This window comes from Diceros bicornis, chromosome 35 (genome assembly GCF_020826845.1).
Source record: "Diceros bicornis minor isolate mBicDic1 chromosome 35, mDicBic1.mat.cur, whole genome shotgun sequence".
Lineage (NCBI taxonomy): Eukaryota > Metazoa > Chordata > Mammalia > Perissodactyla > Rhinocerotidae > Diceros > Diceros bicornis.
Window position 1 is genome coordinate 26,540,269 of NC_080774.1, and position 72,089 is coordinate 26,612,357.

The 72,089-nt window shown below is 45.4% G+C and overlaps 1 pseudogene and 1 gene segment (V, D, J or C); both read left to right on the forward strand.

The window, feature by feature from the left end:
* Nucleotides 1-16,503: 16,503 nt before the first annotated feature.
* On the forward strand, nucleotides 16,504-17,013 carry LOC131398376 (immunoglobulin lambda variable 3-19-like; annotated as a pseudogene).
* A 20,620-nt stretch (nucleotides 17,014-37,633) lies between these two features.
* LOC131398377 (immunoglobulin lambda variable 3-19-like) lies at nucleotides 37,634-38,092 on the forward strand. The segment is given in 2 exon segments: nucleotides 37,634-37,679; nucleotides 37,827-38,092. Coding segments are annotated over 2 exon segments (312 nt in total).
* Nucleotides 38,093-72,089: the final 33,997 nt, after the last annotated feature.

Here is a 72,089-nt window from a genome sequence, read left to right on the forward strand (position 1 = left end):
ATCAAAGTTGACAGTTAATAACAGTCCACCCCTTGTCCACGTGAAACCCATTCACGTCTCCATAACCCACACTAACTCCAAATAAAGGTAATGGTAGCCACGCTACCGCCTGAAAAAACTATCTTGTGAACAATTAAATACATGCTCATCCTTACCCCACAAGAGGATGGAACATAATGTTTCATCTTCTAGGGATATTTTTCTCCCAGCTGATTCATATTTCCCCTTAGATTTCCTCTCCCTTAAATACTGAGATATAAAGTTAACTACTGTTGACATTTCTTAATTTAGATGATAATAGGATGAGGGGGGAAGAAAACAAAAATATATGATTCATATGTATTCAAACTTATAAATCAAATGCATACATGTCATATCCAAACATATGCATATCAAAATAAGGAAGAAATATTTGTTACTTCTAGAGTCCACATTTCTGCAATTAGCCCTGTGGTCAAAGCTTGTGTCTATGATTACATTTTTCACTATCCATTCCATATTCCCATTGCCCTCAGCAAACGTCTTATGTAGTCCTGATCCTTGCCTATTGAGATGACCCGAACCTTCATTCTGAAAGGTTTTGGTTCATTATCAGTTCTTCTAAATTGGACTATGGTGATTTTCTGTCTGTAATCACAGACCCAGGGAGCACTAGAGGATCTCCTGCATTCCATACATACTCCTGCTTACTATAATTCTGTAGTGCAAACCAATTCCCTCTTGATAGTCAACTTGAATCACCCAGCCAAGATTCCCATACTTTGCCTGATGATTCACTGTCAGAAGGAGCCAAAAGGGGCTGTGGAGCAGTCTCAACAACCAGTTCAATGTAATTAGGCAGAGACTAAAGTCTCAGGGGTGAGAAGCAAAGACTTTTCTCAAGTCTCACTACGGATAATAGTGAGTGGTGCCCCTCCCATTTCCACCCCATGATTCCTAGACCCATGAATCCTGGCTCTGGGAGAGGCAACACTGTATATTACATGCTGACTTAGAGGACATACAGCATCATGGGGGATATCGCCTCAGCCTTGTAAAGTGTTATCACCCACTCAGCACTGGGTCTTCAAAGGCCTTGCCATCATTCTATCAATCTAGTTGCTTAAGAATGAAGAGGAAGATTACAAGACCAACGAATCCATGAGCATGGGACCATTGCTGTTCTCCAATTGCTGTGAAATGTGTTCTTTGTCTAGAAGCTTCCATGTGGAATTCCATAATCATAGATGAGAAATTGTTAGTTCATGGACAATAGTTTGGGGAGAAGCACGTCAGACAAAGAAGGCAAATCCCTATCTAGAGTAAATGTCCTTTTCAATAAGAACAAAGAGCAGTTCCTTCCATGATGGAACGAGTCTGATATAGTCAGTCACCAGATAACTGGCTGATGACCCTTGGAAACAGCATTATCTTTGGGAACTCAGTATTGGGTTTGTCTCTTGCCACATGGAGCACTCAGTAGTGGATACAGCCAGATCAGCCTTAGTGAGTGGATATCCAGGTAGACGATCCCGTGAATAATCTTCATCCCTGCCACCATGGCCACCACGTTCATGAGTCTGTTGGGCAGTGACAGGAGTGGCTGGGGAAGGAGGCTAACTGGCATCCCTAAAATGGGTCATCAGATCCACCGGATCATTGAGATCATTTCCTTCTGGGGTCACTCTGTGTGGAGCATTGACATAGGACCCAAGTATCTTCATGATCTGTGTCCATTTGAAGATGTCTATTGTTATATCTCTACTGTATACATCTTTGCCACTACTTTATTATTGTATTCCTTCCAATTCTCTGACCATCTAACCAAACTATTAATCACAGCCCATGAATTAGTATAGAAGCATATATCCAGCTATACCTATGACCAGGCATAAGGAACCAGGTGCACACTGCTCAAATTGATCTGACAAGGAGGGCTTTTCTTCACCACTGTCCTTTTGAGTTTCAAAAGACGTCATCAAGAAAGTGAAGACAACCCACAGAACTGGAGAAAATACTTGCAAATCATATAGTTGACAACGGACTTGTAACAAGAATATAGAGAAATCTTACAACTCAATAATAAAAAGCCAGGAATCTAAATAGACCTTTCTCTAAGAAGATACACAAATGTCCAATAGGCTCATGAAGAGTACTCATTCTTATTAGTCATCATGAGAATGCAAATCAAAACCAAAATTGGATACCACTTAATCCCACTTGGATGGCTAGAACTAAAAATTCATGTAACAATTGTTGGTGAGGATATAGAAAAATTGAAATCTTCATGCATATAAAAACATAAAATAGTGCAGCCATTTTGGAAAATAGTCTGGAAACTGCTCAAATGATTAATCATAAAGTTGCCCTATGAACCAATAATTCTACTCCTAAGACATAACCCATAAAAATGAAAACATATATCCTTATAGATCTTGTATGTGAATGTTTATAGAAGCATTATTCCTGATAGACAAAAGCGGGAAACAACCTTAATGTCCATCAATGGATGAACAGATAAACAAAATGTGGTATACCCAGAACATAGAATATTATTCAGCGGGAAAACAGAATGAAATTCTCATTAATGCTGCAATGTAGATGAATCTTGAAATACTACACAAAGTGAAACAATCCAATGACAAAAGACCACATATTATATGATTTCATTCATATAAAATTCCAGAATAGAGACATCTATAGAGACAGATAAATCTATAGTGGTTGTTTAGGGCTGGATTGTGAGGGCAACAAGAGGATTTTTGGTAGTAGTCAGGGTACTGGGTTTCTTTTTGAAATGAAGAAATGTTGTAAAATGGGTTATGGCGATGGTAGCTCATCTCTGTGAATATAGCAAAAAGCATTCAATTTTACACTTTTAATTGGTGCATTGCATGGTATTTGAATCATGTCTTAATAAGGCTGACATTCTTAAAAAAGTAGTGTTCATTTATCACAATTCTAACCCTAAATTTAACACTTATGCGGCTAAAAACCTGTTTCTCATGAGAGAGGTAAAATCCATTTTTTAATTTCAAAATAACACTTTAAAGCAAATATTGGTCTATAAAGGAGATCTGGGAACCACCACATATGCATGATACTGTGTGACTGGGAAGGCTGCACTAAGGCTGGTCATGTCGCTCCATAAGAAAGCATCTCTTTGGAGCTCTGAACACAATTGTATTGTAGGCTGCATTTGTTCACGTGTCAATGGTTTGCAGATCTGAAAATTTACTTAGGTCACTTGGATAATGTACAAATGTCAAGTATGGAAATTTTAAAAAAGAAAAGCCATAAGCTTCCTCTGTGTACCCTCCAGACTTGTGTGAGAGCCAATGTCTAATTTGTGGAGATGGGGACCACAGAGGAAAAAGAAACCATTCACTGCTCTAAATGGTGTTGACCATTATAATTAGGTAAATAGATGCACCATTTACTTATCACTTATCAGAACGTGAGCTGTCCATAGACTATTTTACGCATCTTATCCTTATGACCTAAACAATAATTCACGGATTCTTCCAGGGTAAAGATCATGAAAAGGCCACTCTACTTGTTTCTAATCGGGAGTATTTTATCCTGGGGTTTCTGATCAGCCCCACGTCAGGATGCAACAGCGCCCCCAGAGGCAACTGGAAGAACTGACGGAGAGAAGCCGTCTCCATCAGAGCCCCAAAGTTTTGCTAAAGGTCTAGCCCATCTCCCCTCCCGCATCTCTGCCTGCTTCTACTACACTCAGAAGAGGTTATTATTTCTGGTTCAAGACCTCCCATGTCCTGCTCTTCTCACTACCTTCAAGGGTAGCTTTGGGAACATCCCTCACCCTCTGTGAGCCCCTTCCCTTCTGTGTCAAGTGCACACCCCTCTGTCTGTGTTGGGGAAAGTGGGGAAGGGTCATCCTGTGGGTCCTTAGAGAGATGGCCCAGGACCAGAGGCACAGACAGCACCATAAACCCCACATGGCTGCATGGTGGGTAGGAGAGGAGAGAAAGAATTAGTAACAACTCCCCTGAGTGGCCTCAGACTGCAGGTAACCTAGAGAGGGCCAGGGGGCTCTTCCTGAGCCCACCTGTGTCAAACATGTTCCTGCCCCAGCAATTTCATCCTGGAGGCACCACGTGTGCTAAACTGCTGCAAAATAACCTGACTTATTAACCTGGTTTATTAAGAGGAAGTTCCTCCCTCACCACACGTGACAACACATTGATCTTCCCCCAAATTCTTATGAGAAAGTGTAACATTGGAACTGAACTGGTTTTGAATCACAGACAACTCAGGTTCTCACTGTTCTTTCAGATCCTCAGACAAACCAGACTCCTCCCCACAGGGCACTGACTCTGCTCTCCCCAAGCACAGTTCCTATCACTTGTTCCATCTTCCCATCTTGACAGCTGCTCCAAAGTCACCTCTGCAGAGAGCGCTCCTCCAGTCTCTCAACATACAGCACCTGCCTGACATTTTTTTGTCTGTTCTCTCTATTAATTGTCTGCATGTCAGCAACCACTGTACGGATCTTTTTTTCTAATTATTTTAATAATTAATTTATTTGTGTTGATTGTTTCCCTAATTGGTCAAGAAGTTTTTTTTTTTTTTATTAATGCAAGAACACACACTTGACCTTCAGAAGAGTGAACAGAGAGGAGCCTATCTTTATTCCGCAACAATAAGTCTGAAGTCAGGCAGTTGTTCTTCAGGTAGTCAACAGTTATTTGAGGTCCCAGATCTTTCTTACTTCCTGTCCCACCATCCCTATTATGGAGATTTTGCTTTCATTCTTGTTGACTTAAGATGTCAGGATGGCTGCTGCAGCTCCAGCTATCACACCATAGTCAAGAGGAAAGATGCTGCATAAATCCAGTCAGTTTCTTTCCTTCACAAGAGAAAAGTCTCTTGAAAGAACTCCAGGCGACTGACCCTTACATCCCTTGGGCCAGTGCTGGGTCACTTGGTCAATCAGGCTGCTAAGGACTGAGGGAAAATGTCCAGCATATCAACAAATAGAAGAGTCAATGCACAGTTAGAAATTGGTGGGGACAATTTGCTGTGACTGCTAATTCAGCGTGTCTGCTACTCTGCTCCAACCACAAGATGGAAACTCCATTCAGTCAAGGATTGTGTCTTGTTCATGTTGAATTCCAGGATGGAATGTGCCAGACCAAAGTGGCTGAATAAACATTTGCTGGTGGATGTTCTCCTGTCTCTGTCTTTGGTGCAGTAGCCACCAGCCCCACTTCAGCTCTGCCCCCACAGCCAGCACCAATCAGAGTCATCCCCTGAGTCCTGTGTCCCCAGTGCCAAGCCCAGGACCACCCGGATAACCACCCATGACCTTGTAGGGATGTGCAGGATGCCTCAGGTGGGCCTTGCCTTCTCCTCCTCCAAATGGGCAGCTTCATGTTTTCCTGGGTGATCTGAGCCCCTCATTCCTGGTCTAAGGCAGGCAGGGGCCTCATAGAGAAGAGTAATTCCTCCCCTGGGGCCAGCAGTGCATGGATCAGGGAATCACCACCTTAGCAGTGGGTTCAGAATCTGCACCTGGACGGAGGAAGCCCTTGGGCCTCCAGCAGTCAGTGTGGAGTGGCCACCAGGGGGCAGCAGAGAGTCACCTGACAAGGACCTGGGCGACTGGGTTTTCAAATCCAAGGAGATTATAACATGCAGGGAAGGTAGTAACCCGTGACCTAACACCTGAAGGGAGAGGTGTCATTTATTTCTACAGTATCATGCTAGACAACGATGTACACATATTCTGACTCTGTGGCCTTTTGTTCTCAGTCTAGTAGAAATTCTCTATTTCTCTGGCCCAGGTTCAAACACTTAGATCCCCCACACACCCCAGTCCTGCTAAAGCTCTATGATGTCCACAGACTCCTGTTCCCCGTGTGATCACACGTTCTCCCCTCCCTCCCTTGGCTCTGAGAACTTTTGTCCTGCCAGGAGGAGAAGCTCCTCCTTTCCCCAGCTCTCTCTAGGGGCTGGTGCCAAACTTTTTTCTTACTCTTTTTCTACTCCAGGCAAACTGCTGATACTCAATAACCTTTATGTGACTTAATTAATTAGAAAAAGAATTTTTATTACTTAATGCATTTTCCCCAGCAACTGAAGGAAACATTTAAAAATAAGTTTCACATGAGATATTCTTATAATTTGCAGCCAAATTTCATTCTCTTGCACTCAGTTTTTTCTTTTGAGCACATGATCTGTCATTGACCACCCCACACACTGGGGATACTGAGGCACAGCACCTATGACCTGCTCAGGACCTCACGGCCCAGGACAGATGCTTACAGCCCCTCAGTGGATCTTTACAAACTCCATGTGCACTTGGCACGGGAGGAATTTTATTCTTCTCTCTACAATCAGGAGCTGTGTCTGGGATGGCCCCTCACCTGGCTAAGTCAGCAGTGTCACCTGTAGAGTGGGGATGAGCAGGGACCCTGCACAGGGACCTTGAGGGTCAGAAGAGACCTCCTGAGTGAAGCTTATGAAGGTGGAGCGAGAACTAGACCAACATGTGGACTTCACCACAAAACGATTATGGATGAGATACCCCAGAGTCCTGGATGATATTAACCACCTCCCTCCTGAGCCAGGATGGAACAGAGGAAGGACCTGGGGTCCAGAATAACCCAGCATCAGCACTGTGACTCTGAGCACCTTCATGATGGGGCCCAGGACTATTCAGTCGACAGCCCTTCAGGTTCCTTGGAAAATGCAGACAGATTTCACCTGTGAGCTCTGCCGTGACCAGGCCAGGAAGCGAGGACAGGACACGGTCTGGAGTGGAGTTGTGGGCCCCCAACTATGAGAGCAGAAGGAGGAGTAGAATCCCCTGGGCTGAGTATGGGTTCGTCAGGGGCTGCCCCTCCCCTCTCTGTGTCCCTTGGGGCTGAGCCCTGCTCTGCAACCACAGAGCTCCTCAAGCAGCAACCCTGAGCCCTGGTTGATTTGCATACCCAGCAGCTCCCCAGGCAAAGGGACAAGAGAGGGCTGGGAGTAAAACTGCCCAGCCTTGGGCCTCGGGGAGCAGGATCAGGGAGCCTCCACCATGGTCTGGACCCCTCTCCTCCTCGGCCTCCTCACTCACTGCACAGGTGCTGCACCCACACTCACACCCACCTCAGCCCAGGGCTCTAAGCCTGGCCCTGGCTCTGAGCTCAGCACACTGTGGGGGCAGGATGCTCATGAACCTGCTGCAGGATGAGGGGCTGTGGGGCTGAAATCCCCCCACTGTGCTCACTGCCTCTGTGTGAGCCCTGAGGGGTTGCACTTGCTCAGAGAAAGGGGGCTTTCCTCATTTGTTTGGAGGGCCCATCCACTAGCACATCACATGGGACACAGGCACTGAGATTGATTGGTGGGTATGCCCTGGGGGCCAACAGAATCCCTGGAGCTAAGTTCTGGTGAGGCAGGTGGGAGATCTCCTGGTAATAGGCCCTTCATCCTCAAGCCAACCTCTCTTTTCTCTCTTGCAGGCTCTGTGGTCTCCTATGAGCTGACTCAGCCACCCTCGGTGTCAGTGACTCCAGGACAGACGGCGAAGATCACATGTAGGGGAGACAACATTGGAAGAAAAGATACTCAGTAGCACCTGAGAAGTCAGGCCAGGCCGCTGTGCTGGTCATTTATGAGGATAACAAGAAGCCCTCAGGGATCCCTGACTGATTCTCTGGCTCCAACTCAGGGAACACAGCCACGCTGACCATCAGCAGGGCCCAAGTCGAGGACGAGGCAGACTATTACTGTCAGGTGAGGGACAGCAGTAGTAATGCTCACAGTGACACAGGCAGATGGGGAAGTGAGACACAAACTCCTTCCCAGTCTGTGTCACACTCTCCTCCAGCCCCAGGAGGACTGTAGACACAGCAATGAGCAGGTCTGGCTCAGGTCCCCTGATCTGAGATCCCCAGGCTGCCTTATCATCCCAGTCCTCCAGGCAGGCTCTGTGTAGGGTGGATCAGGAGTGGATTTAGGGCTGGTGGGACCAGGATGTACTGGTGTTTTCTGGGTCATGATGTGAGCTGGAGAACCAGGACCTGTTATGAACAGAGAGAGGGCGACATATGTCTACTGGTATATGGTCCCTGGATTTCCGTATAGGGGTGAATAGCCACTCCCTGGTCAACTGTCCTGGATCATTCCCATAGACCCTCCCATTGCCAATGATCTCCTGAAGCCCCTCACTCCCATGACAGACTGGGATTCTGACTGAAGAAAACCAGCATAGTGACACTATGGTGTCCACCTAGATCCCTCTTCAATCCAGACCCACCCACCGAAACTGGCTGGGGGTCCGTTGTGCTCACAGCTGCGTCCTCGCTGGGAATTGCCATTGTCTGTAGAGAACTGCCATAAGTGAGACAAGAACCCCATTTCTTCAGTGAGGGTGGTTCATTGGCAGCTGCCTACCTGATGGAGTCCCTGGACATCAAGCTGATCTGCTTCGCCTCCAAGTGCAGGTCCTGCTTCTCCTGAAGCAGCTCAGCCCTGCTGTGGACACAGCATCTGTAAGAGCCCAGTAAACTCCCCGTGTGCTCTCTGGACTGACCGGAGGGATCAGTGTGAAGTGCCCCTGCTCTCTCTGCCCAGTGGCCCTTCCCCTCAGTGACGTAAGCCAACCCTCAGGCCGTTCAGTCCTCACCTGCCCCCTGTGGAAATTAATAAAAGAGAACTGAACTAAAACAGAGTCAGGAGGGTCTGTAGTGGGATCTCTCACACCCTATCATACCATATCAATTACTCCAAATGGGAAGAGAGTTGCTCACATCTCCAAAAGAATTACAACAACTTTACTACTGAAGAAGATTTCTCTCCCAATCCAGCAGCAGCTCAGCCAATGAGAAGCCGTTGCCACCCTGAAATGTTACTTTCCCCCAATGGACTTTCCTTTTGAGCAGCCCCACCCTAATCCACCTGTTCCTCTATAAAAGCAGCGTCCCTCCTTCATTTTCTGGATTTGCCTATCTTTCGCCAGAATATGCACATCTGGAATTGGAATTCTTTTGGATATTCCTGAATAAACTCATTTTGAGAGTAAAATAACCTGTGAATTTGCTTTTTAAGTTGACACCACCCTGGTCTGCATGCTGTCTTCTGTGGACGAGTCAGAGGACACACCGTGATGTCAACGTGTACAGTTCAGGTTCTCTGTTTCTGCAGAACTAGGTACCTCCTCCCAGGATGAAGAGTCACAAACAAGGCCGAGTCTAGTGAGACAACAGGGATGAGATGACACACATCACAGATCTGGACAAGCATGAAGGAGTTCTGCAGTAGTTTTGCTGAGACATTCCATGACGTCACTGTGAGAGAACCAGGACCACATCCCTGGGTGCCAAGGACTAGTGATCAGGACAGTAGGCTGGCAGGTTGTACCCTCTCATAGCCTGTGAAAAGTGCGTTATATCTATGATCTTGTGTGTATGTGTGATCAACATCTCCATCTCCAGCATTTTGTCAGTGAATTAGCGTCATCACTTCCTCAGCAGTACTAAGTTTGAAAACAAACACATTTCTTCAGGATATTTGGTGAAATCGGCATCTTGCCATCAGGATTATAAAAATTTTGGGTTTCTGTTCCTACTCTGACAGTTGTCCAAACTCAATGGCCTTAGCCATGTTGGAAAAGGAATCCTGATCCTAACCTGTCAGGAGATGAGCCTGACAGGAGGAAGCAACCAGACTTCTGATTTCCCCAACTTCCTGCTGACACATGCTCCTGTGCTGTCTGTCATGGAGGGAGCAGAGGGAGCGTCCCCACCTCTGTCTGCAGAGAGAATTGTATTTCACCAGGACATACAGATTCCAGCACCATGAAGATATGAGCTCTTCAGAACAAACTCAGGGGGGAGGAGCACCTGAATACAGAAGAGAGGGTGGTGACATAGGCCCAGGAGGGCTGGGATTAGGCAGTAGGAGGACATGGGGTGTGGCGAGGGGCAGGCAGGGAGGGTCTCACAGGTCAGGTTCTGAAGTCAGTCTCCTGTGTTGGAATCTTGACTCACTCCTCACTGTCTGGGGGACTTTGGGGAAATCAATTGACCTCACAATGATGGCTCCTCATCAGACTGGAGGAGAAGTTGACCATAAGCAGAGGGCTGCTGTGGGGGTTATTGTGATGTCTGGTTGTGGGGGGTGCATGTCAACACTCACCAAGGGTCTGGCATCTATTGAGTGCTCAGGAGTCATTCTGTTGAACTAGCTGTACTTGTAGGATGACATTCATCCTGTAGGCATTAGGTGGCACTGTGGGTCCTGGCTGGGGACTCTAATAGGTCCAAGTCCCGTGGGCTGTGCTCAAGTGCAAAGAGCATGACTGATGCTTCCTTTGCTGACACTTCTACTGGGTGGAATCAACCCCCAACTCTGAAACCGACACCTGGCCCTTCTTCTGACGTCAGGAAATTACCAGCAGGAGGTCCTTAGGCTCAGGGCTCAGACAAGAGCTCAGACAGAGGGAATGGAGAATAGATGTGCATTCAAGGCTCCTCCCTTCTTGAGCTGCAAGAAGAGAGGATAAAACTGGAGTTTGGAGAGGTCAGTCCAGCTGGGCAGCCTCAGGGCAGAGCTCCTGGAAGCCTCCCAGCATGTGCTGGGTTCCCTTCTACCTCCTGCCGCTCATTTTCTCCACAGGTCACAGTGTTCCAGGACACTCATTGGTCTCACTCCCTGACATTTCCCTCCAAGCACAGTCCCCTGACCTCTGTCCAGTCTCGGGACATTGAGCACCATTCTTGTATTTTCTGTTTCCAGGTCTGTGCTGTGCCTGTGCTGACCCAGCTTGCATTTTAATCTGCCTCCTTGTGAGCCTCGGTCAAGTTCATCTGCACCCTGAGCAGTGAGCACAGCACCTACACCATTCACTGTATCAACAGAGACCAGGGAAGGTTCCTGGGTATGTGATGAAGGTGAACAATGATGGAAACCACACAAGGGGTATGGCATCCCTGACTGCTTCTCAGGCTCCAGCTCTGGGGCCGATCGGTACTTAACCATCTCCAACATCTAGTCTGAGGATAAGGCTGAGTATCACTGTGGTGAGATCCATACAATTGATGGACAAGACTGGTAAGCTACAGTGACACAGACAAAGGGATGTGAGGTGAGAACCTCCCCTCCCTCTTCCCCACGGGGACTCAGGGTGAGCTGTTACTTGTCCCTCTGCAGGACCCTGAGACCTTTGACCTTCTCCTAGCAAACCTCATTATCCTGCACCTCCTCCTTGAGACCTCACTAGGGTGAAGCAGACACAGGTCAAAAATTAGGTCATTTTGACAACACAACATTCTGTTTCCTCCACCACAGGCCTGTAGGGATAATGATGGGAGAGACCAGAGCAGCCCAAGAAGGAAAACGACCCTGACAGAGTGGCTGACCTGAGATGAGTGTGTCCCGAAGTGCCATCGGGCCCTGTGTTCGTACCATGGGGCTCTGCTTGAGACAGGGACACAGATCTCAGGGTTCCAGGAGAGACCCTGGAGTCATCTGCAACTAATGTCCTGTCTCCAGGTGTACCATGGGTTATATCAGGACTCCTGTCAGGGTTGAGGGTTCAGCAGGAAGCATTTGGCCCTCTGGGGAGGCAGGACGGTGAGACCTGAACCCTATGGTGGGTGCTGAGCTGAGGTACAGTAGGTAAGTAGGGTGCATGTTAGGAGGTGTGTGGCAGGACCAACATGGAGCATGGCTTGTTCTTCTCCAGCTGACTTAGATTCTCAGCTTATGGTGCCAAGAATGGCTGCCACATCCTACCCAAAGAATTTTCTAGGGCCGGGAGAATATCCACTGGTATAGCAGCAGGGCATGGTGGACAGAGGACACTGAGGTGTAAAATGCGATGCCTCCCCGCGTCTCAGCCCTGTGAGTGATCCACCTGAAATACTCTTGGAGGGGACAGGTTTACTGGTCTCGTGGATGTCCTACATAGATTTTCTGGAATCACATGCATGGTGTAAACATGGAGCAACCATATTGACCAAGCAATTCTAGTCCCTGTGCAAGGTCAAGTGGCATTTTGGGGCTGAACTCCAGAAGATCAGGCTGGTCTACCTCGGTGTCTGTTCTCTGAGATGGAAAGCCCAAGAGCTGCCTATGGAATGGATGACTCCCAAGTGGGCAGGAGGGGAGGAGGTGGCTTGTCTCCCAGGGAGGGAGTGGACAGTGTGCAGGAGGGCAGGAGGAGAGATGGACATCAGGGCTCAGTCCTGCAGTGACGTGTGTCAGCCTGTGGTTGGCTGAGTCACCGGGGTCACAGGGCCATCTCCCATGCTCTCCCACTCCCGTAAAGTCTCGATCTCTACAAGGATTTGCACTGACTTTGTCCTCAGCAAGGTCTCCCGTGGGTCCCTCCAGTGGGGTGTTTCCTCCAACACTTACATTGTAGGAAAGGGAGTCAGGAGGACTGTAGGGAAATAAATCCAAACCCCAGTGTGGACCACTCCACACCCATGTCCACCTGGGCCTTGTGTGCTAACAACTTGGAAGATGGTCAGCAGTAGCCTCTGATGGACAGACAGTGGGACAAAGTGATGACAGTGAGTGGAAAAGGGAGGCAGATAAAGATCATCCCCTGTCGTGCTTAGTTGGTGACTAAGCAGTGAGGGAGCTGACACCACAAAGCCTTGTCAGAGAGGGACCAAGGGACCATTAGAGGCCGTTTTTTATGGTAAAGGTTATGACAGGGTCAGGGTCTCATCAGAGGCCACTGTCAGCTCTTGTCATGTGAAAGTGACTAATGAATGGTGTGAAGGGTGAATGTCCCTTTCTGAGTTGTCCACACCCGTGTACTAGTCCTCACAGATGCCAGGTGATCCTGAGACCTGGAGTAACAGTTTATTTCAAAGGTACTTATTGCTGTGGACTTAGCAGAGTCTCAAGAATGGATGTCATGTAGTGTCGTTGTCACAGTTGGGGAATCTCTAAAGCCTGAGAAGCTATTGACAAATAAGTCCAGGGAGAAGCTGAAACAGGTCACAGGACCTGCATATGGAGGCACATTGGAGCTGCTGTGACTGTGAGTGGACAGGGGAGGCCAGTCAGGTGGCTAGGAGTGAGAATGTGCTGGAGGATGGCTCCTTTCCCTTTGGCTCATCGTGCATCTCTCACTCTCTCTCCTTCTCTCTCTCCGTCTCTGTCTCTGTCTCTGGATTTCTCCTCTTAGTCATGTTCTGTTTAATTCTTCCATTATGGTTTTATCCTGTGCTGTTCCATTAATATCTTTTCTCATTGCCTTTTCCTGTCCATTGTGTGTGTGTGTGTTTGTCTTTATTCCTTAATGGTTATGAAACCAAAAATAATGACGACGTATCTGTCACTGCTCTAGGTGCCCTCTGTGACAACCAGTATCCTAGCCCCTCCCCTGCAGGATGGAGTCCTCATTCCCCAGAGGCTAGTGTGTCTGAGCTCCAGCTCCAGGACTTGCTTCTGCTGAAGAGAGCTGGCACAGCAGGGACACTCTCCTTCCTAGTGGCAGCCTCTATCTAGTGACCTGTGTGTGTGGTGGGATAGAGGCAGGGCCCCCACCTCAGTCGGTAGGATCTGAAGAGCAGGCCCAGGACCAGAGCCCCTTTAGTTCTACTGTGGGCCTGGCTGTGTCTGCTTCACAGATCAATGTCCATGTCCGCCCACATCCACTCCCTTCAACCCTTCCTGTCCTTGGGTGTGTTCTCTGGTCCATCTAGACTTCCTGCACACTGGTCTCTGAGTGAGAGTTGGCTCCTGGGAAGCTTCACCAGCCACAGTTTTTTTTTTCCTTTTTCTTTTTTTTGTTGAGTTTTAATTTACATACAATAAAATCCACATTTAGTGAACAGTTCTGTGAGTTCTGATAAATGCATTCAGAGGTGTACTCATTTCCACAATGACGATGTATAACAATTCATTCATTAGCCATAAATTCCCCAGAACCCTTGGTAATCATAGCCTCCACCCCCACTGCACAACTCCTGATCTCTTGTCTGTCCCTATAGTTAGGTCTTCGCAAGAACGTCTTAAAATGAAATCATACGTGGTAGCCTTTTGGTTCTGGCTTCTTTCACTCAGCGTAATGCATTTCAGATGTGTCCATGTTGTATGTTAAGACTTCATTCCATTTTCATTGCTGAGTGGAATTCCTTTGCCTGGGCGACTCACAGTTTGTTTAACCATTCCCCAGTGAAGTGACATTTGGGTTGTTTCCAGTTTCCACTCTTTAGCAATTTCAGTTAAAATCTTTATTACATTTGTTATAGGTTTTGTGTAGATATAACTTTTCATTGCGCTCAGGTAAATACCTGGGAATGGAATTTCTGGGTCATATGGTAGATATTTAGAGAACTTTCTCAGAAACTGCCAAACTCTTTCCAATATGGATGCTTGATTTTCCATTTTCATTATCATCAGGCGTTTATGAGACCTCCAATTAGTCCACGTCCTGATTAAACTAGATTGTCAGGGTTTTTAAAGCCATTTTAATGTGTCTGTAGTAGTATCTCATAGTGTTTTTAACTACCATTTCCTTAGTGATTGTGATTTTGAGCTCCTTTTCAGGTTCTTATTTTTCATCTGTGTATTTTATTTGGTAGAGTTTCACCAAATTTTTGCACATTTTCAAATTCAGATTCCCCAGGTGACTTGTCCTCATCTGTGTGTGTGTATTTAGATCAATGTGATTTTATCCCGTGAGTAGGTTCACATGTCCACCACCATTGTCAATTCCATCTCCACAGGGATCCCTCGTGTTGTCCTTTTCTATCAACATCCACCTCCTCCCTCCGAGGTGCCCTTCACTGCCCCTAACCCCTGGAATCCACTAATTGATTCTCCATTTCTAAAATTGTGTCTTTTCAGAAAGGGTATATAGAAATAAAGAATAGGGGGCCGGCCCCGTGGCTTAGTGGTTAAGTGCGTGCGCTCCACTAGTGGTGGCCCGGGTTTGAATCCTGGGCGTGCACCAATGCACTGCTTGTCCGGCCATGCTGAGGCGGCGTCCCACATACAGCAACTAGAAGGATGTTCAGCAGCTATGACATATGACTATCTACTGGGGCTTTGGGGAGAAACAGGAGGAGGATTGGTAATAGATGTTAGCTCAGGGTCAGTCTTCCTCAGCAAAAAGAGGAGGAACTGTATGGATATTAGCTCAGGGCTGATCTTCCTCACACAAAAAAACAAAAAAACAAAAAAAACAAGCAAAGGTTGTTAAATAAAAAGAGAAATAAAAAATAGAGTCCTATAATATCTAGCCTTTTGAGATTGGCATTTTTCACTCTGCATAATCTGCTGCACACTCATCTTCATCACTGTTGCATTAACGGTTGATTACTTTTCATTTCTGAGTAGTATTCCACAGTCCCAATGTACCAAAGTCTGTTTACCAATCCACTCATTGAAGGATACCTGCATTATTCTCATTTTAGGGTTATTATTCATAAGGTTGTATGAACATTTGTGTATAGATTCGCTATGAAAATAAGTTTTCATTTTCCAAAATAAATGTCCAAGAGTACAATTGCTGCATTGTATGGTAACCAAAAGTTTGTTTTTTTAAAGAAGCTTCCAAACTCATTCCGTTGTAGCTGTAGCTTTTCCCATTCCCAACGAGAGGCGTGAGTGATTCAGTTTCTCCACATCCTTGCCAGTATTAAGAGTTGTCACTATTTTTATTGTAGCCATTCTGATAGGTATGTAGGGATATATCCTTGTAGTTGCATGTGTGTTTCCCTCATGGCTAATGAGCACATCTTTTCATTTGCTCTTTGCCATCTCTATATCCTCTTCCATGAAATGTTTGTTCTTGTTCATGCCCAATTTCTGAATGGAGTTATTTTTACATTCATTTTTGAGAGTTTTTACATTCTCTATACATTAGTCATTCATTGGATACATGGTTTACAAGTATCTTTTCTCTGTTACTGTTTTTTCATCCTGTTTAGAAAGTTTTACAAAGCGAAATATGTTAATCTTGATGAGGTTCAATGTATCTTCTTCCTTTTGTGTTTGAGGCTTCTGATGTCATCAAACAATTCTTGTCTAGCCTTCAATCCCAAATATTTTTCCTATGTTTCTTTTTCTAAAAGATAAAAAAGGAATTTCCTGAGAGGTACATGAGCAATTTATCTGTATCTGATCATGAAATCACACCTCAATACAACAGCATGATGACTGTCCCTTCAAGCTCCTCCTCAAGCACTGCCCAGCCCCCTCCCAGGGATAATCCATTACTAGAAAGCATGACTGAGGGATTTTCCCCAAGCACAGAAGGAAGCCCAGGGCACAGACTGAGGTTTGTGTGCATGCACTGGGGGCAGGGTGCACACTTTCTAACTCAACACCAGAGTGAGCTCTGAGTCCTCAGGTACAGACATTGGGAATAGGGCCCATTTTGACAGCCAGCTTTAAGCTGAGACTTTTCTGCTCAGCAGAAGACCTAACAAGGCCAGAAGAAGGAAGGAAGTAGATTTGCATTTCTTCAGAGAATAAGAGAGGCCCCGAGGCAGATCTTCAGCTGTGGGCTCAGAGGCAGAGCTCTGGGGCACCTCCACCATGGCCTGGACCCCTCTCCTGCTCACCCTCCTCACTCTCTGCACAGGTCTGCCCCTTAGGGCTCAGCCCCCAAAGAAACCAGGGAGCAGCCTGGGCCCGACCTTCAGCTCTGCAGAGGGGAGGCTCCAGTCTATGTGCCCTCTGGGAATGAGACCCTCATCCTCACACTCACCTCTCCTCTCCTCTCTTGCAGGCTCTGTCATCTCCTCTGAGCTGACACAGCCACCTGAAGTGTCTGTCGACTTGGGACAGACAGCCAGGATCACCTGCCAGGGAAGCAGCTTTGGAAGTTATTCTGCCAGCTAGTACCAGCAGAAGCCAGGTCAGGCCCCTGTATTGGTTGCCTATAGTGATAACTACCAGCCCACAGGGATTCCTGACAGATTCTCAGGCTCCTACTCAGGGAACACAGCCACCCTGACCATCAGCGGAGCCCAGACAGAGGATGAGGCTGACTATTACTGCCAGTCATTGGACAGCAGTGCTAATGCTCACAGTGACACAGGCTGATGGGGAAGTGAGACACAAACCCCCTTCTCATCTGTGTCACACTCTCCTCCAGCCCCAGGAGGACTGTAGACAAAGCAATGAGCAGGTCTGGCCTAGGTCCCCAGATCTCAGGTCCCCCAGCTGCACTCTTCTCCCAGTCCTCCAGGCAGGCTCTGCAGTGGGTGCATCAGGACTGGATTTAGGGCTGGTAGGACCAGGATGTACTGGTGTTTCCTGTGCAATGGTGCGAATTGGGCTCAGAGGGCCTGAAGTGACGTACAGACAGAGGGACATATATGGCCATTTGTCCTTTTGTCTGTATTTCCATTTGGGAGTGACTGAGCCACCGATTGTTCCACTTTCTCTAAGTTAGTGCTCAGAATTGCTGAGGTCAGATGGTCCTCTGAAGCCTCTGACTGCCACGGCAGCCTGAGACTCTGAACGGGGCAAATTAAGGTAGTGGACTCGGTAGTGTCCCCATGGATCCCCTCTTCAGGGCTCACACACCCACCCATCACTGCTGGGAATCCCTGGATGTTCATAGCAGTGCCCTCACTAGGAAATACCTTTGTCTGCAGAGAATTGCCTCCCCTAAGCTTACACTCCTCTCTGATTGTGACTCAGGTCCAATGACTGCCTGATGTCAAGACCCCAGGATCATGCCTCAGTTCAGGATGACCTTGGATGGCCTCCCAGCTCTGTCCTCCCTTTTATCCACATGGCAGTTCTGCTTAGTCCTGTCTCCATGCTTCCTTCCAGAGAGATCCCCTGAAACCCTACTGCATGAAGTCCTCCATGTCACAGGGTGCTACCAGGGACCCAAAGAGAAAATAAAAGTCTAGAGTAAAGAGTAAGGAAGAAGAGGGATCTGCACAGAGAGAGAACCCTGGAGTTCTGCAAATATTCCTAAGAAGACTGAGGAGTCATGTGTGGGAGGAAACTGCATGAGGTTGAGGAAACTACCACCCAGACACACTAGAGGAACATTCCGCAGTGCTCACCCTCACACAATCATATAGTGCTTGTTCCCAGTCAAAGGGGAAGCTCCTAGTAAAGGCATCAGGTTAACTAGTCAGGAGAACTTGTCTCATTGGTGGGGAACATTAGCACCGGACTAAAGGCTCCTGTGCTGCCACCTACGAAATTGCACAAGCAAATTGAGAATGGATGGAGCTGTGTTCAAGTAACTTTACTGAATCCAAAATAAGAAACAAAAACATAAGGAGAATTGTGAGTATGAAGAACCCAACAAAGAAAAATTCACAACACCTGGCATCCAAACAAAACTATCTTACAAAGAATCAGGAAAATAAGAGCTATAATTTGTTCAAAAATCATTAATTTAATTGGCCCTGAAATGGACCATACAATATAACTTATAGACAAGTATATGAAAGTAATAATGACAACGATATTCCATGTGTTTATGAGGATACAGGCAAGATTGAACATATTAAATGGTGACATATACATGAAAACACAGGTATACGTTGATCACCGAGCACTGCTTTAGAAGTGCGGCACATATAATATACAAATGATTTCCAACCAATAATGTAACAGTCCACCCTAAGATACTGTACAAAGAAGAGAAAACTGAAACAAAAGCAGGCAGAAGGAAGTAAATGATAAAGATAGAGTGAAAGTTAAGGAAATAAATAGAAAAAATAAGAGGAAATCAATAAAACAAACGTTGTTTTTTTGAAAACATCAAGAATATTGACAAACCTTTGAGTAAGCTGATCATTAATAAAAAAGCAAATTACCAAAACTGAGAAGTAAATAGGAGCCATTACTAATTTAAGGTTGTCAGGGAATCCTATAAAATTGTAAGCTAATAATGATATGAAATGGACAAATTCCTAGAAAGACACAGATTACTAAAACTAACTCATGAAAAAACTAGAAAACCTGATGAAGTCTGTAAAAAGGAAAGAGATTAAATTAATTATCAAAAACTACCAAGAAAGAAAGACCTAGACTCAGATGGTTTCACAGGAGAATTCCATCAAATATTTAAAGAATTACTACCAAGTTATTCACAATCTCTTCCAAAAAATAGAAGGAGCTAGAACACTTACCACTTCACTCTATGAGGCCACTATTACTCTTACACCAAAACCAGATAAATAGATCATAAGGAAGGAAAGGTACAGATCAATAACCCTTTTGGATACAGACACACACACACAAAACCTCTACAAATTACTAGAAAAACTTATCCAGCGACACAGAAAAAGGAATACACAACATGATCAAACAATATTTATTGCAGGAATGCAAGGTTGTTTTAACACCTGGAAATCAATTGTTGGATTGCAACACATTAATAGAATAAAGGGCAAAAGTCATGATCTTCTTAGAGTCACAATGTTTTCATGCAGCCCACATTGATCTGGTTGTGTTTCTAGTTCTATTACAGCATCAAGCAGGTATGATTGGAGGTGCAGAGATGGGATGGGGTTGTTAGTCCATGAAAAAGATCTGACTGTCCCACACCCAGATGTGAGATTATTGATGATAAATAAGAAAGGAGTGTAATTCTGTGTTTCTGAATGTTCTGGTGTTCAGATGCCACTTCCTAGATGCGTGATATGGACACAGAATGAAAGAGTGACTAGGATTCAGGCATGATGAGGGGCAGGGGAAGGGTTTCAGTCAGAGAGAAAAACTTATAGAAACTAGAAGACAGAAGAGAGCACTGTAACCACGGCCCCTCCAGGACCGTTTCAACTAACCCCATCTTATCAACGGGGTAATTAAGAATTGTCTTTCAGGAACTTGAGACCTCTTGTCCAGTTCAGGCTGGTTGAGGCCACAAAAGCATCAACTAGACCTGTGAAAATGCCTGATAAGTGATCTCTTTGAATTCAAGGAGCTAAAAACTCCACCCTCAGATCATGATAACACCACCATTTTGTGAACATGTGTCCTATAAAGAGACATGAGACTTGACTATACTTGCACAGATCATCAATTATCTCACTTCTTACCTCCAATAATCTGTCTCCACACTTCAGACCGCCCTGCCCTTCGTCCCATTAATTGTGCCCCATGCACTGAGTTGGGGATACAGATCTTAGGGCACAAGCCCCTTGTCTCCTGCAGATCCATCTCACAACATTCAGCTATATTTCTTTTCCCTAATTCTGGTGACACACCACAACAATTGTCTTTTTTTATGTGCATCAGCCAAGAAAACCCCAATTTTGGGAAGAAGCAATTTTTGGCAACCAGGAAGTGACTGAGTCCTGTGACTGTGCCCCTGAGGCTCTGAAACTCCCAGCTGGGTGCAGAGTCTTTTCATTGACCTGAAGTATCTGCCTAGACTAGTGTGTCTAGAGGCTCAGCTGATCAGATTTCCACTTTACACTGTGGTACTCCAGCCCCAAGGCATTTTTTTTTCTTTTGGGAGAAGAAACAGCTTCTGGATCAAGACATCTCTGGGATCTGGAAGAGTAACTTTAAGAAAGTGACTGTACTTTACCTTGTCTCTATGGTTTGATTTCCTGGAAATATAAATTTACTTCTATTTTGGGGAATCTTGGCAGGCTGATCCGCAAACCTTGGGCCTGAGCCCCACAAGATAATTAGAAGCAAGACAAAAGGCCTGCTCGTGAAGTTCTCCTGAGTAGTTCCTAGCACTGGTTGTGGGCTATTCCTGGTTCTGAGCAACTCCTGCCACTGTTTCTGACTTGCTCCTGGAATTCTAGCTAGTATTTTTCTCTGTGTTGTATATAGAATTGTATTGTGTGTTAATGTTTGTCCAAATTGTATTAGATGTTTTGGGGACTGAGTTTCTCGATGACCATAACAAACTCTCTTTAGAAATTACCTTGTTTGTTGTGGCCACCTTGGGAAAAGCCCCCTAAAATGGGGACAACTGTAAACAGTTGTCAAGATAACATGAGATAATTTAAAATTACAGTGGCCATTTGGGGCTCGTTTTGAGCCTCCAAACCAAGGAATAAGGAATATTCTTTAATCTTTAAAGAGTGAAGTGCTCCATATGCTGGCACAATGACTCAAAACCTAAAGGTCCCAGAAACTGAATCATTTACCAAGAACTGCAGAATCTTACCAAGTGTGCTTAGTGTCATGGGGGCTTGGCTTAATAATCATCAGATTGGAGGTGCCCAAAATATGGCCAGACAAAACGTGGTTGTACCCTATTTCGCAGTCAGAGATAGTTAGACAGAAATGTGGGTTGCACTCGCTTTTGTGGCTAAGGCTCCTACCAAACTGCCATCAGCCTCAGGAGAATTACATTGGCCCCTAGAAGGAACATTCTGATTAGATAAGATCATTTAAAAGTGCACTTAAATGTAAAAACTTCGGAATTCCAAGATAACATTATTGAAAGTTTTGTTGCAGAAAGCTAATACAAAATTAAGTTATAAAAGTTACATAAAAGAAAAGTACATTTGGTCTTGAGTTACAGACACTCGTGTAATCTACTCCCAGAGTTAATAAGACTCTGAGAGATTTTCTGGAAAACTACTGTTCAATACAGCCAAGTACATTTACTAGTCATCCCAGCTGAAACCTGACAAGATATTTGAAAGGACTTAGCAAATTATGGTCAGAAATTCAGCCAAACCGGAAGCTGATATTCAGAGCCTGATAGGAATATTTTTAGGTCTTCTTTTCTAAGTTAAAATAAAACTAAGCACACAGAGGGAAAGAAGGAAATTAGGGATGATATAGATGGACAGGCAGATCAACTTATAATGTCATTTAAGTTACAACTCAATTTCTGAGTAATTATAACAACTCTCATTAAAAAAAAAAAATCCTTGCAAAACTTGAAATGTAACTCTATAGGCGGTTCAGCTTCCATACATTTCCTTTACCCCAAAAATCTTGTAGCCTCTCTGAGAACTGTTATCTAGCACATCACGAATTCCTAAGACTGAAGAAACAAAAAAAAAAAAAAGAGAGAGAGAGAAACGGCCATAAGAGCACCCCATCCAAAATCTTGCATCTTAAATGTCTTCTCCACAAATATTAGTGGAAAAACCTTGAAGCACAATTTTGATTAAATTATCTTCTCATAACTAGTTAGCCTTATATTACTTTACCTGCTTCATGCCAATAATTTTAAAACAATAGCTGTGAAGTCTCTCTGTATGTGTGTCTATTATATACAATATATGTGAGTGATATTTTCTACCTCCAAATAGTATAATTTCTAAAAGCTCTATTTAATTGGCTTAAAGTAAGTGCTTATAGAAATGTATTGGAAACTAACCCAAATGATTTTCAAGCTAACATGTTATAAAATAATCTTTGTAAATAAAAGTTTATTCAAGATTGTTGGTTTGATTAAACTGGACGTGTCCTCAGAGTCATCAGCATTGGATATGATGCAGACATGTAGCCTTTATTTTACATTTATTGGTCAAATAACCTCACATTATCTCTGTTACAAAACTGACTAGCCAAAATTATAACTTAAAATGATTTTGCCTACTGTCTCATGAAGTTTTGTAGGCAATCTGAATAATTCCTGGGAACAAGTAAGCTAAATAGATCTGAAAAACATAAAAGTATTGGGGGAAATTTTTAATAATCATTATGTGTTATGTCATGTGTATTAAACTAACTTCCAAAATCTCTGGTAACTTGAAACTTTGAAGTTTTGCTAGGTGAAAGTAAATGATAAAAAATTCATCGAATATCTAGGTCCTTTTCAAATAAGACAAAATACTGAAACATTATTGCTAAACATGTTTATCTACTTTTGGCTTCTTATTACAGAGAAACTAAACTTAAGCATTGCTTCACAGTGAGCGTTGTTTCCTATTTGACTGTTTTAAAACACTTTTGATATTTGATGTTTTGATATTTTTGACAACTTTCCCCAAAATTCAAACTTTGAGAATTTCCAGTGGGACCCTAGGACCACTTAAAGAATTTTTTCACTCTTTCTATAAAGCAGGAGATATTAAACTAATTAGGTGTGTTTGGTATGTTAAATTACATGGGAAGCACTGTCAAATAAATGATGATAAACCTTCTTAGGTTATATTGTGTGGATGAATGTTATTAATATAAGTGTTTATAAAAAGCATAAACATTCCTAAAATTCTGATCTGTCCTGGTTGTCAGCCATAATTCTGGTTACTATGTTGAAGTGTTATATGTCACAGAAATAGCCAAGTTTTTTGTCAGTTGCCCTTTCAGAGTCTTTTGTCATTTGCAGAACGTTGTTTTGCTCTGCTGTTTTTGCAGATGTATTTCATCTTCAGAGAGATTCATGGAAAGAACTCTGACACTTGTTCGAGAATGCAAGTTCCTGATAAACTTTCAGATTATGAAACTGAGCTGGGTAAGAAATTACACAACTCTAATGGAGAAATTGATGCCCTCATAAAACTGATAACAGAAGATTAAGGTCAAGATTTGATTACACAGGACTGAATGACCTGAGAGAATGATTATAATTTTTATTACTTTTCATTTGAGATAGTGCTGATTTTTAATGTTTTATTTTTCCAGATTTATGCAAACTTTTTTCTCTTTTCTCTTAAGGTAACTATGACTTATAGCAATTTGGTAAATTATACCTTTGTAATAAGAACTGAAACATTTATCTTTCTCTTCCTACCTGATCCATCCACAGTTTGCAAACTCTTGATGAGTGAGTATTCTTATTTTCATGGCAATATAATTACTTGCATAAGGTCAATAAGAATTGGATGTCCTTATAGCATGGCACAATTGTCAACACTATTTATATCGCCAAGGCTTTGCCTGGAATGTCATATTTGAGAGAAACATACATAGACTCAGATATACCAGACAGCTTTGACGAACAAAGGTTGGACTTTATGGAATAAAGCCACTTGGAAATATTGGCCTGGTACCTTGCTTACAGGGTTCCCACAAACCTGATTAGTTGAGTAAACAGGGTCACTTCCTGGGCAGGTACAAAGAATCTCACAGTATTTTGGGGAACATCAGAAGGGAGGATTTCACCCAAATCTATAGGTATTGCAGGAGGAGTCTAATGACAAGTCCTTTGGTTTCCTGGTCTCAAGAGGCCTTTAAATTTCAATCTAAAATTCTGTATGGAAAGTTCCAGCAAAGCAGATTTAAAAGAGTCTATATGACCAGTTGCTATTCTTGCTATACTTATGTAAATAATTGTACCAACTTAATTAAAACTAAACTTACTTTGCCAACCAATTAGTCCTAATTTGCCTATCTTTAGTAAAAATGTAGGCGATTTTAGAGAGAAAAATTATGTTCCAATAAAAACTGTAGTACACATTCATGGATATTAGATTCTAGTACTGTTAATTGTCTTTGAGGATTTTGTTTTCTATCTGTAAACTAGACTGGATCCTGAATTCGTCTAGTATACTGAAATATCCAGCTACAAATCTCCAAACTAATGTTTTCAATTTTCTCCCATCATTTTCATTTGGAATCGTTGAGAACTGAAACCATCCTTTTTCCTGAAGCTCTGCGAACTGAAGCTGGACAACTTGTTATAAACTTAAGAGAGATTCATGCCTGTTGCTGTGTAAGACACTCAGAAAGATACCTGAACACTCAATGACATCATGAGAGGCATTTCAAATTGCAAAAGATGTTTCCACCCCAGCATCTAGAAATCTTCTTGACTGGCAGTCCCCCGGGCTCAGAAACTGGTTTATAATTTGCTCCAGCCATTACCCTCATTTTTCTTTTCCTTTATCTAGAAATACTTTTTTTATTAAATATCTGATTACCTGCTTACACAATATAGGCCTAAATTTGGGAGCCCATGTGCATCACCATCTTACTAAGAGACTGGTTCAGTGACATGGAACAACCTACACCCCTTATCAGTAGGAAGAAGCTTCAGTGCTCTTTGCCCTATATCTCTCAAGATTGAGGAATGAACAACAAAAAGGGGGGGTTTGTGGCCATGGGTCCTCCAGGCCTAGTTCCACGGACCTGGTCTTATCAATAGAGTGATTAAGAGTTGTCTTTCAGGAGCTGAGACCCCTTGTCCAGTTCATGTCAATTGAGACAATCAACCCATCAGCTGGGCATGCACAAATGCTGGATAAGTGAACTTTTTGATTTCAAGGAACTAAAAACTCAAGTCTCAGATCATGTTGACACTGCCATTTTGTGAACACGCATCCTATAAAGAGGCATGAAGCTTGACAATGCTTGCACAGATCATCATAACTGATGACCTCACTTCTCTTTACCTCCAATTTTCCATCTCAACACATCAGACCACCTTTCCCTTATCACATACATTGTTTCCCAAGCCCTGGATCAGGGAGAAAGATCTGTGGACACATACCCCCTGTTTTCTTGTAGATCAATCTCACAAAATAAAGCTATATTTCTTTTCTCAAAAGCTAATGCCGTAATAATTCGCTATTTTATGTGCATCAGGCAAGAAAACCCAAATTTTGTGTGGTAACAGAATGATGTGTGGAGGAGGTAGGAAAGTCCAAATCAACTGGAGATGTGTGTGATCAAGGAAAGAGCAGGAAACACATATTTCTGTCAGGACATCCCATTAGGACATCACCTCCCAACACACCATCCATGGGGATTGTGAAAAAGTCTGTTCTTAAGCATTTCCCAACATCTCTGCAGGGTCTATGTCTGAATCAAGCTCAGCTGATGATGGCAAGACAATTAAGTCCCAAGACCTAGGTGGCCCAGGAAGAACTTCGGATGACAAGCAGGAGGAAGTGAAAATTTCCATGGTGACCTAGACCAGAGCTTCTGACACTTTAGTGAACACACAGGCCCCTGAGTGTCTCCACAGGATGCAGATACAGCTGCAATGGGTCAGGGAAAGCTCTGGGAATCTGCATGTCTAACAGCTCAGAGGTGAGCCTGTGCTGCTGGTCCTCTGAGATCCACACTTTGAGTGGCTTCACTCTTGCTCACCTGCTACTCACAGCTCAGGTGAGAGTCACCACAGAAAGTTACAGTCTGTGCAGCACAGGGGACCTGATCTCCCTCCCACCCAGTCTCCACGGGGTCTTGGCCCTGCACTCAGCTCTGCCCATATTTCTCACTCCCATCATGGTTGAGGGCTCATTCTGTCCCGACTCAGCCTCTTTAGACATCTGGGGCCCTTGAACAATGGTTACCATCTCCTATGCTGAAGTAGCAGTGACACTGGGGTTTATAATTGTCTCCTTATAGCAACAGCCCTTTCCTCAGCCCCGCTTTACTGAGGAATGAGGTCAACAATCAAACCTCACAGGCCCTAGACTCCAAATCTGGCAGCACAGCCTCTCTGAGTATCTTTTGCCTCCAGCCCAGCCAGGAGCCTGCTTATTATTGCTGTTCCTACGCAGGGTGGGGGAGGAGGACTTGTTCCCACTCTTTCTTAGTAATGAGGAAGTGAGACCAAAGGCATTCTAGGCTTTCCATTCTCCCCTTCTTCCCCCTGTGCTGTCATCAACTCCCTTAGAGTGAGACATTTTCTAGGTTTCGGACCGAAGATATAAGGCCCCTCTTCTCTCCCACAACTTGGCAAAGTGTGTCCTTGGGGGCCTCAGCTTATTGAGGCCTCTTGAGAACAAAGGGTCTGTCCCTACCTGTGATCTGTGGGCTCAGATACCACTTGATCTGCTCAGGAGAGGCAGGTATAAACGAGATCCAGATGGCCCAGAGTCCATGCTGGAACAGTGCAGGTGTGTCACCTTGAGATCCTGCCTCTAGCAACTACTGTCCACCCCATCCCGGAATTGGGGCCTCTCCGTAGCTTTTCAGATCTGTCCTCTCTTCCCATTACCAGGGAGAGGAGTGGAAGACAGGGGACCCTTGTCTCACTTGCCTGTTACATAAGGAAGCAGATCCTCAGGGGAGCTTCCACCCCATGTGGCATCAGCCTTGGTCTGCAACCTACAGCCTTAGAGCCCTGAAGGAACCGTGGGTCCTACTGTCCTCCTCATAAATCCCTTTCTCCACCCATGGTTTATCTTGGCTCTTTGCCCCTCATCAATATTCCTAAGAGTACTAACCATTACCAGGTTAACACTCAATTATCCTTCTTCACTCTGTATAAAAGTTCCAACCTTGAGGAAGCCACTCGTGACATAAGTTGGACAGGTGAGATACTTTTGCTGAAGGTTCTTGCTGGACTCTGTATTTCCCCTTGTGTGGCTCTTAGCACATGTAATATCTCGTTTGTACTTTTGTCATGGTTAGACAGTTCTGGGAAGGAGAGATTGTGCACAGGGCCAAAAAACTAGTAATTTTTAACATTTATAGTCATGGTCATAACTCACATGGAAAACTACAGAGTGTTCTTTTGGGATAGGACAAGGCTCCGGAGACCATGTGCATCACTCCTGATAGTGACCCCAGACGGAGCAGGCATGGGGACAGAGGTGTCTTAGCTTAAAAGATGGATCGTGTTGCCTACTTGAGACAGGCTCCTGGGAGGAAAATCCACACTTTAGGGGACGGAACCACATGGCAGGAGGCCCCTCCACAGGGGTTGTGATCATAGAGACAAAGCAGCTGGAAGGAGCCCAGTCCTGCTGCTGAGGCCCTGAGAGCAGAGTTCTAGGGGTGACTGAGTTAGTTTGCTGAGTTAGTTAGTGTCCAGGCTCCGTCACACAGTGAGCACTTGTCTGACACAAAGAAAAGTGACTTCCTTACCCTCCCAGGCAGGCCATAGTGAGACAAGACTCCCATTACTTTAGTGGGGGCATCAAGGACAACTGTCTTCCTGCTGGAGGTCCTGGGACACCAAACTCATCTGCTTCTCCTCCAACTGCAGGTCCTGGTCATCCTGAGCCAGCTCAGCTCTGCTGTGGACTTGGAGTCCCTAATGAAACCGAGCAAGAAGAGGTTAAAAAATCTTCTCTGGGCTAGAAGAAGAGAGCAAAGACTTGGAGATAAGCTTTGCTAACTGCATCTGTGCATATTCAGCATAATCAACTGTTGTTTAAAACTAACCAGGTCACTCTGTCCCTCCTTAGTATATGAGTGAGCTGTCTTTCCCAGGAAATCAAGGTCCAGACATCAAGATTTCGCCTTACAGAAAAGTCCAGATGGTCAAGGGAAAGATCTTCAGTATTCAAGTTTAAATGCAAGCTGGTGGGAGGTGCCAGCCGGCACGTCCACACGCTCCCCTCCCCTACCTAAAACCCCAGCACATGCTCTCCCTCACAGCCTTTAAAACCCCTTGCCTCCCATCTTTTGGGGAGATGGAACAAATTTGAGAGCTTTCGTCTCCCGGCTGATGTCGCCTGAAATAAAAACTCTTTCCTTGCCACAAGCCTGGCGTTCTAGTTTTATTTGGCCCCTCTTGTGTGGGGCTTTTTTAGAACAGCCCCTCTATTATCCCCCTTTTACTCTATAAAAGCAGCTCCCCTCCTTTGTTTCTGGATTTGCCTATCATTTGCCATAGCATGCACATGCCAAATTGCAATTTTACTGTTTTTTCCTGAATAAACTCATTTTGAGGGTAAAACAACTGAAGAATTTGCTTTTTAAGTTGACACCATTCAAGACTGCATGCTGCCCTCTGTGCAGACGAGGTTTGCAGTCTTTGGAGAACTAAGTCCCCCCTCCCAGGATGAGGAGTCACATGCTGGGCTGACTAGCGAGACAATGGGGATGAAATGACATGCATCACAGATCTGGACAAGCATGAAGGAGTTCTGCTGTAGTTGTGCTGGGACATCCCATGATGTCTCTGTTGGAGAATCAGGACCACATCCCTGGGCCCAAAGGCCTTGTGAACAGGACAGACAGCTGGGAGGATGTGGCCTGCCGTGATCTGTGCAAAGGGCAGTGCATCTGTGGGCATGTGTGTGTGCTTCTGTGTGTGCATGTGTGTGTGTGCATGTCTGGGTACATGTATGTGTGTATTTTGGTGCTGTCAGGAAGTTTTGCCAATGTCAAATGTCCCAAGCCAAGGCTTCGGGTTTCATAAGTTTCCTCCTTCCTCTATTCCAGTGTCTTTGCTTTGTATCACTTTAAGAATAATGAGCAAGGATATTAATAGAAGGAGGAGGAGGAAACATTCACATGTGCTTAATATGTATCAAGCACCATTCAAAGCACTTCATATTTACTAACTTGTTTAATCACAAATCCTCTATGAACAAGCATTCTCATTATCACCCCAATTTACAGATGGGGAAGCTGAGGCCTGGAGGGATGAGCAACCTGCCTGAGGTCAGAACTAGAAAATGTGGCCGACCCAGCATCAACTCAGGCCTTCTGACCCCAGAGTCCCTGGGCTTCACCACCATCCTGTGGCCTCTCATTGTGCTTTCAAAGCTGAGACTTTGCCTCCCCTCAGGGTACCAGAAAGTGCTCTCTCCTATTTCAAAAAGAAATGACTGACCTTGTGAATTTCTGTTCAGCCCTGTCCAAGAGAAATAAAATTTGAACATTTCAATAACATTTGTTATTGAAAATTTCCAGTAGCCAAATTTTAAAATGAAGAGAAACAGGTGGAATTGATTTTCATAATATATTTTGTTTAACTCAGTTTAAATATATCATTTCAATAAGAATTAAATCTAAAAATATTGAAATGTTTTGCGTTATTTTTGTGCTACATCTTTGAAATGTGGTGGGTATGTCAGAACTACAGCATGTCTCCACTGGGACTACACACATTCGTGCTCAGCAGCCACATGTGGCTTGTGTCCACCCTGTGGACAGAGCAGGTTAGATGGATGAGGTTTCCCTGGGGTAACTGTCCCTGCAGGATGTACTCATTGCCACGAGGGGGAGATGGAGGGTCCCATGACGGAGCCTCACTGGGGAGGAATGGCTGCTCCACTTTCCAACAAAACCAGGAGTATTGAGGATATCCAGAAACAAGGGAATTTTTATAACATACGTCTACACTACTTCTGTTCTTAAAGATAAGATATTAAATACAGCTACAAAGGCCAGCCATGAAGGCCAAGTGGTTAAAACTTTGGTGCTCATGTTTCTGTGGCCCTGGTTCATTTCCCGGTTGCAGAACACCACCATCCACCAGTTGCCGTGCTTTGGTGGCGCCTCACATAGAAGAACTAGAATGACATACAACTAGGATATACAACTATGTACTGGGGCTTTGGGGAGGAAAAAACAAAACAAGAGGAAGATTGACAACAGATGTTAACTCAGGGCAAATCTTTGAAAAAAATAAAACTTTTTAAATTTTTATTATTTTATTTTTTTTTTACATTTTTAAAGATGAATCTGAGCCATCAAATACATTTTCATTATTAGTCACTGTGGAAAAGGACAAAAGTCTGTGTGAATAGTATTATGAATATTGCTGCAACTTTCTCTTCAGTGGGAGGATCATTTCCATAAACCTCTTGAAATGTCATAAAGTAATATTTTGTGCATAGGATGACAGATCCTAAGGAATAGCTTCTTGAACTTAGATGACCTGATATTCTCCACAAAGAGATATATTTGCCCAATTCACAAACACTGATCACTTTTATGAAGGTCAATTCTCCCAGGATGTACTAACAAGTTCCCTCCATGTTGTAATGAGACCCAGAAGCAAAGGGGTCAGAACTGGCTTGCAGGAGTGGCCAGCAGGGCCCCGTGGGGGAGACTCTGAGGGGTGAAGTGTGAGGAGTGGAGGCATCGAGGTGGGAAGGTGGAGAGGAGCCGCGTGTAACATGCTCAGCGGGAACAGTGGTGCGCGTGTCTGAGGCAAGTGGCCCTCCTCTCATCTTCAATGATCTCTTCAGACCAAACTCCGAGGAGTAAGCACGTGGGTCTCCTGTCTGAGCACATGTATCAGAACAGTGCTTCACACGTTATTTCTGTGAACAACGTCTCCAGAATTTGTCAATGAATTAGCGTCGTCACATCCTCAGCAATACCAGGTTTGAAAATAAACACATTTCTTCAGGATATTAGGTGAAAAATGCATCTTGCTATCATGTTTATTATAAATAAAAGGTTTCTGGTCCTTCTCTGACAGTTGTCCAAACTCACTGATATCTATCAAGTTAGAAAAGGATCATGATCCTAATTTGTCAGGAGCTGAGCCTGACAGGAGGAACCTGACCAAGCATATGATTTCCCCAACATCCCGCTGATACATGTTCCTGTGTTGTCTGCCTTGGCGAGGGCAGAGGGAGCCTCCCCATCTCTGTCCACAGAGAGAATTGTGTTTCCATGGGCACACAGATTCCAGCACCATGAAGATCTGAGCAGACTTCAGAACAGACTCAGGGAGGAGGAGCACCTGAATACAGAAGAGAAAGTAGTGACAGGAGGCCCAGGAGGGCTGGGATGAAGGAGGAGGAGGACATGGGGTGTGGTTAGGGGCAGGTAGGGCAAGGCTTACAGGTCAGGCTCTGAGGTCAGTCTCCTGAATTGGAATCTTGACTCACTCCTCACTGTCTGGGGGACTGGGAAAATCATTTCACCTCACAATGATGGTTCCCTCCTCACCAGCCTGGAGGAGAGGTTGACCATAAGCAGAGGGCTGCTGGGGGGTTATTGTTATGTCTGGTTGAGGGGGGGCATGTCTACACTGACCAAAGATCGGGCATCTATTGAGGGCTAAGAAAGAGTCATTGTGTTGAACTAGCTGTACATGTAGGATGACATTCCTCTGGCAGCACCAGGGGGCACTGTGGGTCATGGTTTGGGTACCATAATAATTCCAAGTCCCCTGGGCTGTGCTCAAGCGTAAAGAGAGTGACTGATGCTTCCTTTGTAGATGCTTCTATTGGATAGAATCAACCTCACACTCTGAAATCGACACCTGGCCCTTCTTCTGACCTCAGGACATTACCAGCTGGAGGTCTTAAGGCTCAGGGCTTAGAGGGAATGAAGAACAGATATGCATTCAGTGCCACTCACTTCTTGAGGGGCAGGAAGAGAGGAGAGCCTGGAGCTAGGAGAGACCAGTCCAGTTGGGCAGACTAAGGGCAGAGCTCCTGGAAGCCCCCCAGACAATGGACTGGGTTCCCTTCCACCTCTTGCCCCTCATTTTCTCCACAGGTCACACTGTCCCAGGGCACTCAAGAGTCTCTCTTCTTGACATTTCCCTCCAAGCACAGTCCCCAGGGACATCTCTCCTCTCTCGGGGCATTCAGCATCATTCTTGTATTTTCTGTTTCCAACTCTCTGTGCGCTGCCTCTGCTGACCCAGCTCGCATCTGCATCTGCCTCCCTGGGAGCCTTGGCCAAGCCAACGTGCACTCTGAGCAGTGAGCACAGCAACTACATCATTCACTGTATCAACAGAGACCAGGGAAGGCCCCTGGGTACGTGATCAAGGTGAACAGTGATAAAAGCAACAGCAAGGTGGAGGGCATCCCTGACAGGTTCTCAGGCTCCATCTCTGCGGCTGACTGCTACTTAACCATCTCCAACATCCAGTCTGATGATGAGGTTGAACATCACTGTAGTGAGAGGCATACAATTGATGGACAGGTCAGGTAAGCCATAGTGACACAGACAAAGGGATGTGAAGGTAAAACCTCCTCCTCCCTCTTCTCCACAAGGACTAAGGGTGAGCTGCTCCCTGTCCCTCCTAGGACCCTGAGACCTTTAACTCTTCTCCTTGCCAAATCCAACAGCCTAGACCTCCTCCTCAAGCCACTGCTAGAGTGAGGCAGACACAGGTTATAAATTAGATCATTTTGACAACCCCTTATTTTGTTTCCTCCACCACAGACCTGTAGAGATGTTGCTAGGAGAGACCAGACCAGCCCAAGCAGGTAAAGAAAGGTCAGAGAGTGGCTGGACTGAGATGACCATCTCAGCTTGGCCAAGGTCCCAAATAAACATTGTGCTCTACACTCCCAGCGTGGGCCTCTGCTCAGGACAGGGACATTGATCTCAGGGTTCCAGTGGGGATTCTGGAAATCATCTGTAGCTAATGTCATGACTCCAGGTGCACCATGGTCTACAGCAGGACTGCTGTCAGGGTTGAACGTTCAGCAGGAAGCATTTGGACCTCAGGGGAGGCAGGACAGAGGGACTTGAAGCCTGTGGTGGGTGTTGAGCTGGGGTCCAGCACAGAAGCGGGGCGCAGGTTAGGAGATCTGTGGCAGGGCCAACAAGGAGCACGGATTGGGCTTCTCCAGCTGTGGGAGATTCTCAGCTTATGGTGCCAAAAATGGTTCCACATCTTGCCCACAGGACTTTTCCAAGTACATACCAGGACCATATTTACTGGGACAGCAGCAAGACATGGGGGATGGAGACACTAAGGTGGAAAATATGTTGACTCCCTGAGTGTCACCCCTCTGGGTGATTTGCCTCAAACGCATTGGTAGGGGGCAGGTTTTCTGGATGTGTTGGATTCCTCCATAGCTTTTATGGAATCTGAAAACAAGCATCTTTCAAACACACCCATACCTTGTGTCAAGATGGAGCAACACTATTGACCAAGTAATCCTGGGCACTGATGTGAGTAGGGTAAGGTGGGATTACAGGGTTGAACCCCAGAATGTCAGGCTAGTCTCCCCAATGACTGAGCTCAGAGATAGAGAGTCCAGAGCCTGTCCATGGCCTAAGTTGGCAGGAGAGGAGGAGGGGGTCTCCTGCGAAGGGATGGGACAGGCATACAGGGGAGAGATGGGTTTCAGGGCTCAGTCCTGCAGTGACGTGTGTCAGCCTGTGGTGGGCTGAGTCACAAGGGTCACAGGGCCATCTCTCATACTCCCCACTACAGTAAAGTCTTGATCTCTGCAAGGGTTTGCACTGACTTTGTCCCCAACAAGACCTCCCATAAGTCACTCCAGTGGGGAGTTTCCTCCACCACTTATATTGTAGGCAAGGGAGTCGCAAGGACCATAGAGAAACAAAGCCAAACCCCAGTGTGGACCACCCCACATCCATGTCCACCTGGGCCTTGTGTGCTACCAACTTGAAACAAGGTCAGCAGTAACCTCTGATGGACAGATCAAGGGACAGATCAAAGCTAGAAGAGATGACAGAGAATCGAAAAGGGAGGAAGATAAAGATCATCCCCTGTTGTGCTTAGATGGTGACCCAGCAGTGAGGGAGCTGCCACTACAAAGCCTTGTCAGAGAGAGACCAAAGGCCCATTAGAGGCCATTTCTTATGGTCAAGTTTACGACAGGAGCAGGGTCTCATCAGAGACCACTGTGGGCTCAGGTCACGTGAAAGTGACTAACCCTTGCAGTGTCCATTTGTGCTGTGTTCACACCCATGCACTTGTCCTCACAGATACCAGGTGATCCTGAGACCTGGAGTAACAGTTTATGTCAAAATTCCTTGTCGCTGTGGCCTTAGCAGAGTCTCGAGGGTGGACTTCATGTCATGTCATTGTCACATTGGGGGGAATCTCTAAAGCCTGAGGAACTGTTGACAAATCAGTCCAGGGAGCAGCTGGAACAGGTCACAGGACCTGTGTGTGGAGGCACGTTGGAGCTGCTGTGGCTGTGAGTGGACCGAGGAGGCCAGGCAGGTGGGCGGAGGTGAGAGTGTGCTGGAGGAGGGGTGCCACCCCCTCTGGCTCCTCCTGCATCTCTCACTCTCTGTCTGTCTGTCTCTGTCTCTGACTACCTCTGTCTCTCTTTCTCTGGATTTCTCTCATTAGTCAGGTTTTATTTAGTTCTTCCAGTACGTCTTTATCCTGTGCTGTTCCTTTTACATGCACTCTTCTCTCATTGTCTTTTCCTGTCAATTTTTCTTTTGTGTGTGTGTGAGTGAGTGTGTGTGTGTGTGTGTGAGAGAGAGAGAGAGAGTCTTTATTCCTCAATGGTCATAGTACCAAAACTAATGACATTGTGTCTGTCACTGTCCTGGGTGTCCTGTGTGACAACCAGAATCCTGACCTCTCCCCTGCAGGATGGAGTCCTCATTCCCCAGATACTGGAGTGTCGGCAACCACAGCTCCAGGACTTGCTTCTGCTGAAGAGAGCTGGCACAGCGGGGACACTCCCCTTCCTGGCGGCAGCTTGAGTCTAGTGACCTTTGCCTGTGGTGGGATAGAGACAGGGCCCCATCCCATTCAGTAGGATCTGAAGAGCACACACAGCGCCAGAACCCTGACAGTTCTACCGTGAGACTGGCTGTGACTGATTCACAGATCAACGTCTGTCTTCACACATATCCACTCCCTTCATCCATTCTTGTCCTCGGGATGTATTCCCTGGTTTCTCTAGACATCCTGCACACTAGTCTCTAAGTGAGAGTCGGCTCCTGGGAAACTTCATCTGCTACAATTTAGTTTTTCTTTTTCTGTTCCTTATTACATTATAATTTATATTCATTAAAATCCATGCTTTTTAGTGAACAGTTCTGTGAGTTTTGATAAAAGTGTACAGAGATGTAAGCACTTCTACAATCACAATATGTAACAGTTCAATCATTGTCCATAAATACCTCAGACCTCTTGGTAATCACTCCCTCCCTCCACCCCCCACCCCACAACTCCTGATCTGTTGTCTGTCCCTATAGTTGGGTCTTCTCAAGAACATCCTATAAATGGAGTCATACACGGTAGCCTTTTGGTTCTGGCTTCCTTCACTCATCATAATGCATTTCCAATGTGTCTGTGTTGCTATGTACGCGTCTATGTAGGTCAACAGTCCATTCCATTCTCCTTGTGAATAGAATTTCTTTGCAGGGATGAACCAACATTTTGTTTATCCATTCCCCAGTGAAGTAACATTTAGGTAGTTTCCAGTTTCCACACTTTGGCAATTTCAAGTAAAACCTTTATAACATTTATTAGAGGTTTTTGTGTGGACATAAGTTTTTATTTCACTCAGGTGAATGCCTGGGAATGGGGTTTGTGGGTCATGTGGGAGACGTATGTCGACCATTCTCAGAAACTGCCAAACTGTTTCCAACGTGGATGATTGATTCTGCCCTTTTATTATCACCAGGCATTTATGAGACTTCGAGCCGTTCCTTGTCTTCATTAACACTAGATTGTTAGGTTTTATTTAAGCCTTTTTAATGTATCTGTCGTGGTATCTCATTATGTTTTTAATTTTTGTTTTCTTTGTGCCATGTGATGTTGAGCATCTTTTCAGCTGCTCATTTGTCATCTACATATTTTGTTTGGTGAAGAGTTTGGCCAAATCTTTGTCCATTTTCAAATTCAGATTCCCCAGCTGACTTGTACTCATTTGTGTGTGTGTGGGGGGGGGGTATTTAGTTCAATGTGATTTTATTCCATGAGTAGGTTCATATGTCCACTTCACCAGTCAAGATACAAAACAGTTCCATCTCCACCGACATCCCTCAGGTTATCCTTCTCCCTCTGAGGTACCCTTCACCATCCCTAACCTCTGGCATCCACTAATTGATTTCCCATTTCTAAAGTTTGGCTTTTTTATAAATTAAATGTAGAAATAGAAAAAATAGAGTCCTATAGTATGTAGGCTTTGGGATTGGCAGATTTTACTCTGCATAGTACTTCTACATTCATCAAAATTGTTGTGTGCACTAAGAGTTCATTCCTTTTTCATTGTTGAGTAGTATCCCATGGTGCTGGTATACTGAGGTCTATTTACGTGTCTACCTACTGAGGACATCTCGATTGTTCTCACTTTGGGGCTACTATGCATTAGTGGGTATGACCATTTCTGTATAGTGTCTTTGTGAACATAAGTTTTCATTTTTTCTGAAATAAATGTCTAAGAGTACAGTTGCTAGGTTGTACGGAAACCACGAGTTGAGCTTTTTAAGAAGCTGTCATACCCTTCTGCCAAGTTGCTGTACTATTTCACACTCTCGTCAGCAGGCAGGACTGATCCAGTTTCTTTGCCAGCATTTAGAACTGTCACTGTCTGTATTGCAGCCACTCTGATAGGGATGTAGGGATGTTTCCCCATGGTTTTCATGTGCATTTCCCTCATGGATGACAAGGCACATCTTTTCATGAGCTCTTTGCAATCTCTATATCTGCTTCCATGAAGTGTTCATTCTTGTTCTTTGACCATTTTCTGAATGGATTTGATGTTTACTGTTAAGTTTTGAAAATTCATTATATACTCTATACACTAGTCCTTCATTGGATTTGTGATACGCAAATATCTTCTGCTGTTACTTGATTTTTTCATTCTCTTTAGAAAGTTTACAAAGCAAAAGATATTAATTTTGATGAAGTTCAATGTATTAATCTTCCTTTTACGAATCACGTTCTGGTGCCATAGAAGAAATCTTGCCCAGTCTTAGATCCCAAAGATTTCTCCTACGTTTTTTGTTTTAAACATTAAAAAAAAAAATGATTGCCTGAGATACATGAACATTTTCTCTGTATCTGATCATGAATTCTGGACTCTCACACAGTAGCATGTCCACTGACCCTACAAGCTCCTGCTTCAAGCACTGCCCAGCTGACCCCCATGAATGACGCATCACTAAGAGTATGACTGAGGGGTTCTCTCCAAGCCCAGAGAGGGAGCCCATGGCACAGACTGAAGTGTGTGTGCATGTTCTGGGGGCAGGGGGCAGCATTTTCTCACTCAACACCAGAGAGAGATCTGAGGACTCAGCTACAGGTCTTGGGAATAGGACCCATTTTCACAGCCTCCTTTAAGCTGAGCCATTTTCTGCTCAGGAAAGAGATACCTGAGAAGGCCATAAAAAGGAAGGAAGTAGATTTGCATTTCTTCCAGAATAAGAGAGGCCCTGAGGCACATCCTCAGCTGTGGGCTCAGAGGCAGAGATCTGGGGCGTCTCCACCATGGCCTGGACCCGTCTCCTGCTCACCCTCCTCACTCTCTGCACAGGTGCTGCCCCTCAGGGCTCAGCCCCCAAAGAAACCAGGGAGCAGCCTGGCCCTGACCTTCAGCTCTGAAGAGGGGAGGCTGCAGGGTGTGTGCCTCTGGGAATGAGACCCTCATCCTCACACTCACCTCACATCTTCTCTCTTGCAGGTTCTGTGGCCTCTTCTGGGCTGACTCAGCCACCTGCGGTGTCTGGGGCTTTAGGACAGACAGCGAGGATCATCTGCCAGGGAGGCAGCTTTGGAAGCAATTATGCTCACTGGTACCAGCAGAAGCCAGGGCATGCCCCTGTGCTGGTCATTTACAGAGATAACAAGCAGCCCTCAGGGATTCCTGACCAATTCTCTGGCTCCAGCTCAGGGAACACAGCCACCCTCACCAGCAATGGGGCCCGGACAGAGGATGAGGCTGACTGATTATTATTTTCAGTCTGGAGGTGCTTATAGTTCTGAATCTCACAACGGCACAGACTAATGGGAAAATGAGTCACAAATCCCTTTCCCATCTGTGTCACACTCTCCTCCAGCCCCAGGAGAACTGTAGGCAAAGCCATGAGCTGGTCTGTCCCAGGTCCCCAGATCTGAGATCCCCAGGCTGCCCTGCCCTCCCTGCCCCCCAGGCAGGCTCTGCAGAGGGTGGTTCAGGGCTGGATTGTTGACTGGCAGGATAAGGCTGCATGGTGTTTTCTTGGCTGTGATTTTGTTGGGGACAGAGGGTCTGGATGGAAGGAAAGATGGAGAAATACATCTTAGAGTTATCTCGGGATTTCCATATGAAAGTGTCTGGGCCTCTCTTTAACTCACATGTCCTGGGTTAGTCCCCAGAACTGCTAAGATTCAGCTGCCACCCTGAAGTCCCAGGCTCGCATGGCAGCCTTGGATTCTGAATGGAACGAACTATGCTATGGACATTGTGGTGCCCACCTACATCTGCCCTTCTGGCCTGACACACCCACCCACTGTTGCTGTGAGCCCCTGGCTGCTCACAGCTGTGCCTTCACTGGGATGAGCCATTGTCTGGAGAACTGCCTCCTCCAGACGTTTGCCCCTCTCTAAGTGTGACTCAGGTCCATGACTGCCTGATGCCAAGATACCAAGGTCTTGTCTCAGTCCAGGATGACCTTGCAGGGCCTGCCAGCTGAGTCTTCAACCGTAAGCATATGGCAAGTCTGCCCAGTATTCCTTCCATACTTCATTCCAGAGACATCACCCCAAATCCTCCTGCATGCAATTCTCCAAGTCACAGTGGGCTTCCAGGGAACCAAGGAGACAATAAACGTCTAGAGGGAAGAGTGTGGAAGAAGAGAGATCTGCACAGAGAGAGAACCCTGGATTTCTGCACGTGTTCCTAAGAGGAATGATGAGTTATGTGTGGGAGGAAACTGTGAGGTTGAGGAAAGAACCACCAGAGATGGTAGAGGACCATTCTGCAGGCTCACACTCACACAATCATATGGTGCTTGTTCCTGAGTCAGAGGGGAAAGCTCCTAGTTAAGGCATCTGGTTGACTAGTCAGGAGAACTTGCCTCAGTCGTTGTGAAAATTAACCCCTGACTAAAGGCTGCTCTGCTGCCACCTAAGAAAGTGCACAAGCAAGGTCAGAAAGGATGGACCCATGTCCAAGTAATCTTACTGAATCCAAAATAAAGAACAAAACATAGAGGCGAATACCAGTATGCAGGACTCAATAAGGAAAAACTCACAATACCAGGTATCATATCAAAAGTTTCCTGCAAAGAACCAGGAAAACATGAACCATAAATATTACAAAAATCCTTTATTCCAAAATGGCCCTAAGTTGCCAAGATGTTATAATTTGTATACAAGGATAGAAAAGCAATTATTTTAACTACATTCCATGTGTTCCTGAAGGTGGAGGAAAGATGGAACATGTTAAGTGGTGACATATACTCATACACACTGGTACACATTGATCTCCTAGCACTGCTTTAGAAGCACCATATACATAATATATAAATGATCTCAAATCAATAATGTAAAAGTCTACTCTACGATACTGTAAAAAGAAGAGAAAACTGATACAAAAGAGGGAGAAGGGATTAAATGATAAAGATAGAAGGAAAATTAAGGAAAGAAATGGAAACAATAGGGAATATCAACAAAATTAAATGTTGGTTCTTTGAAAACATCGAAGATATTGACAAACCTTTAGCTAGGTGATCATAAATAAAAAAGAAAATTATTAAAACTGAGAAGTAAAGAGGAGACATTACTACTGACATTACAGAAATAAAACAAGACTTTAAGGTTGTGAAAGGATACTATAAAAAAACGGCATGGAAAAAAATTAGGTGAAATGGACATATTCCTAGAAAGACACAGATTGCTAAAACTGACTCAAGTGAAAAACAGAAAACCTGATGAAGTCTGCAACAAGGAAAGAGATTAAATTAGTAATCAAATACTATCCACGTAGAAAGACCCAGATACCGATGGTTTCACTGGATATTTCCATCTAATATTTAAAGAAGAATATCTACCAAGTTATTCACAACCTCTTCCAATAAATTGAAGGCGATAGAATACCTACCACCTCACTCTATGAGGCCACTATCACTCTGATACAAAAACTAGATAAATAGATCACAAGGAAAGAAAAGTATAGATTGATAACCCTTATGTATATAGACACAAAAATCCTCCAAAATTACTAGAAAACCTAATCCAGCAACATAGAAAAAGGAATACACACCATGACCAAATGGTATTTACTGCAGGAACACAAGGTTGTTTTAACATCTGGAGATCAGTTAATGCACATATTCACAGAATAAAGGACAAAACAAAGGATCTTTTCAAGAGTCACAATGTTTTCATGTAGCACATATTGTTCCTGGTTATGTTTCTAATCCTATTACAGCACCGAAAAGGTGAGATTGCAGGCACAGAGATGGAATCAGGGGTGTTATTCCATGCAAAGAATCTGGATGTCCCGCACCCAATGGGAAGATATTGATGGGAAATGATAAACGAGTGTAATTCCGTGTCTCTGAATGTTCTGGTTTTCAGATTCCACCTCCTAGACACGTGATACGGACACAGAATGAAAGGATGACTAGGATTTAGGCATCAGTGAGGAGAAAGGTCACAGGAAGGGTTTCAGTCAGAGAGAAAAACATGCACAAACTAGAAGACAGAAGAGAGCATGACGTGTGAGAAAGTAGGAATGTCCAGATCAGCTGGGGCTGAGTGAGATCAATGAAAGAGCAGGAACCACCTATTTCTGACTCCACTTCCCATTGGAACATCACCCCCCCACACACCCCCCACGTGACTTGTGAAAAAGCCTATTCTTAAACATTTCTTCACATCATTGCAGGGTCTAGATCGGAATCACGCTCAGTTGACAAGCCCAGGACGGTTAAGCCCCAAGACCCAGGTGGCCCAGGAAGAACTTGGGGAGACAAGCAGGAGGGAGTGAGGGTTTCCATGGTGACCTAGACTGGAGCTCCTGAGACCTCAGTGAGCACACAGTCCCCTGGGGGTCTCCAGAAGATGCAGATGCAGATCACCAGGGATCTGCATGTCTAACAGCTCCCAGGTGAGCCTGTGCTGCTGGTCCTCTGAGGACTGCACTTTGAGCGGCTTCACTCCTGCTAACCTCCTACTCACAGCTCAGGTGAGAGTCACCACAGGAAGGCACAGTCTGTGAAGCACAGGGGACTTGCTCTCCCTCCCACCCAGGCTCCGTGGGGTCTTGGCCCTGCATGCAGCTCTGTCCACATTTCTCCCTCCCGTCAGGGTTGGGGGCCAGTCTGTCCTGACTCAGCCTCCCTAGGCATCTGAGCCCTTGCACAGACAGTCACCATCTCCTGTACTGAAGCAGCAACAACATTGGGGGTTATAATTGTGTTTCCTGTTGCAAACAGTTCCTGGTACAGCCCCACAAGACTGAAGATGTGTCACAAATTAAACCTCACAAATCCCAGACTCCAACTCTGGCAAAATGGCCTCTGTGAATATCTCTCCACTCCAGTCCAGCCATTAGGCTGATTATTATCCCTGTTCTTACGAAGGTTGGGGGAGGGAACTTGTTCTCACCGTTTCTTAGTGATGAGGAAGTGAGACGAATACCATCCTGGGCTGACCCTACGCCCCTCCTGCCCCCTGTTCTGTTGTCAGCTCCCCTGGAGCGCATCAACTTCTAGGGTCAAGGCTTAAGAATTGAAGTCCCCTCCTCTCTCCCACCACTTGGCAAAGTGTGTCCTTGGGAGCATCAGCTCACTGAGGCCAATTGGGAACAAAGGTTCTGTGTCTGTCTGTGATCTGTGTGCTCAGACATACACCTGATTTGCATGGGAGAGGCAGGTATAAGGTGACTTCCAGATGGCTCAGAGTCCAGGCTGGGACAGTGCAGGGGGGTCACCTTGAGATCCTGCCTCCAGCTACTGCTGTCCACACCATCCTGGGAAGGGGGCCTCTCTGTCCATCTTTTCAGATCTGTCCTCTTTTCCCATTACCAAGGAGAAGAGTAGGGACAGGTAACTCTGGTGTGACTTGCCTGTTATTTGAGGAAGCAGATTTATGGAGGGTCCTCCAGTGTAGGGGTTATCAGGCATGATCTGTAACCAGCAGCCTTGGAGCCCTGAAGGAGCCATGGGTCCTAACATCAAAGATGCCCTGCTGCTCCTCATAAATCCCTTTCTCCACTCCATGGTTTATCCCAGCTCCCTGCCCCTCACTCCTCCCTGGGGTACTGATCCTTACCAGTTAACACTCAGTTATCTTCTCCATTCTCTATAAAAGTCCCATCCTCAGGGAAGATTTAAATAATAAAAAACCCATAACGTAAACACTCAGCGAGATGCTTTCCCTGAATGTTCTCACAGGACCGTGCATGTCCTCTTTTGCAGCTCTTAGCACATGTCATATCTCATTTATACCTTTTGTCACAGACACAATTCTAGGAGGGAGAGATTTTACACAGGGACCAACAAGGTAGTGACCTTGATATTTACAGTTGTGATGGTGAAAGCAGAATGCCAAATGGAGGCAAATAAAGATCATCCCCTGTTGTCTTTAGATGGTGACCCAGCCGTGAGGAAGTTGCCACTACAAAGCCTTGTCAGAGAGAGACCAAGGGCCATTAGAGGCCATTTCTTATGGTCAAAGTTACAGCAGGGGCAGAGTCTCATCAGAGGCCACCGTCAGCTCTTGTCATGTGAAAGTGACAATGAACGGTGTGAAAGACAATGTACCCTCCCAGGTTGTTCCACATCAGTGGCAGTTGTCTCACAGATTGCCAGGTGATCCTGAAACCAGGAAGTAAAATTTACATCAAAAGTACCATTGTGATATCAATTATCTCAATAAAGCTGAAAAACAGTACCTGCATCCTTGTGACCTTAGCAGAGTCACCAGAACAGAAGTCATTTATGCCTTTGTCTCATTTGGGGATCTATTGGACCTGACCAGCCATTGACAATTGAATCCAGGGAGAAGCTGAAACAGGTCTCAGACCTGCTCAGAAGACAGGATGGAGCTGATGGCAGGGAGAGTGTGACAGGGAGACCAGGCGGGCTGGGCCAAAAGTGAGAGAGGGCGGGAGGAGGTCTCCCTTCCCTCCTGCTCATCCTGCATCTGCTTCTGCCTCTTTCCTCTCCTCCTCCTCTTTCTTCTCCTGCTCCTTCTTCTCCCTCTCTCCCTCCTGGGATGTTAGGATTTCTCCCTGGAGGTTGTGTTTTATTTAACTCCTCCATTACTTCTGTATCTTATGCTATTTGTTCCTTTTTGAAGCACTCCTTCCTCCGTTTTTTTGTGTCCATAGTGTGATGTGTGTCTCTGTCTGGCTGACTTTATCCCTTAATGATTCATAACACCAAAACTAATGACGTGTCTGTCACTGTCCTAGGTGTCCTGTGTGACAACCAGAATCCCGGCCCCTCCCCTACAGGATGGAGTCCTCATTCCCCAGAGGCTGGGGTGTTGGCAACTGCAGCTCTAGGACTTGCTTCTGCTGGAGAGAGCTGGCACAGCGGGGACACTCCCCTTCCTGGTGGCAGCCTGCATCTCGTGACCTGTGCCTGTGGTGGGGTAGAGGCAGGGCCCCACCCCATTCAGTAGGATCTGAAGAGCATGCCCAGCACCAGAGCTCCTGTGAATTCCACTGTGGGCCTAGTCATGACAGCCTTGCAGGTCAATGTCCTCCTCCATCCCATCCTGCCCATCCTGGGTGTGCTCTGTGGTTTATCTAGACTTCCTGCACACTAGTCTCTAAGTGAGAGTTTGCTTCTGGGAATTTGACCAGCCACAGATTCTTTCTTTCTTTCTTCTTCTCCTTATTTTTAATTTTTCCCTCACCTGAGCAGAGATCTCTTGTCTTATTCAGAATGATTTCCCCCAGGTATCACTAAATATTTGTTGAGATAATTAAATAATTAGTTAGATAACTCATTACCACATGTCTCTGTGTGAGGTAAATGAAGGCCTCTTGATTATAAGCATAACTTTCACTTGAAAGAATCTTACATGTTCCATCTTGCTTTGATGCCTTTATTCCACCATTAATTTTGAGCCCCTCCTATGGGCAATTTCTATGCCAACCACTGGTCACACAGTGGGAAAGAAAATGACCCTGGGCACCATAACATAGACAAATGAACATAGTCAATTGGTCTATACAGCATCCACATGTAATACAAAAGACAGAAGTGTTTGGGATTCTGCCATTCACGATTCTGGAACTCTGGGTGAGTCACCTCAAGTCCAGGCTCAGGGTATCATCCATGCAATGGGGACCTGGATACTCACTGCTGCTCAGAGTTTCTGGGAAGGAGAAATGGCACAATGTCTGTGGGGCATTGTTCAGAGGGTTCACATGTGACAATTTATTCTTAATTATCAATCATGAGTAACCTCCAAATTCATATGAATAACCCGACAATGTCAGTTGGTGTTGGAGGCAGGATTGGACCTGTTCCTGGGCTCCTCCTTCAGTGCTCTCTGCTCTCAGAACCATGGAGGTCACAGCCCCAGGTCTCAGAGTCCTCACAGCAAGAAATAGATGGAGGGGGAGTTGAGCGGAGTCTTGAGAACATAGGATCTCAGCTACACCTTTCTCACTCTGTGGTCCTTCTAGAGCACTGGGCCTGGGTTAGAACTGTGGACAGGGCCTCTCTGCCCCACAGGAAGAGCAGATCATTTCTCAGTTGACTCTGGGCACAGCAGACAAGGGACAAAGGCCAGAATGGAGGATGAGCTAATGGTGACCATCACACACCAACATTTGTTATTGGTTCTCTCCAATCCATCAGTTCTCAGCCTGGGTTCCTTGAAACTTAACGTTACGGAAAATTTTGCAAAAGGTCTGTAAGAAAGTACTGTGTTCATTGTGCATGGTAGGACCATGTTGAATGGTTGGGTCCATTTTCACTTTGTGACCAACAGGGGGTCATTCAGATTCCACGGCTCTGAGTTGCAGGGACAGGACGACAGTGGCTGATCACAATGTTACCCACTGACTTACAGAAGTGGGCGAGGAAATGAAAATATCTACCCTCCAATATATAAGTCAGTGCAAAAAAGACACACAGCATGTGGTAAGAGTTTTGTGTAATAAACTGGCAAACAACTGTTTCTCTATCAGGACTGATAAGTACATGGGGCCGGCCCAGTGATGTAGCAGTTAAGTTCGCACATTACACTTCGGTGGCCCAGGGTTCACCAGTTCAGATCCTGAGCATCGACCTACTCATTGCTCATCAAGCCATGCTGAGGTGGTGTCCCACATAGAAGAACTAGAGGGACCTACAACTAGGATATACAACTATATACTGGGGCATCGGGGAGAAAAAAGAAAAAGAGGAGGATTGCCAACAGATGTTAGCTCAGGGCCAATCTTCCCAATAAAATTTAAAAATAAAGACTGATAAGTACAAACTGTCTCCAACATCAGCTGTAACTTTTGTAGATGCTGACATGACGTTGACATTCAAGAACACCTATTCTGCAGCACAGACCTATCCCAACAGCACAGTTAGACATCTCAGCTATCCCGAAGGCTTTGCCCTCCTCTGGAACAAGGCTCCAGAAGGCACTGGATTGGCACCTGGGCATTTTATGCCCCATCCATCACTGGCACCACAAGAGGTTTCACATTCATGTGAGAAAGAAAATCCTGATGTCCTCATGTCAAATGCTTTCCTCACAAAAGGACCAGTGTCCAAACCCTTAGAGAGTCAATAAGGAAATTTCTGGAAGACCTACAAAAATGGCTAACACACAAAGACCAATGTCTTTACATGAAGACAATGGCTTTATACACAAAGGCCAATCCCCTGGAGAATATTTAAACGACCACGTGATGAGCTAAACAAAGACACACAGGTATCCTGCTGCACAAAAAAAGGAGGAATATTAGCCATGGAAATGTGCTTGACTCGGCAGAAGAGATGAAAGGGGGACTACAGAAGAACTTTCCAGAAAGTGGTCAACCCAACAGTGTTGGGAGCTTTGACAGTGAGGATGGGGCAGGGACCATCCGCTCAGCAGACATTTCCCATCATATGAACCAGTGAACATGTCTCTGCAAGGCCCTGGATTTCAAGGGACAGAGATTCTTGGATTTAAATAGAAACTAATTCTTTGGGGAAAAACACACTGAAAAAGGAAATCCTGACACGTGTCCCAGCTACTTGGGCTGCAAGAAGGAACAACTCAGCAAGTCCCGGGTGATGGAGACCTCCCTGGAGACCTGCATTAGGAAGGGAGAGTCTTGTTTCAGCACAATGAGTGACAGGAGAGGCACCTACTTTCTGACCTTCTTCTCCCTGAGAACTTGAGTTGAGAGAAGAGGGAGGACCCCATGAGACTAGTCTGACCATAACCTCCTGAATCCTACTCTGGATTTCTGGGGAGGAAGAGTCTCCTGCCACACGTGGAGAGTCATGTGCTGGTGGCTCTCTAGTGTGAACAGGGCATAAACCACCTCTTTCCAGTAGAAAAGGGAAAGTGTTCATGAGAATCTCACATCAGACCCAGAAGTGAGCACTTGTGCAGCACAAACAAGCACAGATTTCTCATTCAAGAGATACATGCCATTCTTGACTTTTACGTTCAGAAATAACACCTTTTTAAATGAATATATGTCTATTACAAGATCCGATACTGACACACGTGCATGATGATGGAAATAAACTACCAAGTCTACACTGAGCCTGATCCTGTGGCTCCACAAGAAAATATCATTTCAAAGTCCAGAATAAGATTGTATCATAGACTATATTTCTCTTCATATTTCTGTGGTTTATCATCCTTGTACCTTCAGTTTTAGGCTGCTTGGAGAGTGCAAAAATATCAAATGGAGATTTTTTTTTTTGCTTTTTGTGAGGAAGATCAGCCCTGAGCTAACAACAACGCCAATCCTCCTCTTTTTGCTGAGGAAGACTGGCCCTGGGCTAACATCCGTGCCTATCTCTCTCCACTTTATGTGGGATGCCACCACACCATGGCCTGACAAGAGGTGCGTAGTTGCGCGCCCGGGATCCGAACCCGGGCCGCCAGCAGTGGAGCGTGCGCACTTAACCACTACGCCACGGGGCCGGCCCCTCAAATTGAGACTTTTTGTAAAAGCAAAAACAAAAACTTCCTCTATCTACACTCCTGACTTGTATCAAAGCTGATATGTCATGAGGAATGGGGAATCACGCAGAAAGCAAAGAATTATTGTCTTCTCAATAAATCTTGACAATGTAATGGACTTACGTACTATACTTACAATGTAATGATCCTGCTACTGGACCATGAGTGGCAGATAGACTTTTATTAAGCAGGGATCCTGAAGACCAATATTTCAATGGCAGTTGCAGAGTCAAAGATCAGGAAAAGGCCCCTCTGGTTGATTATAATCTGGGGCTTTTCATCCTTAGGGTTTCTTTCATCCCCAAAAGGAGCAGGGAGATGGACGATGTCCTGGGTGCCTGACCGGCCCCGGGGCCTGGTGCAGCAGCGCCCCCACACACCACTGGGAGAACTGACAGAGAGAAGCTGCCTCTATCAGGGCTCCACAAATGTTGGCTGAGGATTTTCCTTCGTCCCCTCCCCCAGCCCAGGCTGGTTCCTGTATGTTAGCGGAAGATGCTATTTCAGGCCAAGGACCAACTAGGTCCTGCTCTTCTCTCCTCCTCCTCAAGCGACCTTGGGAACACCACTCACCATCTCTCACCCCTTCCTTGCTCTGTCAAGTGCAGGCCCCTCCCTCTGTGTGCCCGCAGGACATCCAGTCTGTGGGACATGAGGGAATGCAAGGATGGGTCAACCATGCAGGACCCTAGACAGCTGGAGCAGAGCCAGCAGCACATGCAGTGGCTTAAGTCCCCACATGTCTGCACGGTGGGCACAGGGATGCGGAAATCAGCAAGCACCCCCTGAGTGTCTTCAGTCCCCAGGTAAACAGGGAGAGGACAGGGGGTGTGTCTGAACCCACCTGTGTTTCTCCTGACCCTGCCCGGTGGCATCATCCTGGACCATCAGGCAGTGTACCTGCTAAGCTGCTCCCAGAGTCCTGGTTTATTACCTGTAAATTTCGGCTTATAACACAGCTACACATCACCCCTGTCCCCAAATCCTTCACCTACAAGAAAGTATCACATCAGATGGAAACTGGTCTGGATCCCAGAGCCTCTCTGTTTCCCTGGAACACCCTGACGCTCACCCGTGGGTGCTGACTCAGCTCCTCCTCACACTCTCCTCTCCCAGGTTTACTCCTCTTCCCCAGCATAGTGGCTTTGCTGTCTTTGTTTTCATATTTTCATGGGAAATCTGAGCCCCTCGTGCCTGGTCTGAGGCAGGCAGAGGTCATGCAGAGAGGACCAATTCCTGCCCTGGGGCGGCAGTCCCTGGATCAGGAATCAGGACGTGAGCTTTGGGTCAAAATCTACCCCTAGACAGAGGACGCCCCTGCTCCTTCACAGCCAGTGTGGAGCGGCCACCAGGGGGCAGCAGAGATCACCTGGCTCAGCCACCTGGACATGGGGGGCCTGGGCATCAGGGGCTCTTACATGAGGGGTGGGGGTTAGTAACCACGATCTCATGCCTGAAGGAAAAAGTGTCCTTACTTTTCTACAGTGTCATCCTTCATTCTCAAGGACATTTTCTGGCCCCATGTGTCTCAGATCCTGCTCGTGGAGATGTTGCCAGTTTAACTGGCACAGGTCTGGGCACTTTGCCCCCAGCCCACCCTAATCACGCTAACACACCATCACTGTCCACTGACATCATCCTCCCTGTGACCACACCTCCCCCCCCCACCCCGTGTTCTGAGAGCCCCTGTCCTGACAGACATGGCCGCTCCTCCTTCCCTGGAAGCTCCTCCACCGTCCCCTCACCTGTCCCTCCACTCACCTCTCCCAGGGAAGGGGAGAGGAGCCAGAAAATTGTATTCTTCCTGTTTCCCAGTGCCTGAAACACAGCAGTTTCTCAATAAACTGTCCTTGACATATTAAATTAAATTATTTTGTTAATTAATACATTTTCCTCAGTAATATTCACTTGAGGACTGTTGGAGTTTGCAGCCCACTCTCATTCTCATGCACTAACAGTTCTTTTGAGCACATGATGTGTGCCTGGTCCTACCCACACAATGGGGATACTGAGGCACAGACCTTATGACACTATGGTCAAGAGCAGAAACTCACAGCCCCTAGATGACTGCTTAAGAACTCCATGTGTGCTTGAGGGGGAAGGAATTTCATCCCTGGCTCTACCCTTCAGGAGCTGTGTCTGGGGTGGGCCCTACACCTGTCTAAGCCTAGTAGTGTCATCTGCAGAGTGGGAATGAGCAGGGTCACTGGGCTGGGGGCCTGGAAGTCAGAGGGGACTTTGTGTGTAAAGTTTCCGAAGGTAGAGCAGGGACTAGAATGAAATGTGACTCCACCACAAAATGTTTATTGACGGCACACTCTGGAGTCCTGGACCGAAATTACCCACCTCCCTTCTGAGCAAGAAAGAAACAAAGCAACGGCCTGGGTCCCGGGATAATCCAACATCACCTCTGTGACTCTCCAGCTACCTCCATGACTGGGCTGAGGATCATCTGAAAGGCAGGGACTTCACGTTCTTTAGAAAATCCACACAGACTGCACCTTGAGCTCTGCCATGTCCAGGACAGCCCAGGAGAAAAGCCAGAACACAGTCTGGGGTGGAGATGTCGGCTCAGACTATGAGACAGCATGAGAGGGAGAATCGCTGGGTTAAGGCTGGGGTCTGCAGGGGGCACCACCCTTCTCTCTGAGTCTCTTGAGACTGAGCCTTTCTCTGAAACCACAGAGCTCATGGAGCAGCACCCCTGAACCCTGGCTGATTTTCAAACCTAGCAGTTTTCTCCAGAAAGGGATAAGAGAGGCCTGGGAGGAAACCTCCCCAGCCTTAGCACTCAGTGAGCAGAATCAGGACACCTCCATCATGGCCTGGACCCCTTTCCTCCTCATCCTCCTCGCTCACTGCACAGGTGCTGCACCCAGGCTCACACACACCCCCAGCCCCAGGGCTTTGGGACAAGCCTGGCCCTGACTCTGAGCCCAGCAGGGCGCTGCCTGTGGTGGGCAGGATGCTCATGGATGTGCTGCAGGATGAGGGGCTGGTGGAGCTGAAATCCACCCACTGTGCTCATTGGCTCTGTGTGAGCCCAGAGGGGCTGCACATGCCAAGAGAAAGGGGGGATTTTCTCATTTTTTCAAAGGCTCCATATACCAGCCACACCTATGGGCCACTGGGCTGAGACTGTTGGGACAGGGTGCCCTGGGGTCCCACAGGATCCCTGGAGCCTAGCTTTGGAAAGGCAGGTGGGAGATCTGGGAATAGGTTCTTCTGCAAGCTCCCTCTCCTTTTTCTCCTTGGAGGCTCTGTGGCCTTCTGTGGGCTGACACAGCCGTCCTCCATGATGGTAGCCCTGGGACAGATGGCCCAGATCACCTGTGGAGCAAATAATATGGAAGTAAAAAAGTTCAGTGGTACCAGCAAATGTCAGGCCAGGCCCCTATGCTGGTCATCTATGGTAGCATTAGCCAGCCCTCAGAGATCCCTAACCAATTCTCTGGCTCCAATTTGGGGAACACAGCCCCCCTGACCATCAGCAGGGCCCCGGCTGAAGATGAGGTTGACTATTACTTTCAGGTGTGGGTCAGGAGTGGTAATGCTCACAGTGACACAGTATGATAGGGAGGTGAAACACAAACCAATTCCCCATCTAGTCACACTCTCCTCCAGCCCCAGGAGGACTGTAGACAAAGCCATGAGCAGGTCAGTCCCAGGTCCCCAGATCTGAGGTCTCCAGTCTTCCCTCTCTACCCAGCCCTCCAGGCAGGCTATGCAGAGAGTGTGTTGGGAGACAATACAAAAATTAATATTGTAACAATATTCCATTTGTTTAAAGAGCTAGAGGGATGATTGAACATGTTAAGTGCAAACATGGATGACGTAAACAAGGCCACATCTAACTTCTGGAGACGAAACCTGCGATATCTGAGATTATCAAATACTCTAGATGACACTGACAACATAGTAGACACTGCAAAAGAAGAGACTGGTGAACTCAGCGACATGAATATAGAAATTCTTCAAAATGAACAAAAACAAGACTGAAATAAATGGAGAGCCTCCGTGATGTAAGACAGTTTAATGCAGCCTGAATACACATGTAATGGGGTCTCAGAGCAGAGAAGACAGGAAGGGTGAACAGAAAAAATACTCAGTGAAATAATGGCCAAAGTGCTCCAAATTTGGTGAAAACAATAACTGATATATCCAAGAAGCCCAACAAAGCACAAGCCCAGAAAACAGCACCAGCACACGCCATCATCAAATCACTGAAAACTAGTGATGAGGAGACAATGTTAAGAGCAGCCTGGAGAAAATGCACGTTATCTACAGTGGAGCAAACATCATGGAAAAAGTGGATTTTTCATTAAAAGTGATGGAAGTAAGAAGATACATCTTTAAAAGGATGTGTAGGGAGCAACATCTTTAAAAGAAAAGCTTTTAAAATATATCTTTACAAGAAAAAAGAAGAAAAAACACTGTCAATCTTGAATTTTTTATCCAGTCAAAATAGCTTTCAAAAATGATGCAAAATAAATTTTTTCCAACGTGCAAATTCTACCAACATGCAACATGAATCACCCACAGATCCTCATCAAGAATTAGTAACAGACACCCCTTAGACAGAAGGAATCTTATACCAGCTAAAAATGGGAATCTACACAAAGAAGTAAAAACCATCAGATGGTAACTACATTCATAAATATAGAAATATCTGTCTTATGTTAATATGTATGAAAGATAACCATGAAAAGAAAAAATAATAGCAATATGCTGTGGTGTTAATGAATGTCAAAATGAAATATCTGACAGTGATGGCACACAAGTTGGGGGAGAGAAGGACAGGTGAAAATCCTCTGATACTCTCTGTGAAGTGATAGAATGTCACTGGAAGGCAGATTTTGACACATTAGATCAATGCTGTGACTCTAAAGAACCATTAAAACGAAACCCACTGGGGCCAGCCTGGTGGCACAGCGGTTAAGTGTGTGCTATCTGCTGCGGTGGCCCCGGGGTTCACAGCTTCAGATCTAGGACGCACACCAATGCACCGCTTGTCAAGCCATGCTGTGGCAGTGTCCCATAAAAAGTAGAGGAGGATGGACCCAGATGTTAGCCCAAGGCCAATCTTCTTCAGCAAAAAAGAGGAGGATTGGCATCAGATGTTAGCTCATGGCTGATCTTCCTCACAAAATAAATAAATGAATAAATAAAAATAAAATGAAACCCATTTAACAAGACAGATTTTTAGTGACTAAGGTGTATTAATCAGGTTCTCAGAGAAACAGAACCAATAGAAGATAGATAGGTATATATACTGTATGTAGAGATATATAGGATACGTATCAAATATACTTATATAAATATATATATAGACACATATCTGTATCTATTATCTATCTATCTATTTGTCTATCTATCTATCTATCTATCTATCTATCTATCTATCTATCTATGTATCTATCATCTATCTATCTATCTATCTATCTATCATTATTCTCTCTCTCAAGAAAGAGAGTGATTTTAAGGAATTGGCGCAGACATTGTTGGGCTGGCATATCTGAAATCTTCAGGACAAGCAAGAAGACTGATAATTTAGGTTAAGAATTGATGTTGCATCTCTCAGTCAAATTAGGCCCAAACCATGGAACATGTTAAGTGAAGATGTGGAGACAGTTAAAATATCCAAATCAAAGTTCTGGATATGAAAACTACAAATTCTCATTTAAAAATAACATTTGTCACCAATAGACTCAGTGCTGGAGGGAGAGATTGTGCACAGAGCCCAACAAGGTAGTGACTCTGAACATTTACAGTCATGGTCCTAACTCACATGAGAACCTACAGAATGTTCTTCTGGGACAGGACGAGGCTCTAGAATCATGTGCATCACTCCCCACGGTGACCCCGGAAGAAGCAGGTGTGGGGAAGGAGGGGTCTTGCGTTACAGCAGAGACTGTGCTGCCTGAGGACTTGAGACAAGCTCCTGGGAGGAGAATCTGACACTTTAGGGGAGTGAAACACATGGCAGGAGGCCCCTCCCCAGGGGTTGTGATCACAGAGGCAAAGCAGCTGGAAGGAGCCCAGCTCTGCTGCTGAGGCCCTGAGAGCAGAGTTCTAGGCGTGACTGAGTTAGTTGCTAAGGTGGCTATCACAGAGCACCACACACTGGGGGCTGACCATAGAGATTTACTGTCTCACAGATCTGGAGTTAAAAGTCTGAGATCAAGGTGTCAGCAGGGCTGGTTTTCTGTGGGCTGTGAAGGAGAATCTGCTCCATGCCTTTCTTCCCTTCTTCCAGCAATGGTTTGCTGGCCATCATTGGTGTTCTTTGCTTGTAGAATCTGCCTCCATCTTCACATGGTGCTCTCCCTCGTGAGAGTCTCCAAATTTCCCCTTCTGTAGGGACACCAGTCAAATTACTTGGATTAGGAGCCAACCCTACTCCAGTATGATCTCATCTAAGGATTACGTCCACAGTGAACCTACTTCCAAATAACGTCCGGCTCATAGGTACTGAGGTTAGTACTTCAATATATAAATTGTGGGGCATGGGAGGAGACAACAAGAAGCCTATTCCTTTATTTTGGGGGTGCTCAGTGGCAACTGCCTTCCTGACAGAGTCACCAGGACACCAAGCTCATATGCTTCTCCTCCAACTGTGGCTCCTGGTCCTCCTGAGCCAGCTCAGCTGTGCTGTGGTGTGGCGTCCCTAAGAGCCGGTTAAACTCTCCCTTCTGCCTCTGTGGTCTGACCATGAGAGAACAGTGTGAGGTGCCCCTGCTGTCTCTGCCCAGCATCTGTTACCCTCAGTGACAACAGCCCAACCCTGAGGCTTGTCAGTCCTCTCCTGACATCAGGCTCCGTGATGCCCTCTGTAGACGGGTCAGAGGACACACATTGATGTCAACATGTGCAGTTCAGGTTTGCAGGCTCTGCACAACTAGGTACCGCTCCCCAGAATGAGGAGTCACAAGAAGGACTAACTCTAGTGAGACAACAGGTATGAAATGACCCACATCACAGATCTGGACAAGCATGAAGTAGTTCTGCTGGGACATCCCGTGATGTCTCTGTTGGAGAACCAGGACCACATCTCTGGGCCAAAGGGTCACATGAGCCAGGACAGGGGGCTGAGAAGATGTGCCATCCTGTGACCTGTGCAAAGTGCAGTGCATCTGTGTGCTTGTGTACGTGTGTGTGCGTGTGGTGTATTTTGGTGTGGTCAGCAAATGTTGCCAACATCAAAAGTCCCAAACCCAAGACTTCCTGTTTCCATAACTTTCCTCCTTCCACTACTCCAGTGTCTTTGCTTTATATTACTTGTACAAATAAGGATTAAATATATTAATAGGAGGAGGAGAAGAAACATTCATTTGTGCTTAATGTGTATCAAGCACCATTCAAAGCACTTCACATTTACTAAGTTGTTTAATCATGAATACTCTATGAACAAACATTCTCATTATCACCCCATTTTACAGATGGGGAAGCTGAGGCCTGGAGGGATGAGGAACCTGCCTGAGGTCAGAACTACAAAGAGGCCAACCCAGCAGCAAACTCAGGTCTTCTGACCCCAGAGTCCCTGGTCCTCACCACCATCCTGTGGCCTCTCATTGCGCTTTCAAAGCTGAGACCTGGCCTCTCCTTAAGGTGCCAGAAAGTTTTCTCTCCTATTTCAAAAGGAAATGATGGATATTGTGACTTTGCCATGCAGCCCTGTCCAATAGAAATAAAATTTGAACCACAAACATAATTGAAAAATTTCCAGTAGCCATATTAAAAAATGAAGAGAAACAAGTGGAATCTTATGAAAAATATTACGTTTCATAGTATATTTTGTTTGATTCAATTAGTTGAAATAATATTTCAATAAAAATTAAAGGTAAAAATATCGATATACTTTGCATTATTTTCATACTAAGTCTTTGAAATGCAGTGGGTATTTCGAACTACAACACATCTCTTCTGGGACAACCCACATTCATGCTCAGCAGCTATTGGTGGCTTGTAAACAGAGCAGGTTAGATGCATGAGGTTTCCTTGTGGTTCCTGTCCCTGCAGTTTGCACTCACAGCCACCAGTGGTCAAAGGAGGACACCCTCGCCCCACCCCGCCCCGCCGCCCCCGCCAGGCCCAGACCTCACAGGAGAGGAAGGGCTGCTCCACTTTCCAACAAAACCAGGAATATTGAGGGCACCCGGAAATGACAGAATTTTTATAACGTGTCCACACTACTTCCACTCTCAAAGACAAGATATTAAACACAACTACAATTGTAAAGCTGAAATGAGCCATCAACACACATTTTTGTTATTAGTCAGTGTAGTGAAGGACAATAGTCTGTGTGAATTTTTAAATAAATATTGCTTAAGTTTCTCTTTCACTGGAAAATCATTTCTGTAAACCACATAAGTCATAAAGTTGTATTTTGTGCATAGGAAGGCTGATCATAAGGAATAGTTTCTTGAACTTGGATGACCTGATATTCTCCACAAAGAGATATATTTGCCCAATTCACCAACACTGATCACTTTTATGAAGGTCAGTTCTCCCCAGGATGTACTAATATGTTCCCTCCATGTTGTAATGAGACCCAGAAGCAAAGGAGTCAAGACTGGCCTGGGGAGTGGCCAGCAGGGCCCCGTGGGGAAGACTCTGAGTGGAGAAGCGTGAGGAGTGGAGGCATCGAGGTGGGAAGGTGGAGAGGAGCCGTGTGTCACACGCTCAGTGGGAACAGTGGTGCACGTGTCTGAGGCATGTGGCCCTCGTCTCATCTTCAATGATGTCTTCAGACTAAACTCTGAGGAATGAGCACGTGGGTCTCCTGTCTGTGCACAGGTATCAGCACAGCGCTTCACACGTTATTTCTATGAACACTGTCTCCAACATTTTGTCAGTGAATTAGCGTCATCACATCCTCAACAGTACTATGTTTGAAAATAAATACACTTGTTCAAGATATTTGGTGAAAACAGCATCTTTTCAATCATGTTTATAAAAATTTTAAGGTTTCTGTCCCTGCTCTGATAGTTGTCCAAACTCAGTGGCCTTGCTATGTTAGAAAAAGAATCCTGATCCTAACTTGTCAGGAGATGAGCCCAACAGGAGGAGTCTGACCAGCCATTTGATTTCCCCAACGTCCCGCTGACACATGCTCCTGTGTTGTCTGTCATGGAGGGAGCAGAGGGAGGGTCCCTACTTCTGTGCCTAGAGTCATGTGTTTCGCTGGGACACACAGATTCCAACACCTGATGATCTGAGTGCTCTTTAGCACAGACTCAGGGAGGAGGAGCACCAGAATACAGAAGAGAGGGTGGTGACAGGAGGCCCAGGAGGACTGGCATGAGGGAGGAGGAGGACATGGGGCATGGAAAGGGGTAGGCAGAGAGGGGGCTGACAGGTCAGGCTCTAAGGTCAGTCACCTGGGTTGGAATCTTGACTCACTCTTCACTGTCTGGGGGACATTGGTGAAATCATTTAACCTCTCAGTGATGGCTCTCTCCTCATGAGACTGGAGGAGAGGGTCACCTTAAGCAGAGGGCTGCTAGGGGGTTATTGTGATGTCTGGTTCAGAGGGTTCATGTAAACACCCATCAAAGGTCTGGCCTCTATTGAGAGCTCAGAAGGAGTCATTCTGTTGAGCTAGCTGTACATGTAGGGTGACATCCTGGACGCAGCAGGGGGCACTGTGGGTCCTGGTTTGGGGACCCTAATAAGTCCAACTCCCCTTGTCTGTGCTCCAGTTTAAACGGTGTGACTGATGCTTCCTATTCAGACACTTATATTGTGTAGAATCCACCCCCTACTCTGAAACCCCCACCTGCCCTTTCTTCTGACCTCAGCAAATTACCAGTGAGAGATCCTTAGGCTCAGGGCTCAGACAAGAGCTCAGACAGAGGGAATGGAGACTAGATGTGCATTCAATGCTACTTCTTGAGCTGCAAGAAGTGAAGGTAAGACTGGAGCTTGGAGAGGCCAGTCCAGCTGGGCAGCCTTTTGGGAAGTGCTCCAGGAAGCCCCCCACCATGGAGTGGGTTCCCTTCTACCTAGAAAGCCAGGATGGTGTACCATGTCTGATCTCTGAGATGGAAAGTCCAGGAGCTGCCTGTGGCCTGGATAACTCTCAAGTGGGCAGGAGGGGAGGACGTGGCTGGTCTCCCAGGGAGGGAGTGGACAGCGTGCAGCAGGAGCAGGAGGAGAGATGGACATCAGGGCTCAGTCCTGCAGTGATGTGTGTCAGCCTGTGGTTGGCTGAGTCACAGGGGACACAGAGCCATCTCCCATCCTCCACAGCCCAGTAAAGTGTGGATCTCTACAAGGATTTGCAATGACTTTGTCCCCAACAAGGCCTCCTGTGGGTGCCTCCAGTGGGGAATTTCCTCTACCACTTATACTATAGGAAAGGGAGTCAGGGGACTGTAGTGAAACGAATCCAAACCCCAGTGTGGACCACCCCACATCCATGCCTGCCTGGGCCTTGTGTGCTAACAACTTGGAAGAGGCTCAGCAGTAGCCTCTGATGAAAAGATAGAGGGACAAACTGCTAGATGTGATTACAGTGAATGGAAAAGGGAGGCAGATAAAGATCATCCCCTGCTGTGCTTAGATGGTGGCCAAGCAGTGAGGGAGCTGCCACTACAAAGCCTTGTTACAGAGAGACCAAGGGCTCATTAGAGGCCATTTCTTATCATCAGGGTTACGACAGGGGCAGGTCTCATCAGAGGCCATGCCAGCTCCTATCCTATGAAAGTGACAATGAATGGTGTGAAGGACAAATGTCCCTTTCTGGGGTGTTCAGACCCATGTACTTGTCCCCACAGATGCCAGGTGATACTGAGAATAAGAGTAAGAGTTTACGTCAGAATTACTTGTTGCCATGGCCTTAGCAGAGTCTCGAGGATGGATGTCATGTAGTGTCATTGTCACAGTTGGGGATTCTCTAAAGTCTGAGGAGCTATTGACAAATCAGTCCAGGGATCAGCTGGAACAGGTCACAGGACATGCACGTGGAGGCACGTTGGAGCTGCTGTGGCTGTGATGGGACAGGGGAGGCCAGGCAGGTGGGCGGGAGTGAGAGTGTGCTAGGAGGGGTCCTTCCCCTCTGACTCCTCCTGCATCTCTCACTCTCTGTATCTGACTGGCTCTGACTCTCTCTCTGGATTTCTCCCATTAGTAATGTTCTATTTAATTCTTCCAGTACATCTTTATCCTTTTTCTGTTTCCTTTTTTTTTTTAATTTTTTTTAAAATTTTGTTTATTGTAGTAACATTGGTTTATAATGTTGTATAAATTTCAGGTGTACATCATTATACTTCTATTTCTGCATAGATTACATCATGTTCACCACCCAAATACTAATTACAACTCATCACCACACACATGTGTCACATTATCCCTTTCGCCCTCCTCCCTCCCCCCTTCCCCTCTGGTAACCACCAATCCAATCTCTGTCTCTATGTGTTTGTTTGTTGTTGTTATTATCTACTACTTAATGAGGGAAATCCTAGGGTATTTGACCTTCTCCCTCTGACTTATTTCACTTTGCATAATACCCTCCATGTCCATCCATGTTGTCACAAATGGCTGGATTTCATCGTTTCTTATGGCTGAGTAGTATTCCATTGTGTATATATACCACAGCTTCTTTATCCATTCGTCCCTTGGTGGGCACTTAGGTTGCTTCCAAGTCTTGGCTATTGTGAATAATGCTGCAATGAACACAGGGGTGCATGTATCTTTACGCACTGGTGTTTTCAAGTTCTTTGGATAAATACCCAGCAGTGGAATAGCTGGATCATATGGTAGTTCTATCATTAATTTTTTGAGGAATCTCCATACTGTTTTCCATAGTGGCTGGACCAGTTTGCACTCCTACCAGCAGTGTATGAGAGTCTCCTTCTCTCCACATCCTCTCCAACACATGTTGTTTCTTGTCTTGTTAATTATAGCCATTCTGACGGGCGTGAGGTGATATCTCATTGTAGTTTTGATTTGCATTTCCCTGATAGTTAATGATTTTGAACATTTTTTCATGTGTCTGTTGGCCATCTGTATATCTTCTTTGGAGAAATGTCTGTTCAAGTCTTTTGCCCATTTTTTAATTGGGTTGTTAGATTTTTGTTGTTGAGATGCATGATTTCTTTATATATTTTGGAGATTAAGCCCTTATCAGATGTATGGTTTGCAAATATCTTCTCCCAATTGTTAGGTTGTCTTTTCGTTTTGTTGATGGTTTCCGTTGCTGTGCAGAAGCCTTTTAGTTTGATGTAGTCCCATTTGTTTATTTTTTTTGTATTGTTTCTCTAGCCCAGTCAGACATGGTGCTTGAAAATTTGTTGCTAAGACCGATGTCGAAGAGCGTACTGCCTATGTTTTCTTCTAGAAGTTTCATAGTTTCAGGTCTTACATTCAAGTCCTTAATCCATTTTGAGTTAATTTTTGTGTATGGTGTAAGGTAATGGTCTACTTTCATTTTTTTGCATGTGGCTATCAAGTTTTCCCAACACCATTTGCTGAAGAGACTTTCTTTTCTCCATTGTATGTTCTTGGCTCCTTTGTCGAAGATTAGCTGTCCATAGATGTGTGGGTTTATTTCTGGGCTTTCGATTCTATTCCATTCATCTGTGTGTCTGTTTTTGTGCCAGCACCATGCTGTTTTGGTTACTATCGCTTTGTAGTATATTTTGAAATCAGGGAGTGTGGTACCTCCAGCTTTGTTCTTTTTTCTCAGGATTCCTTTAGCTATTTGGGGTCTTTTGTTGTTCCATGTTAATTTTAGGATTCTTTGTTCTATTTCTGGCTCCTTTTATATGCACTCTTTTCTCTTTGTCTTTTCCTGCCCATTGTGTGTGTGTGTGTGTGTGTGTGTGTGTGTGTGTGTGTATTTATTCCTTGATTCTCATAATACCAAAACTAATGACACTGTATGTCGCTGTCCAGAGTGTCCTGTGTGACAACCAGACTCCTGGCCTCTCACTTGCAGGATGAAGTCCTCTTTCCAGAGGCTGGGATGTGGCAGCCACAGCTACAGGATTTGCTTCTGCTGAAGAGAGCTGGCACAGTGGGGACACTCCCCTTCCTGGTGGCAGCCTGCATCTAGTGACCTGTGCCTATGATGGGATAGAGACAGGTCACTCACCCCGTTCAGTAGGGCCTGAAGAGCAGGCCTAGCACCCCAGAGCCCCTTTAGTTCCACTGCATGCCTGGCTGAATCTGCTTCATAGATTAACGTCCATCTCTGCCCACGTCCACACCCTTCATCCCTTCCATTCCATGGAGTGTTTTCTGTGGTCCATATAGAATTCCTGCACACTAATTGCTATGTGAGTATTTGCACTGGGAACCTTCACCTGCCTAAACTTACTTTTTCTTTTTCTTCTTTTGTTAAGATGTAATTCACATACTCTAAAATCCAGCACTTTTAGTGAATAATTCTGTGAGTTTTGATAAACGCACACAGAGCTGTAAGCACTTCTACAAATAGGATATATAACAGTTTAATCATTTTTCATAGATTCCCACACATCTTGGTAGTCACACCCCATCCACCCCCCACCCCACAATACCTTGTCTGTTGTCTGTCCCTATAGTTGAGTCTTTGCAAGACCATCATACAAATGCTTTCACTCAGCATAATGCGTTTTAGATGCGTCTATATTGTTGTATGTGAATATTTCATTCCATTTTTGTTGCTGAGTAGAATATTTTGCACAGATGAACCAGTTGGTTTATCCACTCTCCAGTTAGGTAACACTTATGATGTTTCCATGCTCCACTCTTTGACAATTTCAAATAAAACCTTTCCAACATTGTTATGGTTTTTTGTGTGGAGGTGAGTTTTCATGTCGCTCTAGTAAATACCCGGGAATGGAATTGCTGAGTCGTGTGGTAGATGTATGTTGAACTTTCACAGAAACTGCCAGACTGTTTTCCAACATGGATGCTTGTTTTGCATTTTCATTGTCACCAGACAGTGATGAGACCTACAGTTGTCCCATGTCCTCACTGACACTAGATGTCAAGTTTTATTTAAACCATTTTAATATATCTGTAGTGGTGTCCCATAATGTTTTTTACTTCCTTAATTACATGTGATGTTGAGTATCGTTTCAGGTGCTTATTGTCATCTGTGAATTTTGTTTCGTGAAGAGTCTGATCAAGTCTTTGCCCATTTTCAAATTCAGATTCCCCAGGTGACTTGTCCTCATTTCTGTGTGATTTTATTCCATGAACAGGTTCATATGTCCACCACCATAGACAAGATCCAAAACAATTGCATCTCCACATGGATCCCTCATGTTATCCTTTTAAAACAACATCCACATCCTCCCTCCGAGGGGCCCTCACTGCACCTAACCCCTGGCACCCACTAATTTATTTGCTATTTCTAAAATTTTGGTTTTTTAGAAATGATATATAGAAATAAAAAAATAGAGTCCTATTGAATGTACTCTTTTGGGATTGGCATTTTTCATTCTGCATAATTCACTGTGCATTCATCAACATCATTGTGTGCATTGAGAGGTCATTCCTTTTCATTGTTGAGTAGTATTCCATATACCATGTTGTACCGATACATTTACCAGTTCACCCATTGAAGGACATCTGGATTGTTCTCACTTTGGGGTGTTATGCATAAGGGTGTATGAATATTTGTGTATAGTTTTTCTCTGAGCATGTTTTCATTTTCTGAAATAAATGCCCTACAGTACAATTGCTTTGTTCTATGGTAACCACAAGTTTACTTTTCTTAAGAAGTTGTCATACCCTTTTCAACAGTTGCTGCTCCATTTGACTTTCCCATTAGGAGGCATGAGTGACCAGTTTCTTTACATCCTTGCCAGCATTTAGAGTTGTCATTATTTTTATTGCAGCCATTCTGATAGGTATGTAGGGATGTCTCCTTGTGGTTTTCATGTGCATTTCCCTCATGGTTTCCTAGGAATACCCTTTCATGTGCTCTTTGCTATCTCTATCCTCTTTCATGAAATGTTTGTTCTTGCTCTTTGCCCATGTTCTCAATGGATTTTATTTCTACTGAGAGTGCTTTATATACTCTATACACTAGTTCTTCATTGGATATGTGGTTTGCAAATATTTTTTCTCTGTTATTTGTTTCTTTCATCCTCTTTAGAAAGTTATAAAAAGGAAAATATATTAATTTTGATGGGGTTCAATGTATTGAACATCCTTTTACAAATTATGCTTCTGGTATCATCAAAGAATTCTTACCTAGCCCTAGATCCTAAGGATTTCTCCTATCTTTTTTTTCTACAACATAGAAAAAGAATTCCCTGAGAGGTACATGAGCAATTTCTCTGTATCTGATCATGAATTCTGGACTCTCATACAAGAGAATAACCACTGTCACCTTAAGATCCTGCTTCAAGTACTTCCCAGCCCACTCCCATGGATGACCCATCACTAGAGAGCAAGTCTGAGGGGTTCTCCCCAAGCCCAGAGAGGCAGCCTAGGGCACAGACTGAGGTGTGTGTGCATGTGCTGGGGGCAGGGGGCAGCACTTTCTCACTCAACACCAGAGAGAGCTCTGAGTACTCAGGTACGGGCCTTGGGAAAAAGACCCACTTTCATAGCCTCTTTTAAGCTGAGCCTTGATCAGCTCAGCAAGAAGACAAGGCCACAAAAGGGAAGGAAGTAGATTTGCATTTCTTCAGAGAATAAGAGAGGCCCTGAGGCACATCCCCAGCTGTGGGCTCAGAGGCAGAGCTCTGGGGCGTCTCCACCATGGCCTGGACCCCTCTCCTGCTCCCTCTCCTCACTCTCTGCACAGGTGCTGCCCCTCAGGGCTCAGCCCCCAAAGAAACCAGGGAGCAGCCTGGCCCTGACCTTCAGCTCTGCCGAGGGGAGGCTGCAGGATGTGTGCCTTCTGGGAATGAGACCCTCATCCTCACACTCACCTCTCCTCTCCTCTCTTGCAGGTTCTGTGGTCTATTCTGAGCTGACTCAGCCATCTACAGTGACTGTGGCGTTGGGACAGACAGCCACAATAACATGCCAGGGAGATGGCTTAGATAGCTATGCTCAATGGTATCAGCAGAAACCAGGCAAGGCCCCTGTGCTGGTCATCTATGGTAATGACGAGCGGTCTTCAGGGATTCCTGAACGATTCTCTGGCTCCAACTCAGGAGACACAGCCACCCTGACCATCACTGGGGTCCAGGCCGAGGATGAGGCTGACTATCACTGTCAGTCTGGAAGTGCTTTTCTTGATGAAGCTCACAGTGACACAGGCTTATGGGGAAGTGAGACACAAACCCCTTCCCCATCTGTGTCACACTCTCTTCTAGCCCCAGGAGGACTGCAGACAAAGCATTGAGCATGTCTGGTCCACTTCTCCAGCTGTGAGATCCCCAGGCTGCCCTCTCCTGCTAGCCCTCCCGGGAGGCTCTGCAGATGGTGGGTCAGCACAGGACACAAAACAGTTATTAAAACTGTATTTCATTTGTTATTGTGGGTATATTAAAGGTTGAACATGTCAGGAGCAGATATGGAAGACATTTTAAAAACCCAAACTGATCTTCTGGTGATACAAACTACATGATCTGAGATTGAAAAATACACTGGATGCTGGCCCGGCCCCATGGCTTAGCAGTTAAGTGCGTGCGCTCTGCTACTGGTTGCCCGGGTTTGGATCCAGGACGCGGACCGATGCACCACTTGTCCGGCCATGCTGAGGCGGCATCCCACATACAGCAACTAGAAGGTTGTGCAACTATGACATACAACTATCTACTGGGGCTTTGGGGAGAAAAGGGAAAAAAAAAAAGAGGAGGATTGGCAATAGATGTTAGCTCAGTGCCGGTCTTCCTCAGCAAAAACAGAAGAGGATTGGCATGGATGTTAGCTCAGGGCTGATCTTCCTCACACACACAAAAAAACACTAGGTGATTTTGACAGCAGATGAGGTGTGGGAAAAGAAGAGACTAGATCAGTGAACTTGATCTCATGGTGATAGAAACTATTCAAAATTAAACACAGATAGAGAAAGACTGACAAAATGGTTGAGTTGTAGGACAACTTCACGCAGCCTAAATACTGTGTAATTGGAAGAATTGAGGGAGAGAAAAAGGGAAGTGGGAGGCGAATAGAAAAAAATATTTGAGGAAATAGGAACCAAATATGTTCCAAACTTGATGAAATCTGTAAACTGATATATCCAAGAATCTCAATAAAGTCCAGGTGCAGGAAACGTGAGAAATAACCAATACACATAATAATGGACTTGCTACAAACCAGTGATGAAGACACACTCGTAAAAGCAGCCAGAGAGAAAAGACATTATATACAGAGGAACGAGCAACATGTGAGAGCAGGTTTCTCATTGGAAGTCGTGTGAGCAAGAAGATGGCGGAGCGATGTGTTTAAAATACTACAAGAGGGCCATCCCGGTGGTGTAGCGGTTAAGTTCGCATGCTCCACTTTGGCGGCCCAGGGTTTGCAGGTTCAGAACCTGGGCATGGACTGACACACTGCTTGTCAAGCCATGCTGTGGCGGCATCCCATATAAAGTAGAGGAAGATGGGCATGGATGTTAGCCCAGGGCCAATTTTCCTCAGCAAAAAGAGGAGATTTGGCATCGGATTTTTAGCTCAGGGCTAATCTTCCTCACACACACACACAAAAATATATATATAAAATAAAATACTAAGAGAAAAAAAACAGTCAACCTTGAATTCTCTACCCAGGGAAAATATTGTTCAAATATGAAGGCAAAATACAACTTTTTCAGAAATGAAAATCTTACAGACTTGATCACCAGCAGATCCTCACTACAAGCAATAGTAAAGGACACACCTCAGATTGAAGGAAATGATGATAGACAGAAATGTGAATCCACGCAAAGAAATAAAAAGCATCAGATATGGTAACTACGTGGATAAATATAGAAATGTTTTTATCTGTTAATGTCTGTAAAAGATATTCATTTGTTTAAAGCAAAAGTAATAACTGTTATGTTGAGATACATAATGAATGTAAAATAAAATATATGACAATGATACCACAAATGCTGAGGGAAGAGAAGAACATGTTATGATGTTTTTATACTACATGTGAGTTGATAGCATTATCACTGGAATGTACACTTTTTTAAGTGAATCATTTAAGTTTAAAGCCATTAAAATAAAACCATTTTAAAAACAAAGAGTTATAGCTAATAAGACGCATTAGTTATACTTCTCCAGAAAATATAGAACTGATAGGAAATATATTTCATATATATGTATATGCATAAAATGTATATGTGCGTATGTATGTACTCACATACACATCACACACACACACACACACACACACACACACACACACACACATATATATAGAAAAAGAGAGAGAGAGAGAGAGAGATTTCAAGTAATGGTTCTGGCAATTGTGGGGCTGGCAAGTCTGAAACTGCAGGCAGACCAGAAAGCTAAATATTCAAGTCAGAGTTGATGTTTCAGGCTTTAGCGCAAATTTAGTCTGAATGACTGAACATGTTAAGAGGAGACAAAGAAGAAAATAAAAAGATCCAAATCAAATTTCTAGAGATGATAACTACAATGTCTCAGATTAAAAATACAATGGATAAGACTAAGAGCAGATATAATACTGCAGAGGAAGAGATGAGTGAACTTGAGGACACACTAATAGAAAATGTAAAATGAAAGCCAGAAAAAAGACTTTAAAAAATTTCACAGAATCACAGAGATATAAGACAACTTTAAGAAACATAATATGAGTGTAATTTGAATCCCCCCCCCAAAAAAGAGAAGAAGGGGTGGGGACATGAGAAAAAAGTATTTGAAGGAATAGTGGGCAAAAATGTCCTAAACTGCGTGAAAACTCTAGGTCACAGATCCAAAAAGCTCAACAAACCCCAAGAACATAAAACATAAAAAAAAAAAATGACCAACACTCATAAGTATTCAATTGCTTAAAACAGTGAAAAATAGATAGTCTTAAAGCAGCAAGAGAGAAAAGACACACTACGCTTGGGGGAAGAAAGACAAGGATTCTAGCAGATATCTCAGAAGAAATGCAAGTGAGACAACAGTGGATAAACATCTTTAAAAACCTGAAATAAGAAAAAGCTTTTTTTATGATTCGCCCTGAGATAGCATCTGTTGCCAATCTTCTTTTTTTTTTCACTCCCCAGAGCCCCAGTACACAGCTGTATATTCCAGTTGTAAGTCCTTCTAGTTCTTCTGTGTGAGCTGCCACCACAGCATGGCTACTGACAGACAAGTGGTGTGGTTCCGTGACTGGGAACCTAACCCGGGCCACCAAAGCAGTGAGAGCACCAAACATTTACCACTAGACCATCAAGGCTGGCTCAAGAAAAAGCAATATTTTACACAGGGAAAATATCTTTCAAACATTGAGGCTAGTTAAAATTTTTTTCAGACAAACAAAAACTGACAAAATGGATTACCAGCAGACCCATAATAGAAGAAATAATAGCAGACACCCCTCAGACAGAAGGAATGTTATACTACAAAGAATCTGTTTCTAAAAAATGAATGAAAGATTCAGAGATGCTAACTACAGGGACAGATCTACCTTAAATACAGAGATATAAAGTTAACTACTGCTGACATTTCTTATGTTAGATGATAATAGATTTAGACAGGGGAAGAAAACAAAAATATATGATTCTTATGTATCCAACGCATACATATCAAAATAAGGAAGAAATACTTGTTACTTCTGTAGTCCACATTTCTGCAATAGTCCTGTGGTCAGAGCTGGTGTCTATAATTACATTCTCCACTCTCCATTCCATATTCTCATTGCCCTCAGGAAATACCTTGGCTAGCCCTGATCCCTTGTAAGGTGGGATGACTAGAACCTTCATTCTGGAACTTTTGGTCCATTATCAGTCCTGCTGATTTTGCCTATGGTGACTTTATGACTCTAATCACAGATGCAGGGAACACTAGTGGATCTCCTGCATTCCATACACCCTCCTGCTTACTACAATTGTGAAGTAACAACCCAATTCCCCCTTGATAGTCAATACCAACCACCCCAGCCAAGACCCCCTACTTTTCCTTATGATTCACTGTCAGGAGGAGCCAAAAGAGGCCATGGAGCAGTCTCAACTACGAGTTCAATGCAATCTAGCAGAGTGTAAAGTCTCAGGGATGAGAAGCAAAACATTTGCTGGTGGCTCACTAAGGATAATAGGAGTGGTGCCCCTCCTATTTCCACACCGTGATTCCTAGACCCATGAATCCTGACTATGGGAGAGGCAACATTGTATGTTAGATGCTGACTTAGAGCATGTACAGCATCCTGGAGGACACTGCCTCAGCCCATAAAGGATTTTCACTTACCTGGAACTGTTAGTGAGTATTCAATGGCCCTTCCATCATCTATCAAGCCAAGTGCTTCAGAATGAAAAGGAGATTAGGAGACCAGTGACTACATGAGCATGGGTCCATTGCTGCTCTCCATTTGCTGTGAAATGAGTTCTTTGGTTAGAAGCCTCACATGGAATTCCATAATGGTGGGTGAAGAATTCTGTTCATCCACGCATAATAGTTTTGGCAGAAGCATGGCAGGCAAGGAAGGCAAATCCCTATGTAGAGTAAATGTCTATTTCAGTAGGTACACAGAACAGTCCCTTCCATGATGGAACCAGTCTGATGTAGTCAGTCACCAGGTACCAGGTTGATGTCCCCTAGAAATGGCATCATCTATGGGAACACAGTATTGGGCTCTGCTCTTGGCACGCGGATCACAGAGCAGTGGCTACAGCCAGGTCAACTTTAGTGAGAGGACATCCCTGTTGATGATCCCACAAGTAACCTCCATCCCTGCCTCCAAGGGACACTTTGTTCTTGAGTCTGTGTGCAATGACAGGAGTGACTGGGGAAGGAAGCTGACTGGTACCCCCAGAACGGGTCATCATATCCAGTGGATCATTTATATCAATGCCATCTGAGGTAACATTTTGGTGAGCATTTATAAAGGACCCAAATATCATCATTATGTGTGCCCATTTGGAGATGTCCATTTTTACTTCTCTTCCTCAGGCATCCTGGTCACCAATTGTATGATTGTGTTTTTTCCAAGTCCCTGACCATCCAACTAAACTAGTAGTCACCACAGCCCCACATCACCCCTGCCCCAAAGCCAGTGCCAGAGTCATCCCCTCAGTCCTGGGTGCCCCATGCCAAGCCCTGAGACCACTATGACCTTGTAGGTATGTGCAGGATGCCTAAGGTGGGCCCTGCCTTCTCCTCCCCCAAATGGGCATCTTCATGTTTTTCTGGGTGATCTGAGCCACTCCTGCCGGGTCTAAGGTAGGCAGTGGACACTCAAAGAAGAGCAATTCCTCCCTTGGGGCCAGCATTGCATGGATCAGGGAATCACCACCTGAGCAGTGGGTTCAAAATCTGCACCTGGACAGAGGACGCCCCTGCCTCCAGCAGTCAGTGTGGAGCAGCCACCAGGGGGCAGCAGAGAGTCACCTGACAGGGGCCTGGGCACCAGGGCTCTCAAATCCACCCAGGAGATTGTAACATGCAGGGAGGTGAGTAACCATGACCTAACACCTGAGGGAAAATGTGTCATTTATTTCTACAGCACCATCCTTGACAACAATGTACACATTTTTTGACTCTCTGGCGTTCTGATCTGAATCTTAAATAAATTGTGTATTTCATGGCACAGGTTCAGGCAGTTCAATTCCCACACATAACCCAGTCCTGCTAACGCTCTATAATGTCCACAGACTCTCATCCTCCCTGTGATCACACGTCCCCCTCCCTCCCTTGGCTCTGAGAGCCTGCGGCCCTGCCAGGGGAAGCTCCTCCTTTCCCCTTCTCTCTCCAGGGTGCTGGTTCCAAATTTCTTTCTTTTTCTTTTTCTACTCCAGGGATACTGCAGACACTCAATAACCACACTTGACTTACAATTAGAAAAGGTATTTATCTTAACGCATTTTCCCCTCCAACTGAAAGCAATTTAATTGTATTTAAATTTCACATGCGATCTTCTTATAATTTACAGCTGGTGGGGTTCAGGGCAGGGTGCCCCAAGATGTAACACCCTGGTATGCAGATCATTTTGAGCTGAAGACAGCAAAGGCTCAGAAGACTCAGAAAAACACTTTGACCTTCCCCCCACTAACTGCCTAAAAGAATTTGAGATAGAAGTTCTGTCCCCAGGACAGGCCATCACCATAGATACCTCTGGATATGGATATATTGGGAGGGTCCTTGTTCAGCCGTTTTTATCAAAGCTCTGAAAACCAAGTAAAAGTAGAAGTTACCCTTTGTAAGAAACATTTGCATTCCTAAAGGGAATCTCTATTTGTAAAGGTATCTCCCTCTCTGTACCAGAAAGAAGGGGGATGACCTTATCTCTAGAAACTCTGATCAATGTGGAAGGCAAAAACTTAAATCTGCATACTCTTGTTTACTTTGCTTCCCTGGTAATCTCCCTTAGCTGACACCCCCATCCCGAACGTCCTCCTTTGTCTTTACATGAAAACGCTATTTAAGATGAGAACCTCTGCCATTTTGTCAAGTGACTCAGTTTCCCTGGTCTCTCCCATGTATACATGTTATAAAGCTTCATTTGATTTTCTCCTGCTATTCAGTCGCGTGTCAATTTAATTTGTAGCCCAGCCAGAAAGGACCCAGGGTGGGTAGAGGATAGTCTTCCTCTCCTACACAGCCAGCATTCATTCTCTTACAAGCAGTCATTTCTTCTAAGCACATGATCTGTCAATGGCCCACACCACATGCTGGGGATACTGAGGCACGGACCCTATGACCTGCTCAGGACTTCATGGCCAAGGGCAGACACTTACAGCACATCAGTGGATCTTTACAAAATCCCTGTGCACTTGGCAAGTGAGAACTTTTATTCTTGGCTCTACAGTCAGGAGCTCTGTCTAAGGTAGACCCTGACTTGTCTACACCTGTGGTGTCACCTGTAGAGTGGGGATGAGCAGGGTCACTGCATGGAGACCTGGAGGGTCAGAAAAGACCTCCTGTGTGAAGCTTCTGAAGGTGGAGCTACAACTAGACCAAAATGTGACCTTCACCACAAAACTATTCTGGACATGACACTCCAGAGTCCTGGATGATAAAAACCACCTCCCTCCTGAGCCAGGATGGAACAGAAGAGGGACATGGGGACCCAGGATAACCCAGCATCACCAGTGTGCCTCTGATCACCTTCATGACAGGGTCCAGGACTACTCAGTGGACAGGCCTTCAGGTTCCCTGGAAAATGGACAGAATTTACCTCTGAGCCAAGCCATGACCATGACAGGGAGAGAGTCCAGGATACAGACTGATATGGAGATATCACCAAAGACTATGGGACCAGAAACCAAAGGAGAATCCCCTGCGCTAAGGGTGAGGTCTGAGGGTCTGCCCGTCCCCTCTCTGTGTCCCTTGGGGCTGAGCCCTTCTCTGAAACCACAGAGCTCCTCAAGCAACACCCCTGAGCCCTGGCTCATTTGCATACCCACAGCTCCCCCCTGCAATGGGATAAGAGATGCCAGGGAGGAAACCTCCCAAGCCTCGGGCCTCAGGGAGCAGAATCTGGGTACCTCCACCATGGCCTGGACCCCTCTCCTCCTCGGCCTCCTCACTCACTGCACAAGTGCTGCACCCAGGCTCACACCCAACCCCAGTGCCAAGGCTCTGCGACAATCCTGGCCCCAACTCTGAGCTCAGCAGGGCACTGCCTGTGGTGGGCAGGATTCTCATGGACCTGCCGCAGAAAGAGGGGCTGTTGGGGCTAAAATCCCCCACACTTTGTTCGCTGGCTCTTTGCATCTGCAGAGAGAAAGGAAGTGGGGGTCCTCATTTTCTCAGAGGTTTCATCCAACAGCCAAGCACATGGTCCATTGGGGCTGAGATTGATATGAGAGGCTGCCCTGGGGGCCCATAGAACAGTGGAGATATGTTCTGGTGAGGCAGGTGGGTGATATCCTGGGAATGGGTCCTCTATCCTCAAGCCCACCTCTCATTTTCTCTCTTCCAGGATGTGTGGTCTCCTATGAGCTAACTCAGCTGCCCTCAGTGTCAGTGACCCCAGGACAGACAGTCAGGATCACCTGCAAAGTAAGTAACATTGGAAGTAAAAATGCTTCCTGGTACCAGTGGAAGCCAGGCCAGGCCCCTGTGCTGGTCATCTATGGTAGCAGCAATTGGCCCTCAGGGATCCCTGACTGATTTTCTGGCTCCAACTCAGGGAGCACAGCCACACTGACCACCAGTGTGGCCCAGACAGAGGACAAGTCTGACTATTACTCTCAGGTGAGGGATAATTACAGTGATGAAGCTTACAGTGACACAGGCTGATGGGTAAGTGAGACAGAAACCCCTTCTCCATCTGTGTCACACTTTCCTCCAGCCCCAGGAGGACTGTAGACAAAGCATGAGCAGGTGTGGCCCAGGTTCCCAAATCTGAGATCCCCAGGCTGCCCTCTCCTCCCACCATCCAGGCAGGCTCTTCAGAAGGTGGATCAGGAGTGGATTTAGGACAGATAGGACCAGGATTTACTGGTGTTTTCTTAGCCAGGGTGTGAGCTGGAGAACTAGGACCTGTCCTGAAGAAGAGAGAGAGGGAGATGTGTGTCTACTGATGTATTTGTCCTTGGATTTCCATATAGAGGTGAATGGTCCCTCCTTGTTGAACTGTCCTGGATTATTCCCCAGAACCTCTCACCTCAGATGAGCTCCTGAAGCACTTGCTTCCTGGGCTGCCTGGGATTCTGAATGAAGAAAACCAGTGTAGTGGACACTGTGGTGTCCAACTAGATCCCTCTTTAGTCCTGACCCACCCACCCAAACTGACTGGGACCCCTTGCTCCTCATAACTGTGTTCT